General features: G+C 38.7%; 2 protein-coding genes across 4 annotated transcripts; one reads left to right on the forward strand and one right to left on the reverse strand.

Annotated features, from left to right (window-relative positions):
* Positions 1–18,625: 18,625 nt before the first annotated feature.
* Positions 18,626–39,146, forward strand: MFSD1 (major facilitator superfamily domain containing 1). 3 transcript variants are annotated; one of them, XM_011379640.2, is made up of 16 exons: positions 18,626–18,901; positions 20,718–20,770; positions 21,432–21,544; positions 23,019–23,061; positions 23,337–23,404; positions 24,974–25,082; positions 28,298–28,400; positions 30,177–30,275; positions 30,716–30,827; positions 31,752–31,808; positions 32,142–32,298; positions 33,561–33,658; positions 34,237–34,349; positions 35,806–35,853; positions 36,741–36,798; positions 38,034–39,146. In XM_011379640.2, exons 1-16 carry the CDS (start codon positions 18,739–18,741, stop codon positions 38,035–38,037), a joined length of 1,398 nt encoding a protein of 465 aa, XP_011377942.1. In that variant the 5' UTR covers positions 18,626–18,738; the 3' UTR covers positions 38,038–39,146. The 3 variants fall into 3 exon arrangements, with proteins under 3 accessions (XP_011377942.1, XP_011377925.1, XP_023380245.1); XM_011379623.2 differs by lacking the exon at positions 38,034–39,146 and having other exon boundaries at positions 36,741–36,802; XM_023524477.1 differs by lacking the exons at positions 21,432–21,544; positions 38,034–39,146 and having other exon boundaries at positions 18,738–18,901; positions 36,741–36,802.
* Positions 39,147–48,601: 9,455 nt separating this feature from the next.
* On the reverse strand, positions 48,602–50,555 carry LOC105305849 (P2Y purinoceptor 2-like). Its single transcript, XM_023524100.1, has one exon. The coding sequence runs from the start codon at positions 49,754–49,756 to the stop codon at positions 48,737–48,739; it is 1,020 nt and encodes a 339-aa protein (XP_023379868.1). The 5' UTR covers positions 49,757–50,555; the 3' UTR covers positions 48,602–48,736.
* Positions 50,556–55,420: the final 4,865 nt, after the last annotated feature.

Genomic DNA, 55,420 nt, shown 5'->3' on the forward strand with positions numbered 1-55,420 from the left:
TCATGCTGGCTGCCCTGCTATGAACATACGGGAACAGGCACTAGTGGATGCTGGCAGCTCAGTGAGGAGGATGTTACCATAACACTTGGTTCTCAGTATTGGTTTCTCTCCCTCCCTCCCCCCATGCTGGTTGCCCACCAGCATGAAAGACATCAGGTTACATGATATCTGTAGCAATGGCCTTTCTTAGCAACCCAGTACCCTGGGCCTATGGTAGAGCTTTGTGGGGCTTCCAAGTTTTCAAAAGCACCCCAGGAGTGCTAAATATTGTTGTGATTACTGACTCAGGGGGCATTAGGTCTCCAAAATCAAAGCTGCCGTGTCCTGCTATACCCCACATGCTTTTTGCTGGTGTTTGGTTTGGGTTCTCTCCAACTCTAACTCCACTTTGCCTGGGAACATGACCCTACAAAGCTTGAGGGGTATGGCTTTGGTCCATACCTTGAGCAATCTTAATATTTTGTGAAATTCACTTCTATTTCCCTCTTCACTGACCTGCAGGGAACTTTTACTTATAACATTTGGGGACTAATTACGAATTTTGAGGCAATGCCCATGTAAACTGATATGCCATCTTTCAAACCTTAATAGGGAGAAATGAAATTATTTTTCTCTGGTGAAATTATTAGTGGAACTGTTACTTTTTTGTAGTGTTAATTTTTCATAAAAAATAATAAATGGTACCAACAAAATAATATAGTAACAACCTTCTGGAAATTAAAGCTAGTTTTATGGACTCTGAATAAGACTTAGGACTATATGTATCACATATCTTAGAATCAGAAATCAAAACAGTTTATTTGGGGACAGATTGTATTTTAAAAGTACTTCATTCTTCTCTAATTAGAGAGAGATTCTTATTCTATCTAAAGATATCAAATCCACTCTCTTCTATTTTGGAGCCTACAGAAGCCTGCTGGGAATAGGACTTATAAAGCAATAATTATGTCAGAGAGGCTGTGGTCTAAGGCCATTTTTCCTGGCTATCAGCAAGGTCTCCAGGGCCAGAGGGAGTACACAGCTCTTCTTAAAATTGAAGGTATTTATGCAGACAGGAAACAAACAACTTATAGTCGCATTATTCATAATAGCTAAAATGTGGAAGCAACAAAAATGTCCATCAACAAATGAATAGATAAGCAAAATGTGGTCTATAATTATGGCCATCAGAAACAAGGTTTCAATTTTTCATTCATTTAATAGTGTTCATGGAGGGACTATTATATGCCGGCCCTGTTCTGGACAAACATAGTTAGAACTGAGCACTCCAACACACACAAACAACCAGATCCCTAGAAAGAGCCATCCTATGGAGTGCGAGAGCCTTTTAAAGATTGTACTCCTGTTGTAGGTATCTTATTTCCCAAAGTCAGGAACATTTAAATGCCAAGGGCAGGCATTTGGCTAAAAAAGAATATTTACAAAACCGAAAGAGTATTGCACCCCCTGATATTTTTACAAGAATGAATCAGAGCAAAGTAGCCAGAGCTAAAAAAAATGCATTTGATGAAGACTCTGTACTTCAAAGTCTGAACAAGTGCAGAGTGAAACCAAGAATTCTCTTCTATTAGGATATTCTTCCTAGAACACATGAGAAAGGGGCTGCTATGATATGAATTAGTGAGGCTGGCACTGGACTTGGTGGATTCCTGAGGACACAAGAGTGTAGACACAGAATTCCAGAATTAGTAGACACCAAAGAAGAGACCTAGACCCTAATAATAGGCCAAACACATAGTAGGCCATTAAACCTCTAAGTGAATCAGAAAGAAGCAGTAAAGGCAAACTGTGTCTGTCCTAAAATTTGTTAAGCATTCATAATGCATAAAAATCAATGGGTTTGTTATTCATTCATTGATTCTTTCACTCAGTCAAACACGAACTGAGTGCCTGATAATTTGGGTGACTAGTGAGGCCACTCAGAGTTCTTCGTGTTGGTAAAAAATGTAGATACAAGACCCTCTGCACTAATACTCCACATATCCCTGTGGGCTCTGGCTGCTTCCCTATTTGTTATGACACTTTTGGCTTAGGATGAACAAAGTTCAGTGAAATTCATTATGCGTGTTTGTGTGTTTCCTTAGAGCTTACATTTGGCAGTTCTCAAGGGAGGACTTTGGTTGAACCCAGTGAACTAGGGGGAAAAATCACAAAAGTCTGGGGTTTGTTGACCAGAAAAATTCCCTGTGGTCTGACAAATTACCATTTCCCACACAGCCCTCATGACAGAATTGAAAATCTCACTTTCGATTGGCTCAGCTGCTTCTTCTGGATGTTTCTTCCATGTATCTAAAAATATGCTTCTGTAATGATTTTTCCAGATTAAAATATAAACTCTTGACTTCTTCCCGTGAAGGACTCTTGTTCTCTCCATTCTTCCAAAGTAATTAGATCATAATTTTTAGTTAAATCAAAAATTAACATTATTGTAGGTATTTTTTCCCAGCTAAGGCATGCAGCATAAACTGTTTTCTTTGTTATACAACTTTTTTCCTCCCCTAGAGTTCAAAATTATCTTATGTTTTGATTTATACCTATTCTTAATGCTACTCCAACGCTTTGCCAGAACAATTGATTTTCTCTTAACAGTTCAAACGTGTCAGGTAATCTATTGATTTTCTTAAACACAGCCCCTCTGGAGCCCACTGGCTTCCTGCTCTGATATGTCATCCACCCCTCCTTTGTTGGGTTCCTGTTTCTTGAGTTTTCTGTCTTTTTTTTCTCCTGGTTTACGCCCTCATTTTGGTGGAATATAGTGTCCAATAGCTTCCTAACAAAGCATGCTTGGATTGGATTGAATTTTTTCCCCTTATTGTTTAAAACTGAGAACTCATTTTAGTTCTATGAGTAGTCTGTTCTTTTTTCATCGGTGCAATTATGTTCTATTACCTCTGAACACTTAATTATGGTTTTCCTGAAAGTTTATTCTGCTGTCTGTGCTCTTTATTTCCTCTGAATTTCTATGTTTGATAAGGATTCCCAATAATCATTGTAAGTCTTTTCTTTGATGATCTCAGTTTTCCTAGAGAGGAGACTTCCAGCCTTCTGTCTCAGGTGTCTAAGCTGGGCCACCAGGATTCTCAGATGCAATGGTGAAAAGTTGCTGTTGGATCTCTGCATTCATTCAGCATGCTGACTTACCTGTAATCTCCTTCTCCAGTATGTTTTCTGTTGGATGGGGGAGATGCCTGGCTAGTGGGATAGAGAAGCAACCTAGGAATCCCCTGCATTTAATATAGTCTTTTAACCAATACTGCACCTCCTGAGAGGTTCCTGGTACGTCCAATCCCATGTATTCCAGGGGCTCTATGGGGACAATCTGTTAGCCTCCTTCCTCCTCTCTGCAACCCATGCCTAGTCTCTAAGTCATACATCACCACTTTCCGGTTTCCAACATTTTGTTTATATGTCTCTCTCTCCATTCTTGTCACATTTTCTTTTATCTTTGCCCTTGAGGATTTTGTTGCCTTTAACATCTTTATATTGTAATGAGGTTTCAAGGGGGAATGGAAGCAAAAGAGGGTGTTCAATTCACTGTGGTTCCCCATCTATCTTCAGTGGGAAAAAAAAAGTACTTAAAAGAGATTCTGTGCAAATTCCACGTAGTTTGAGAATGTTGCCGAATCCTCATATCTCCAGGCCTAGTTCAAAAGCCTCACTGGGCTGGTGTCTGCCAGGGAAAAGGTGAGCAAGTACTGTTTGTTGGTCACTTGAATGAATGAATCAGTTGTTCATAGGGCTGTTGACTCCTCTGGAAGCTAAAGGATTCTGGAAACTCAGAAGAGGGGAGAGTACAGAAGGTCCAGTGAACTTGGGGACAGTAGCTCCCACATCTGGTTGCAAATTAGGATCACCTGGGAGGTTTCTGGAATTACAGGTCCCTGGAGACCATTCCAAAACTAGTAGAATCCTAATCTCAGGAACTGGGTCCTAGGGAATCTGCATTTTATGAAGCACTCTGGCTTTCTTGTTCCACAGGATGAGTGAGGAGTATGCCCTTCTGTTACTAATCCATCCTGCTGTATCTGGCCTCTCCAAACCCAGCCCCTGTGGAACCCTTCAGCATCCGAGAAGAGGTACTAGGTGGGTACTAGACATATCAGGGAGATTACTTCTTAAATTATATAAATGTCTAACCACTATGTTGTACACCTGAAACTAATATAAAATAATATTGAACGTCTATTGTAATTTAAAAAATAAAAGCAATGTAATTAAAAAAAGAAAAAAGAAAAAGAGATTTCTCTCTCCAGGACACATACTGAGGAAATGGCATATGAACAATGAGTGGGGGGCCATCTGCAAGCCAAGAAGAGAGAGCTCACAAGAACCCAGTCATGCTGGCACCCTGATCTCAGACTTCAGGCTCCAGAACTGAGAAAATCAATGTCTCTTGTTTAAGTCAAAAAAAAAAAAAAAAAGAATGTAAAGTTTTAACTCTCTGGGGCCTATACTAGCCCGTGCTTCTCTCCTCATATTAGGAAACAGAGGATGCTGTCCTTGGAGATTATAATAACCAAGTGAGTAAAACTCTTGGAGAGCCAATTTTAAATTCCCAAGTGTACTAGCTATCTAGAATTTTTAGTGGACTTGATGAATCAGAGTAATGCAAAAAAGCGGGACCTCCAGGCCCAGGGTTTTATAGTACCTATAAAACATATTTTACAGTTTCTGCTCAATTTTATGCTGTTAAGCTAAACATTTGACATCATATGGCACTTTAAGCACATTGATTTATGGTTAGTCAGCAATTGCATCTGTAATAAAAAGTCCAAAGTATGGGTTTTAAAAGTAATCTACTGTATTTATTATTGACATAAACAGTTACCTGCAGTCCATTTGTACATCATCTTAGATTTAACTCATGTATTAAAGATATTATGTTTCCCAGTCAACAAGGTCATCCCCAAGGTGAAAACCGTATATGGTTGAAAATGAAAAAGATCAAATGTGTAATGATATATATATTTCAAATAAATGATATATAGGATTTCATCTTTCTACATTCCTGATTAATAATCATATTCTGTTTATCTTATTTTTTACACTCACCTTCTCCCTGTCCCCAACTTTGGCAACCACTAATCTTTTCTTCATCTCTATAATTTAGTTATTTCAAGAATGTCATATAAATGGAATCCTACCATTTGTAACCTTTTGAGACTGGCTTATTTTCATTCACCATAATTCCCTTGAGGTCTGATTAGTTTTATGAAGATTGTCTCCTGCTTATTTCACCAGCATGGTTATAACAAGATGGCATAATTCAATTAATTTAAGAACTACTTCAAATACAAACCAAAGTATGAGAATACAAATTCAAAATAATTTCGTAACAGGGGAACATTATTTATGATTGAGTCCATGTTAATGAATGAGTAATATTTATTTTTGGATGCTGTTGGAGCAATTTTGGACACAAATGCATCTAGTTCATCTAAGAGGTGGTTGGCAACATAATTAAAAAACATCTAATTTCATGAATGCTAATTTAAGAGATGTTTTAGTTAAACATTTGGAAAATTCTTTTTGCATTTACATAATATATATTTTTAAATATGCAAGCATTTATTGAGTTCATTCTGTGTATACACAATAAGCCTAAAAGTCATTGAAAAACAAAATTTGCTTGAGCCAAAGGCACAGTTTGGTATTGCCTTCCTTTGACTAGCCAGTGTGTTCCCTTGCTATTATTCTGAAGAGATTGTATGCTGGCTTATTTTTATTTTTATAAATAAACTGAAAGTTTGACAAAGCCTCTTTCTTTTCAAATGCCTCAGCAAAGGAAAGTCTGCAGTTTGGGGTAAGTTTATTTCAGGGACTATTAACAGGCCATGTCATGAGGGCCCCAAGACCACCCCCAGGTTCAGTGGCTCTCTAGAAGGACTTACAGGACTCAGCACAAGTAGTAGTCGTCGTTATAATTTATTACAGAGCAAGGACACAAAACAAACTCAGCAAAGGGAAAAGATGCATTGGGTGAAGTCTGGAGGAAACAAGGTAAAAGCTTCTAAGAGTCATCTCCCAGGAGAGTCACACAGGACCCTCTGAACGCCACCAGCCTCGATCTGTGACAATATATGTGAAATGTTGCTAACTGGAGAAGACCATTAGAGACTCAGCGCCCAGGGTTTTCCTTGGGGGCTGATCACATAGCACTCTTCATCTAGCACATACACAAATTCCTGACTCCCCCAAAGAAAGCAAACGTTCAGCATAAACCACATCATTTGTATAGTTTGGCACAATGAGCCACATTTATCTGTTGATGGGTGAGAACCCTCCTGAAATCTAAGTTTCCAGATGCCAGCCAAAGACCAACCTTGCAAATTGGTGTTTTCAAGGATAGCAGCTTAGGCCTGCTACATGAACTTTTTCTATACATGCACACATTTAACATAATACCTATCATTTTGATCACCATCTCTCTGACTACTGTGTCTTAGAACACCGTTGTATAAGAGACAAGTGTCATTTATTGACTCCCAGCTAAATAATATGGCAGGGAAAATGAACAAGAAAGTGGCTAGGCAGACATATTTTCTCCTAACATGAGGAAAAACAATATACAATAACAAACAACAACAAAAGCCAACACAAAAAACTAAGATTGAGTATTATCTGAAAAATGGATTCGCATTCACTACTATTCTTATTTTTTTTAATTAAATTTATTGGGGGTGACATTGGTTAATAAAATTATATATATTGTGACTTGAAACATTGATAATGATGTATGGAGCATCCCAATTAATAAGGCATTTAAAATATTGTTTTTATTTCATTTTAAAAGCTCATTCTTTAAAATTTCTGAGTGTGTGTGTGTGTGTGTATGTGTTCATTACTATAGGTACTAGTACTGTGGTACATGTGTACATTTTGAAATTAAATGTGTATGTATTTTGGGGGTGTGCTCAAACTGTTTTACTAATAGGGTAGTCACTGCTTTGGGTTATAGAATTTTAAAACTGGAAGGAATCATATGGACCTAGTTAAATTTCCTAATTTTTTATTGGAGCATTGTTCATAATAGCCAAGATATGGAAACAACCTGTCAACAGATGCTTTGATAAGAAAATGTGGTGTGTTTACACAATGGCATATTATTCAGCCTTAAAAAAGAAGAAAATCCTATTTGCAACATAGATGAGCCTGAAGGACATGATGCTAAGTGAAATAAGCCAGACATAGAAAGACAAATATCACATGATTCTACTTACATGTGCGCTTATAAAAGGGACCCCAGAGAACTCCCTCACTCCTCCTGCCACATGAGGACACAGCGAGAAGACGTCAGTCTGTGAACCAGGAAGTGGGCCTCAGCAGACCGAATCTCCCAGTGCCTTGATTGTGGACTCGCCAGCCTCCAGAACTGTGAGAAATAAGTTTTGTCACTTATAAAATACTCAGTCTGTGCTATTTTGTTATAGCAGCCCGAGTGGATTAAAGCAGGAATTAACAAGGAATTACTAGTGGTAACCAACTGAAATCCACCATTGTGAGCCAGCTGGGGCTCACAGGGACTAGAAGCCGAGACTCTTAATTCCCAGGACAGAGATCTAGCCATTATACCATGTTCTCAGTCCTTTTGGTTTGTGTATAGATCCAAAGCACTGTGAAAAAAGAGTGAAACATGTAAGGAGTTTCAAAGTCAAGTGTGTTAAGCTTACAGCATAATTTCTGGCTAAGAGCCTCAGAGGAGGGGTAAGGCTAAGGATTAGTTTGGGTTAAAGTGGACGCTGAGACAAATATTTGAGGGCAAGAAATTCATTTGCGAGGTGCTGAGAAAAGAGTTAACATAGCAGGTCCGAGACTGCTATCCTTAGGCCTGCTTGCAAGGTTGGCCTTAGCTGGCATCTGGGAACTTAGATTTGGGGAGAGTTCTCATATTAAACACATATAAGAATGGCTTGCTGTGCTTAAACTGTATGCAAATAATGCGGCTTGTGCTAGATGCCTGCTTTCCTTTTGGGAGTCTGGGATTTGGGTACATGCCAGGTAGAGGGTGTCTGTGTGACCAGCTCCCGTTAAAGATTTTGAGCACCGTGTCTCTGTTGAGTTCCCCTGGTAGACAACATTTCACACATGCCGTCATGACTTGTTGCTGGGAGGATTAAGTGCACCCTGTGTGATTTACTGGGAGAGGAATCTTGGAAGCTTGTGCTTCCATGTACCCTTTCCCTGTGCTGATTTTGCTTTGTATCCTTTAGCTTTGTTAATAAATCATAACCACAAGTATGACTATATGCTGAATTGTGTGAGTCCTCCTAGAGAACTGTCAAACCTGGGGGTGGTCTTTGAGACCTCCTCACACAGGAGGTGATTCCAGGAGACTATAAGAAGGGAAGAGATGATGGCCCTTAAAAGGATGTACTACCAAATAAGTTACCATAGTGGGCAATTGGAGAATTTTTTTTCTGGGGAACTCAGAAAGAGTGTAGGACATGCACTTTAGAGTTATCCACTCAAGTGGTAACGGGAATGGGCTATTTAGCCACCAACTCCCAAGTTCTGTTAATTGGCTGGAACTCCTAGCCTACCCTATGCACAGGCCAAATGGGCTCTGGTGGCCACAGCCAGCCCTGAAGTAAAGAGCTGCAGTTGGAAGTTAAGCTTGAATGTACGGAAATGCTATATGTCTGCATACAGCAGGGATATGGTGGGGACTTCTGTCACAGCCCATAAAAAGCATGAAATCAAAGATGAACATAGGATGATTGCTCAGTCATTTCATGTGCCTTCCCTAGGAACACAGAGAGGATGAATTACTTATGCCTTATGCCACTAGGGAGCTTTTGTCTCCTAGGAAAGTCCTTGGTGAGCTGCAGCCTGGCTCAGTGCGCTCAAGCACAAGGGGGATTTTGCCTTATTTAAGCAAGGTAGAGATAGGGTCTTTCTTTTCCCCTCTCTGCCCTCGAGTCCTGCCTCAGTTTACTATTTTGTTTTACCTTTCTCTCCCACAGAAAAGACACCTAGTCTGAGCCTCTGGCTCTCTTCCCAGGGCATATGGCTCCTCCCTCAGGCTAGTACTGAGGGAGACTCTCTTTATCTGGGTATTGTGTGGGTCCACTGGAGCTGAACCACCCTGCCTGCTCTTGGTAGAGTTTCTACAAGCCCCAGGACTCTCTGTCTTACCTACTGTTTCCTCATTCTACCCTTTCCTACTTACATAACTAGAAATTCATCATCTGTAATATGAGGATATTAAAAGTACCTTCCTCATAGGGTTGCTATGAGAATTATGTCAGAGAATATCGGTAAAGAACTTAAAACAGGGCCTGGCGCACAGTGAGCACTCAATAGTGTTAACTATTATTACCTATGTATAATTAGTTGACAGATGTGTACTTACTAGAAGAAATAGAATGCCTAGATTGCTTCAACCTGCCCTTTGTAATGTATAAACAGACTAGAATGGCAATAGGAACTCTTAGCTGATTTTCACTTTCAGAAGTTCTAGGTAAAATACTATTTCTCTCAAACGGTTACAAGTGATTTACCTGTTCAGCTAGTAAAGGTTGCTAGGCAGACTTAGTGAAATTCTTGGTTAAGAAATAGAAGGTAATACAGTGGTAACTCTTTTAAGCTCACTTTCATTCTCTACTATCCATACAGTTTAATCTTCCCTTTTAAAAAATAGCTCAATATTTACAGAGCAGATTTGAAAATCTCTCTCTCCATAACTGCTTGTGGGGAAAACAGAGAGGTGATGGACAGAGAATTCAAAATGCTCAATTTAGAGACACAAAAGTCACAGGGCCTCACAAATACAAAGAGACAAGTCAGTCCTGTGATCATGAGAGATTAGAAACAAATTTTTAACAAACATAGTAGAAGGAAGAGGACATTCCTGGGAATTTCTTCATGAAGACTGCACTTCAGATGACCTTGGAACGAGAGCATAAGCAAGAACTTGGGACTTTCAGGCACTAGAACAAAGGCTATAAGACCCAATTAGGACTGAGCCAACAGATGATATTGTTTAGCAGAACATGTCAGTGCAGAGAGAGAAATTCAGAATAGAGATGATTTCTTGGCCACAGCTGCCTAAGGGTTGTCATAAGGAGAGATTTAACTGTTGATATCAGAACTCGATGTGTATCATTTGTCAGTTTAATCATGGTTATGTTTACTGAAAATTGAGCATTTTCTAGAATGGGGAGTTTGGCTCTTCTCAACTAATCTTTTGTGGTCTTTATTAAGACTCTAAGAACTGTTTTCGATGTATCTTAATTTGATTATCAGTTTTCTGCTGTACTATATTGATAAAATATCTATTTAAAAATATCATCTATATGACGTTTAATTAATTTTGATAATAAATTGGCCTGCTAGTGATGACAAATAACACAGCTTTAATGTGTGAACTAAAACTTTTCTTTCTTTTTGATTTGAAAATTACTTGATTTTTTGAAGTAAACAACAATGACTATTAAAGGTCTACAGTTTAATGCCCTTGATTTGCTATGATTTCTCTTTCCCTTTAATCCACGAAATAATCATTGCAAGGATTTTCTGGTCCTTAAGATCATCCTTACTAATTTTTTTAAAAATGTACAAATGCTTTAGGAATTCATTTAAAGATCGGTTTCATGAAGGTAGTGTTAGGAGAGAAACTGCGAGAGCTAAGCTGTTTGCATTTCATGTTCGGAGACTGTTCTAGGTGAAGAAGCCGTTGCTCTTGGCTGGAGAGGGGTCCACAGAAGTTTAGGTAAAGCCTCCAATTAGTTCTATGACCTGTGTAGGACCCATTTTATTAATGACAAAAATACCACACTGAATATTCACATACATCAAGGTGCCACATGATCATGATTTTGTTTCCATTGATAATGAATTTTTTTCATGAATTTTGTTTTTAATTTAGCTAATTTTAGTTATCAGATCAAAGCTACCACACACTGTTTAAATTAGAACATGCCGAATTGGTTTTCTTTAGCCCTTTTAAAAGCTCCCTTCTGTTAAATATATTAGTTGTGTGTTTTTCAAAAAAGATTTATCCCTTGAAAACTTTTGACTAGTTTATGTAATGAGCACATGGAATGGATTTGAAAAGAGAGTCATTGTCCTAAAATATATGAACTGAGAGGGTTGTGCGGCAATCTATCCCTTAAAGTAGCACTTGAGTGACATCCACTGGCCAAGCAGCTTTAGTGGCTCTGTGAGAAAGAGCGTACCTCTAATGAGTGACAGAGGAAGACATTCGGAGACAGATATTCTAAAGAGTGAATACATCTATCCAAAAGTAAATGACTTCTGTCTTTAAAAATTTATATACACTATTGGATACATTCTTCATGGTATTTTTGTAAGTCTATGCCACATATGTCAATCTTGATTGGCAAAGATTCAAAAGCTTGACAATGTACTCTCTTGGAGAGATTGTAGGAAAATAGGTATTTTCTTTATGCAAAATGTTACCACCCCTTCTAAAGGGAAATTTGGCAATATCTAACAAAACCATATATGCATTTATCCTTTGACCCAACAGTTGCATATTAGACTGAAAACAAACATCCAACGATATAAAAATACACACAAGATTATTTATTACAACATGATTTATAATTATAAAATAGTGAAAACTTACTATTTAGTTAATATAAGAGAGTGGTTGAATAAACTATGGTACATACACTAAATACAATGCTATGCAGGTATATAAAAAAGAATGAATAAAGTCTATACGAACTAATATGGAACACCTTTCAGGATATGTCATTAGGCAGAGAGAAACAACTTTAATAACTTTTATCAATGCTGTTTTTTACCTAAATCAGGAGATTATTTAAATTTTTAGTACTAGAAATTTGTGGTGAATCAGGAATGGTAGAGATGTATGAGGAGGGCATTTCAAACTAGGTGTGATACCTGTTTTTTGCCTTCCACTGGCCAGCTCTCCTTACATACTCACTAATGCAATCTATTTGGAGCAGATCACTTAGATGATAGATAGGTAGGTAGATAGATTAATAATCTGAAACACATAATAAAAATGTGTGTCTGGGTTTAGGTGTATGAATTGACCCACACATTGACTCTGCCATGCTGTAGTATTCACAGACAAATCATGCTTGAGTAGCTGACAGCAGGTGGACCAGAATCTAGCAAGTTTTCAGCCCAATGTTTTACACTGATCTATTTTACATGGGTGTGCGTTGATTTAAATTTCAGGCTTAGAGTAGGGAAGAACTTATTATTTCTCAAACTGTATCTGCCCCGCCTCTGTAGAGGTATGCTCATATATCCCTTTCTACTATTGTTCTTCCAACAGGCTGGCTATTTTTATTTTTCCTTATCCTTTTTTCTTTTATCACTTTAAATTTTAAATATATTGTTGTATAATTTTGTTACAGAACTTATTTTATAGATTTACTTCTTCTATTAAGCTGTGGGTTTCTTAATATTTTCCTCTAAAAAAAAAGCCACCTATGCTACGGGAACTAGGCGCTGGAGAGGCTGTGTGTGCATCAGCCAAAGCTCTGGAGCGAGTACAGAACTGGAAGCAAAATCCATCCTGCCTGAGATGTTTCTCCTGTGCCATCTCCTGATGAAGCTTAACATCATGCCAGCTGGCCAAGGAAACATTTAAAAATTCTCATAGACTGAGGTGAAAAGGATGAACTTGCATCTGAGACAATAAATCCATAAACTACATTTTTCATTTGTTAATATTATATATTCAGACTGGACTTCCTTGAAAACGTATCACTGAGAGAAATATTAATGAATGAGCAACACCCTTTACCTGAGTTCCAGAGTTAAGAGGTGAAGGAAGTGCTTTCTTCACACTGTGGACTGTCAAAGGCAAGGTACCAGGAGAAATGTGTGAGAGACACAGATTCTCAGGTCATGGATGGTAGTGTCAATATATATATGTATGTATGTGTGTCTGTCTATCTATCTATCTATCTATCTATCTATCTATCTATCTATCTATCTATCTGTCATCTATCTATAGCAGTTAAAGAATGATTAGTAGATAAATTAGGCAGGCTTCCCCAGACCTCGTAGTGGATGCCTTCCTATTATTTGGGCCTATAGTTTTGCTAATTCAATTCCAAAACATAAGAGCAATCTTACACTACTAAAGCACTTTTTTCTTTTAAAACTGGTACTTTATTTAAATAAGAACATACAAAATTTTCATTCCTGTGGTTATATAAACTTGACCAGAGACTATAAAATAATTTTTATGGGTTGTTATATGGAAAAAAAAAGACTTAAATTCTAGTTCTATAATTCAAATCAATATATCATTTTTGCCAGACTTCCAAAGCCTTTCTTTGTATATCTTTCATGTAGAGTTGGATGAAGCTGATGTGGCAGTTGATGTGGTTTTGTATCTTTCTAAGCCTTTGCATATGATGTTGCCTTTGCCTGAAATACCCTCAGTTCCCCTCCCCCATCCCTCCTCCTCTCCAGTCTTCTCCATTCTTTGAGATCAAATTCACTATTACTGCTTCTGGCCTCCCAAGCAAAATCCAACTCACCTCTCTCTTGTCCCACTTAGAAACTCACCCTGCTGGTGGGGAGAGGTGGGCGTGAAGGCAGACCAGGGAGGGAAAGAAGGCACTGAAGAGGACTATGAGGTTTCTAGCTTGGCTTCTGCATAGGATGGAGATAAGGAGGATGTTTTGACCCACACAGCCCACAGGAGGAGTGGAAGGAAGTAAAGGCACATGAAGGCTGAATCTAGAACTTAGATTTTTGACAGAACCCTAACCTCTTTTCTGTCTTCAGGGCTAATTTTGCTCCAGAGGCTTAGGCCATCCCCACACCAGTGAAATCAGCTGCTCAATCCAGTGGCCATGTGTTCCAGCTGATAAAGTCGATACATATACCTTGAGTCATTCTCATTTTTCCATTGCCTGGTAATTATAGAATAAGTACCATTTGCTTGACTAATAATAGGTCAATGCCTTTGGAATGAGTACGTTTATTGTGTAGGCGGGAATAGGTTTTTCCCTGACAGTAAGCTTTCCTTGTTATACCACTTACTGGTACAACTCTCTCCTGATTTAAGGGACTCACCCATTCACTTAAGCATTTTTCAAACTGGGCCCTGTACTAGGCGTTTGTACTAGGTACAAAGATGCGTGAGGTTCTCAGGACATCAAAGTCCATGGACATAATTTCAGACTTAGAGAAAAATTGTAAGACTAGTACAAAGAATACTCAGATGTCCTAAATGTTAATGCTACCGTAATTGTTTTCTTTCTCTCTCTGTAGACATATATGCATATATATGTCTGTTCATACATACCTACACACTTTCATGAATCATTTAAGAGTAAGTTGCATATACTGACTTCTAAATATTGGTATTTTCTAAAATGAAGTATTTTCTCTTTTATAACCACAGTACAATAGTCAAAATCAGGAAATGAATAGCGATACAGTACACATTATCTAATCATAGATCTTATTTGATTTTGTCAACCGTCCTAATAATATTTCTTATGGCTAAAGAAATCTTGAATCATGTGTTGCATTCAGTGGCCATGTCTCTTTAGTCTCCCTTAATCAGAAACAGTTCTTTGTGACACTGACTTCTTTGAGGAGTAGAGGCCACTTATTTTGTAAAATGTCCCTCAATTTGGGTTTGTCTGTGTTTCTTCATGATTAAGTTTAGATATGAGCTTTTGGTTGTTATACCACAAAGTTTTGTTCATTTCAGTGCATGATATCAGGAGGCACATGATGTCAGTTTGTCTCAATACCAGTAATATAAACTCTGATCATTTGGTTAAAGTGGTGTGTGCCAAGTTTCTGTATTATTTTTCTCTTTATAATTAGTGTCTTGTGAAGAGATACTTTGAGACTACACACACATCTTATCATTCTTCAAACTTTTACCCACTAACTTCAGCAACCATTGATGATGCTTGCCTGAATCAATTATTATGGTGGCTGCCAAATGGTGATGTTCTACTTCCCTAATTCCGTCTACATTTGTTAGTTGGCTTTACACTGTAAGGAAAAGCTTTCTCTTCTCCCCTGTTTGTTGGTTTAGTATTTATCCCAGGTCCAAGTCAAGAATGTGCACTATCTCCACTACTGTGTAACTTTAAACTTGAAGTATTAGCTAGTGCAGTTAGACAAATGATGTCAAACTCCTTTGCCTCCCACATGCACCTATCCTTGAAATATATGCTTCCCCAAAGCCCTATGTAGGATCAACATCCTGCTCTGCTTAGAGAGGTTGTACCTACCAGCATACTTCTCCATTACTAGAGTAACAATAAATCCAGTTTTGTGGTTTTTTTTTTAGTTAAGATATTGAATGGTTGTCTCATCATCTTTTAACAAATCAAACACCAAATCTAACTAAATGGATCATTCTGTTTGCTATGTGGGCAACATATATAGAAATGCAACAGAGGAAGAAGAGGACCCAGTGGAGGCTATTGAAAATCTTGTGTGGGAAGCAGACCTATGGAGTTATCCAAAAAAAAAAAAAAGGGATACATTTGACGCTAAAATACTATATGGAAAAGTATACCATAAACATAGTCAAAAGAAGTATTGTCAACTCATACCACTGACAAAGAGCCAGTTTCATCAATAAGAGAAAGCTAGTAAGTGATTTGAAAAAATGAACAAAATCTATAAAGAGAATTCCTAGAAAATATAAGTTGACATTAATCATATAAAAAGAAGTTCAAACTGAGATCACACTATGATAGCCATTTTTTACTTATTAGATTTACGAAGACCAAAAATCTGATAATAAGTGCGATGAGGGATGGTGTAGGAAACAGGCTCTTCCCTGCATTGCTGGTGGGAGTGTAAATTGGTACAACTTTCGATGAGAATAGTTTGATACTGACAGAGTTTTAAAAGTATACCTATTTGACCTGGAAATTCTACTCTTAGTCATTTATCCTATAGGTAAAGTCAACATGTGTGAAATGATCATTGTCTAGGCAATTCACTACAGTACTGTGCATAGTAGTTTGTATACAGTAGTTTTGAAAATAGTATATATTATATAGACATACTATTGTAATACATACTGTATGGTAGTATATATAGTAGTTTGGAAACAAATGTTTATCAATAGGGGACTTGCCAAATAAAGTATAATACATCCATACAACAGAATCGTTTGCATCTGTCAAAAAAATTGAAGACATTCTCTAGGCTATTTTGTTGTGTTGAAAGAAAAAAAAAACTGCATGGGATAGCTCTGAAAGGATATAAAATAATCTAGTAAGGGCGATTACTTCCCAAGAGTTCTGGGGATACGGAGACAGAAACGACTTGTTTTAAACTCTAGTCTCTTTGGTACTGTTTGAATGTTATACTAGGTGTATGAATTTCTCATTAAAAATAAGCAAAATATAAAAAAAATAGAGTCTGTTACAGTTGTCCAGCTGATACCAGTGAGTTAAGAACAGTAATGGTGGAGAGCATGCACAGACTCAGGATAAGTTTTTGGAGGAAAGCTGACATTACAACTTCAACGGTGGAGTAGATGTGGGTGATGAGGTAAGCCATTAAGAATGACTGCTAGGCTCCTGGCTAGCAGCAGGTGGAGAGATGTGCTATTTACTTTGCTGGGGAGCATTTAGGGAGGAACAAGGATAGCATGCGTGAGAGAACTCGATTCTGTTTTGAATGTGTTAGATTTGAAATGCCTATTAGTCATCCATGTGGAGATATCAACTAGGCAGAACAAGAATATTAATTGCTCAAGAAAGGAATTTGGAATGGAGGTATTTTGGAGGCATCAGCATATAAATCAGCATTGATAAATAGAATTATAATTTAAGCCACATATATAATTAAAAAATTTTTAGTAGCCTCATTAAAATAAAAGCAGGTGAAATTTATTTTAATATATCCTATTTGGCCCAATATATGGAAATATTAACTTTTAAATATGTAATCAGTATAAAAATTAACAAGATATTTTACATTCTTTTTTTTCATACAATGTCTCTTAAACCTCGTGTGTATTTTACACTATGGCACATCTCAGTTGGGACAAGCCACGTTTCAAGTGCTCGACAGCCACACATGGTGCTGGCTACCTATTGGACAATAGAGATAGCAATGATATTTAAAGGAATGAGACTGGATGAGTGGAAGAGAGCCCAGGACTGGGCCTTGGAGCTCTTAAACATTTAGAGTTCAAGTAGAAGAGAGGCTGAGGAATGAGACAGGAAATGACAGAGCCGAGTGAACTAGGAGGAAAATAAGGCAAGTGTAGTGCTAAGAAGGCCAAGAAAGAGAGCTCTGCTCTTTGATGCTGAGAAGTCCATAAGATGGGGACAGAGGAGTGACCACATAATTGAAAGATGGGGTTGTTACTCATCTTAATAAGACAAGTTTCACTAGACTGGGGGTGCTTCCTTTGGAGCTGAAGAGAGAGTGGGAGGTGGAACGCAGAGAAGTCATGTATGGACATCTCCAAGGCAACACGTTCCAAACTGATCTATCTCCCCAACTCTCTTCTCTTCTTGTATTCTGATCTCTACTGGGGGCCAAAGCTAGAAATCTGGGAGACATTCTCAAATCCTTCCTTTCTTTCAGAACTCATAAGCTATTATCTTCATTTCAGCTCAATACTTATTCTGTCTTCTTTGCTTCATATTTCTTCAATATGCCCTTGCCACCTCCAATCTTCCTAATATCTAATAATCTTTTTGGTTATTCAACTTCTGTCCTTGTCATCCTAAAAATTCTGTTGGCAAAGCCTGGAGACACCTAGAAAGTGGGGGACAGGTTGTATTGCCAGACGAATTTTTAAAAACACGAATCTTTCATTCCTGCTGCTCTGCTCAAGATCCTTGCATGACTCCTCAAGGAACAGGTTTAGTGTTTTCTCTACTCATCAGTTCCTTCACTCTCATTCCCAGATCAATGTAAACACATACACATCCAGTTGTTTCAAACCTGCGTCTTTATGACCCCTCTTCGCCGCCCCCCTAAATAACCTTCTCAAACAGAACCACGACTCGCTCATTCTTACTCATCCTAGTTTAGGTATCAACTTGAGGAACTTCAATGCTCCCCATCCTCTCTGCTGCCACTTTTCTCCAAGGCTGGTTAAACTATTCACCCATTCTCCCTTTTCCAAATGTCTTCCCCAGGCATTTCTATAGTATTCAGTGCTTATTTCTGTCGCTATTCTCACATTCATCCACTCATCATTTTTTTCTTAAATTATCAGTTCCTGTCGATCTCTCCAACTAAAATGTGAACTCTGAGGTCAGAGAGCTTACGCAGTAGTGCTCAATCAAGTCTGTGAGTATTATTAACAGAAACCTAAGAGAGTGCGGAAAACAACGTTGCGAGGGCGGCGCGTGGTTCTGCGTTCTTAGCGCAGGCCAAACAGCGCCGGAGGAGCCCGGCGTTGAGCCGGATGGGAGGCCCGCACTTCCTCCTGGGGGAGCAGCGCCTGGTGTGCAACGACTACATTTATAAGCAGGTCAGGAAACAAAAGGACAGAGCGGTGAAAGCTGGAAGGCCGCGGGTGGGGACCTGAGAGACCTCAGCACCACGAAGTTTGCCAGTGAGTCCACACCAAAAGACGACGCCCCCTCCTGCTCTTCCCCGCAAGCCCTGCCCACCACACGATCACGTGAGCCTTGCCCTGCGTGACCTGCCGCGGCGTCACGTGAGCGATCGCGGTCATGTGACCGTAATTTCGACGGAGCTCTGGCCTACGAGAATCCTGCGGGGCATCGGAGTTGCAGTCACTCTTGTTATCGGTCTCCCGCCAGCCCGATGGAGGAGGAAGAAGATGAAACGCGGGCCCTTCTGGCAAACCGACGCACGGAGACTAGTAGAGACGCCCCCGCTGTCCCCCGGGCGCTGCCGGCCCTCTGCGACCCCAGTCGCCTTGCGCACCGGCTTTTGGTGCTGTTGCTGATGTGCTTCCTTGGCTTTGGTGAGTCGCCTGGCCGGTTGGGGTGGGGCGGATAATCAATGAATGTCCGACATTCTCCTGAATTCCTAAGATGCTTCCCGAGCTCACCGGTGCCTCCAGGCCTCTGCGCAGCTTCTAGCTTCAACTCCTGGACCTCTCTGCCTTTCCCTTTGTGTCCCCATCCAAGCCTGTGGCGTCCCGAAGGTGGAGGTCAAGGGACTGAGCTGGGTGAATATTGTCCCTATGCCTTTTCTCCAAGAAGTCCCAAAGGCTAGCAGTTGAGTCCCTGATGAAGAAATCTCTGGATCGTTAAGGTTTCTCTTTGGCACTTTGTTCAGAAGGAATTCAGAAAGCTTTAACTACCCGCCCGCCCGCCGCATAAAAAGACTCTTCTTTTTTAATCAATAATTTCGTTAGTAGTCTTTATTAGTTTCTCACCCTCTTTTGGAAAATGTATGAATGTGTCTTGCTGATGGCTTTCGTGATTAGGTGTACTCTTCAGCTGTGCCACTGAAGCAATCACACTGGATTGGACTTGTGGTAGTGGTTGGTTTCACTTATAAAATCCGATGACTCTGAAAACAATTTCTTGAGATAAGTTTTAAAACATCTTCCAGTGTTTCAGCCACTAATTTATTCAGGAACATTCTAATGTTGATATTAGTTTGGCATGAAACTAATAATGTGTTTTTCAGGAGGCTCACAGAAACCGGTGTAATCAGCAAGTTTAGGAATATTATGTGGATAACTATGCTACTGTTGGAATACATATAAGTAGACATGAAGGACGCTTTGGGTTTTAGTTTCCTTGCAAGTCTTTTTGATTCCCTCCCCCCAAACCCTTTGTGGAAAGAGGATGCCCATCCATTACCTTTGAATCATGACATTGGTACCCCTTACAGCCATTAAAGCAGGAACCACAAGTTGCTGGGTTAGGAACAAAAAAAGAATAACAGCAACATAAAACACTTAAAATGGTCCCTATTCAAGCAGGCAGATCATTTTTGATAAATGATGATGCCAGACTTTCAGAAGCCAGATTCATACCTTTCTAATGACAATTTTCTTCTTTTGAATCTGTAGCTTCTAATATGTACTTACAGAAAGGATTAGCAGAGAAATGGAGGCAGTATTATCTTGAAGCTTACCACAAATCTTGTCAATTTTATTACTTTAAAAATAAATCTGAGTGAATCAATGTCAGCTTCTCTCTACATGTTCTTACTCGCTGACAGACATTATTGTTATGTTTTAACTTAATTCTTTAGAACTCTATTTTTCTTCATACTTGGCATTGTGCTTGCTAAATTATTTGATTCAGGCATTCTGTTTGTAGAATTAGAATTCTTGTTTCAAATATTGGTTTAGTCAGAGTAGTTACACTCCATTCTCCGCTCTCAGGATAAGTAGTGACCTTGGATAACATTACCGGGGAACTGCTGGGGATGTTTGTGAAATTGTGCGTGTGTACGCATTTTGGTAACTTTAAGGAAATATAGCTGCTTCATGAAGATGCTGATAAAATAATATATATATGAAGTATGACAGTAAAATGGAAGAACAAGTAGTTGTTGATTAAATTCTTAATCCAGGTTCCCAGTATTTGCTGTATATGCACACTAATGATTTGTAAATGATTTGGCATGTGCTCTCTGGGTTATTTGGCTACCATTTAGAAAATAATGATGGACAAGGAAATGGTTCAAAAAAGTTTTCACAGTGTCAGTCCTCAAGCCCCTCGTATAAACATTTAAAATCACCATTTGAGTAGGATTTTCAGCTTGAAACTTTTACATAGTGTTATTACTTAGAAAATATTTGCTTTTCCTTTTTCTAGGCAGCTATTTTTGCTATGATAATCCTGCTGCCCTTCAGACTCAGGTTAAACAGGTAAGTTTATTTTTTACCTTTGTTTCTTTTGTTGGCTTAAGAGCAGGTGTAGCTGTTGAGGCTTCATCAGCTCTCAGGTTGCCTAGTTGAAATAGGTTTTTGTTGTTATTTTGTTTTTTTGAACATGGATACTGACTGAAGAAGATTGTCAGTATTTTTAATCTGCTTCTGTAAAAATATATTTGATATTTACAGTTTCCTGTGCATTTAATCTCCTCGTAAGCTTTTTATTTGGACAGGGAGAAATGCATGGATTGGCCCTCCACATTCTAGAATGGAGAGAAAGAAGGTTGGAGTTAGTGGGAGGAAGGGTAGGGATAGGCTAAGATTATTCTTTTCCATGTGGTAGGGAGCCCCAATGCAGCTAATATAGGGGGGATAAAAATATAGAATATATAGACAGATGCAAATGGAAGTGGTCCCCGTAGTGGGGGATCTGATTGATGCTGGACTCCATGAAGCCTCTGAAATGGCATGTGGACTCAAGAAGTTCCCAGGTGTGACCATTTTTCTGGGGCAGGGGCCATAGCTGTCATGAGATTCCCAAAGCCGTTAAGTGACTACAAATGATTAAGAAATTCCTGCTCTACCTAGAATGTTTTGATTGTTAATTGCTAAACTTAACTGTTTGGAAAAATAGTTTTATTTTTTTTCCATGTAGGATATGCAGGTGAATACCACGAAATTCATGCTGCTGTATGCCTGGTATTCTTGGCCCAATGTAGTTTTGTGTTTCCTTGGTGGCTTTTTGATAGACCGAGTATTTGGAATACGGTAAGCTTGAAAAAAATCTCACCTATGGGTAAAATCTGTTCATAAGGAAAACACAGAACTAAATTAAGGTATTTCTAGAAAGAACTGAATAAATAAACTTCTTTGTTTTTCAAAAGATTTCTGTATCTCTGGAATCGGTTTTTGAGACTTGGTTAGTATTTCAGTTCAGGCTGGGACTAGTAAATGCTGTTTGTGGAATAGGTAACTCAGTTACCTAAAGGCAAATTATGCCCTCACTTAGAATCAGGCAAGCCATGGTCTGAATCCCACTGCTGCCACTTGCTCAACTTTCTAGCTCTTCTGAGCTGTTCCTAGCTTCGTGAGCTTCGGTTTCCTCGTTGGTAAAATATGGGTAATAATTTTTCTCCTGCAAGGTGGTTATGAGGTTTGAGAGCTGGATGTATGGTATTTGGCATATATGTAGTATTTGCTTCTCCCCAGTGAGAATTTCTCTTCAGGCGTCAAACTTTTTGTGACCACGTCTATTAGATCCTGAGGAAGGAATAACACTATGAGCTTTGTCACTTTTCATCCTTATGATTCTTTGTTTGTTGTTAGTGGAAACTAAGAGGCATGTAGACTGGGAATTTTTTCAGAAGGCAGAGGGCAAGGTAATAGTCTCCCAACCACGTCTGGTGGAAAAGAATTGAAGAAACTCTTAAGCGTTTAAACTTGGGGACTAACATTTTAAAAATTTGAAGAGTTAGAGAATAATGGAGGAATTTATTTTGCTTGGTCTAAAGGGATAGAATTAGCTGGAAATTTCAAGAGGACAGGTTCCATTCATATGTTGAAGACTTTGCTCGGTTATGTTGACAGGAGGTGCTATGAATTGCCTTGGGAGCATAGTGAGTTTTCCAGAGCTAGAGGACATTCAGTAGAATGTGGTGTGGCCATTTCACAAGGATTGTGAGAGGTGTTTGAGTTTCAGAAGTCCGGTTTACTCCTGTGGTCTTTGAGGACTCTTCTAATATCAACATTTTATTACTCTGGGGAAACATGAATCAGATACTAAAAGTTTAGAATGTTAGAGTAAAGCAGACTTACATTAACATGGTTGATATTTGTCCTTTTAAACATAGATTTTAGTTATCAAGAATTATAACCACTTAATTAATCTGACACTCCTTGGAATCAATCTTAAAATCTTAATAGAAATTTTATAAAGAATGTCCATTTTTAAATGGGAACCCTGGGTACTTCTTGAAGATTATTTCATGAGTTTTGTTTAAGAGATGACAGTGGTTTAAACTCACATATGCCATTACTAAAGCCTCTGGAATCCTTCTAGAAGTGAAGACTTCTGTAGATTAGCATTCGGCCCAGGAAAGCTTCTGACTTCAGACACAGACCAGCACTTCATTTTTCTTTTCTTGAAGGGAATGCAGAGAGGTCAAAGAAACCAAAGTGAATTATTACTGAAGGATTTGGTGACATACCCTTAATTCATTCTCTACCTCTTTCTTTCTAACAGATGGGGCACCATTATTTTTAGCTGCTTTGTTTGCATTGGACAGGTAAGAAAGGCCAAAATATTCATTGATTTCGTGATAGTGACTTGAATTCTATTCTGATTCCTGCAAAGATGTGTTTAATGAATGCCCATTTTAATTAAACATAAACTATTTTAAGCCTTGAGACAGGTGAACATTAATATTTTAATTTCACAGATTTACTAAGAGTGAATATTAAAACTGCTGTAGAAAATGTGATTCATCATAAGTTACTTACTTCTCTTGAATACCTTGAATTTACGTTTTCCATTAATTCTACATTGTATTCCACATTATAGGTTGTTTTTGCTCTGGGTGGAATAGTTAACGCTTTTTGGCTGATGGAATTTGGAAGGTTTGTGTTTGGGTAAGTTATGCATAATTTCATTTATCTTAATATGTTATTGTTTTAGTATTCAACTATCAATTTATTAAGGATTTACAAAAAATATATTGTCTCTTCTGGAAAATTCAAGTCCTTGAAATCTAGTCATATATACTTAAGACTATTAGTTGTCTTAATTTTCCTTTAAAGTAAGCAGCAATTTTAAGTGGTCATAGTTAACTCTTTTTGGGGTTTGGATATTAGATAGTTCTCCAGAAATAATCTTTTTCCTAGGGGTTTTGCTTTTTGTTGTACTGAAGCCTGTTTAAACTTCATTTATAGTATAGACCACCAGTTTCTAGGTTGGTGATTCATGGACATTTTGCTGTTGAAGGGTCTTGAATGAGTAGAATACAAATAGACCAGTTGTTCTTCATGAATTTCAGTGTCTTGTTCAATAAGCCTGTTCTGAGTCCAGCCTTGGACTTCCTGACCTGAGGGGATGCAGATGATAGAACTTATTCAATCTTTAACTTAAAAGTATAACTCATTCAATCTTTTCACTGGTACCAGGAACATGCAGACACATGTGACATACTCCAAAAAGTGTTCTAAATGAGAGAGAAGGAAACAAAATGTACATAAAAATAGAAGGGGATTTAGAGATGGAAGTGTGGTCAGAAGTAGCAATACAAACGAAGTGAGCCTTAACATCAGTATAGAATTTGAGTTAGTAAAAAGGAAGGACTATTTTTGGACTGGGATGGCATGGTGAAGAGAGCTCAGTGTTAGGATATGGAAGAGAAGAAGCTCCTAACTAAAGGCGTGGATGGGGAATGGTCAATATGTAGAACTAATAGAAGGAAAATTAAAACCCAGGAATAAGAGAATGTCAAATACTGAAGGTACTGGCCTATAAAGTAAATTTTTGTGTCTTTACAAAGTATGGCCCACTGTCTCTACATGATCATTTTTTATAGCATATATGGTGATGTGGTAACCCAGAGTCCTTTGATTGTCTGATTATTATTGCAGCATATCAGATCTCCAAAAACTTAGCAGTCTAAAACATTTCTTTGTGCTCGTGGACTTTGTGGGTCAGGAATTTGGACAGAGTACAGCAAGGACGGCTTCTCTGTGCACCTGTTGTCTAGAGCCTTACCTGAAAAGTTTCATGGAAGGCTAGGGGCTGGAATCCTGTGAAAGCTTATTGATGCATATGTCTGGCACCTGGGCTAGGGTCACTGAAGACTAGCTATGCTGGCTAGAGTGTCTTAAGTGTAGCCTCTCTGGCTTGGCTTTCTCATAGCATGGTAAACTCTGGATAGTTGGACTCCTTACAGGTGGCTCAGGGCTCTTAAGTGTGAATGTTTGAGTAAATAGGCAAATGTCACCTTTTGTGACCCAGCCTTGGGATCACACAGTGTCACTTCTAACGTATTCTATTGGTTGAAGGAGTCATAAACCCACCTAAATTCAGAGGAAGAGACAGTGACTTCCACCTTTTGATAAGTGGGGTGTCAGAGTTTTAAACCTACTGCATTGCTAACTGTGGTCTTTCTTTATAAGCTTGATTTTTCTTTCTGTTTTTCTTTCTTTCTTCATTTTTAGTATTGGTGGAGAGTCCTTAGCAGTTGCTCAGAATACGTATGCTGTGAGTTGGTTTAAAGGCAAAGAATTAAACCTGGTCTTTGGACTACAACTTAGCATGGCTAGAATTGTAAGTATGGCAAACCTAATCAAGCCAAATAGAAAGCAAAAGATTGAATCTTATAATTATCTCTTGAAAATTATAGGATGAAGTATGTATGATAAACATTAGTTTAAAGAATCTGAGCATTGGAATGGATCTTACAGATTTCATTGTCTAATTTCTTATTCATTTCGGCATCCCAGCTATTAAGGTCTTCACATATGGTAATCCTGGCGCTGCTTGTGCATTCCATGGTCAGAAGCTCACTGTGTGATGGGACAGCCCTTCAATTAACTTTATGAAGCTCAACCTCACATAGAGATGAAATCTGCCTGCACATGTAGCTTTTACTGATTGCTTCTGCTTTGTCCTCTGTAGTTCACCACCTTAACTGTGGACTAGCACTTTGCTGATGAAGACAGCTCTTAAGTTCTTGCTTATTTCCTGCGGTTGTCTAAGCCACATTATGCAGGTTTCAGCTCCCCGAACATGGGCTCACTCCTTTCTAGACTTAACCGCAGATGGCCATCGTGCCTCCTAGCATTTGAAACCTGCAGATGATCATAGTGTTTCAGGTTGGATCTGACAGAGGGTACTCAGGGGAACAACATTATGCTTTTATTAATGCAGCCGGTAAGGTGTTTTGGCCGTCCCACACCGCATTAGGTTTTTTTCCTTGGAAACGCCAGTGAATGTTGTTTTATTTTATTTTTTTTAAAAACAAAAATTTTACCAGATTATTTTAGACTAATAAATGGCATGAAAAATGCTTATGACATATTCTTAAGAAGAAATCCAGTATAAAAAGTTTTGAATGTAATATTTCATCATGTGAAATATAGAATATGTTTTTGTGAATATAGATTCTAATTTGTCACTACTATAAATAATGCTGTTGTATGACACTATAAAACTTATCCGCATCTCATTTCCTTAGGCTAGGTCACTAAGAATGAAATTATTATTGAGTCACGGAGTTTGTTGGGGATTCTTAGGACTGTTGAGACATATTTTTACATTATTCTCTCAGAGATGTTTACATCCCCATCTGTGGAATATGAGAGGATCCTTTTCATATAGTACAGGCTATTATTACTTTTAAAAAAGTCTTTTTATCAGTTTGATGGGGAACACCTAATTATTATTTTACTTTGTAATTCTTTGATAACTAGTTTGGTTTCCAGTGTTTTCTAAATTTTATCTATAAGAATATTCTGAGTACTTCGTTATGTATCTTGTGCAAGTTAAGATATGTCTGTGGCAGTTTGTGGATCTCATTGTCTGATAACTTCTCAAAGAATAATACAGGATCAGTGGAGTAAGACTCATTCTCAGTGACGCCATTGGGGTTCCTAGTGATTCTCAGGTTCTTTTCTGAGTGGTTACATATCAGTTAGAATCCATTCAGCTGTGTTCTGTGGAGCCCTCAGTTTTTAGGGCTTGGGGGCTTTGAGGATGCAGGATGGGGGTTCTTGGAGTGTTGGGAAGATCTGAGCAGCAGGTGGAGTGAGCCAGATCTCAGGCAGCCACCACATTTCTTAGTCTTCAGGGTCTGACCTATCGATAGCAGAGTTTTAGTCAATAGCACATTTAGCACAGTTGACATTCCCCATTCCTTGATTTCTTCTCTTGGGTTCCAGGACATGACAGTGTCACAGTCTTCCTTTTGCCCTCTTTCTGCTTCTCCTCTACCTCTTTTGCTGATTGCATCTCAGTCTTCTCAAGCTGTAAATGTGGGAGTGCCCCAGAGCTTGGTCATTAGGCATCTTCTTTTTTCTTTTGATGCTCATTTCCTTGGTGATCTTACCTCGTTTTGAAATTTTAAATAACATGTCTTTGCTCCTGATTTTATATCACTTGTCCAGGGCTTTCCATGAATTCTACACCTATATATACAACTCTCTACTTGACATTTTCACTTGGGTGTCTAGTAGGCACATGAAACCTGACATGGCCAAACCCAGCTCTGCTATTCTAGCTGCCATCTTCCAAATCGGCTGATGCTGTCGTTTTCTCATCCTTAGTTATTTTCTTCCAGTTGCTCAGGCAAAAACTTTGGTGTCACACTTAACTCTTCTTTTTTTTTTTTTTTTCCTGCTCCACACTACACATATTTTTCTTTTGCAAATCCTGTTAGCATGAAAATATACCCATATTCCAGCCACTTCTCACTTGCCCATTCTAGCCACCCTAGTCCAAGACCTATCATCTCTGTTCTGGATCATTGCAGTAGTACCTTAACAATGTCCTTGCTTCTGCCTCCGTCCCCACTTGTAGTCTGCTTTGGATATGGCAGCCAGAGCGGGTCTGTTAAAGCATACATGAATCATGCCCTTTTCTGTCAAAACCCTAACAGCTTTCCTTCTCACACAGAGTAAAAGCCAAAATCCTTATTATGCTGTATAGCCCTGCTTCCTAACATTTCCTCTCTTGGGACCTTATCTCATCTTCTCTCTTCATTTATGCTGTTTCAGCCTCTGTCCACCTTGCCATTCCCTGAGCACGCCAGGCAGCCTATCTCTCTGGGCCTGCACACTGGTTGTTCCTCCTGCCTGAATGCTCTTCCCCCGGATGTCCTCACAGCTAGCTTCTGTCAACTTTTTACTTTATATTCTCCACCCCTTTATATTCTCCTTCTCTGCTTATTTTTTTCTTATTTTTAAAACTCTTTTAAATGCTGTTATACCACATGTTTTACCTCTTCTATTCCACTAAAAGCTCTATGACAGCTGGAAATTTTTCTGTTCTTTATTATATTTCCAATACTTAGAATAGTGACTGATATGTACTCAGGGCTAAATAATTGCTAAACGAATGAATAAATGAACAAGGATATTTCTACTATAACTTTTATAGTCTTCTTTTGGACAGTTGGAGGATGAATTTTTTTAGATGTCAACACCAGGAAGAGTTGTGCTCGTTCTGAGCTAAGGTTTATTTTGTCGTAGGTGCCTTGTGAATTTTGTACTTCGTGTTTCATTGTTGCTTCGGTTACTAAAAAGTTTTAAATGTACTGTGCTATGTTGAATACTAGCATTTTATATAAATTGGCATTTTTTATTTGGTGATCTTGTCTGTGGCTTTATTTTTGTTAGTTTTTTCCTTCTAGTGTTTGTAAAAAATTATCTCTTGTTTAATCTGGATCCTTTATACTTGTTCTGTAAGTCACCTTACATCCTATTTTTCAAGAAAGGCAGAGATATAAATAAAAATTATGTTGATTTATTTTTTTCCTCTTTCAGGGAAGTACAGTAAACATGAACCTCATGGGATGGCTGTATTCTAAGGTTGAAGCTTCGTTGGGTTCTGCTGGTCACACAACCCTTGGAGTCACACTTATGATTGGTTGGTAAATCCTGATATCCTACATTTTGTATCTTCTGAAAGTATGTCACAGGAAGCATCATAGCAGAGAGGAAGGAATATTGGAATTGGAGTTAGACCACGTTGGTTATAATTTTGCCTGCTCAATTCACTAGTTCTTTGACCTAATTAGAAATAGTGGCTCATGCACCCCCTTTGTATTTTTATTTCCACTTTCTTAAAATGGAGGATTTTGTCCCACTCTTGTCTACTTCAGTATTTTCCTGATGATCAAATGAGAGAGTGTATCTGAGGGTAATCAGGAATTTATATATGTAAGATGGTAATTATTTGTTGATAGTAGAAGGGAGGATTGTTTTCTTTTGCTCAAATTCAGTTAGTATGCCTCTAGACCTTAGATTTTATAGACGTCAGAGATAATGTGATATGGTAGGAAATCTGCTAAGTAGGAGTCAGGAGCCTGGGTTCTAGTCCTGGCTCTAACAGTTCTGTCATCTTGGACAAGGTAGTTAACCTCTGTGTCTCAGTTTTCTGTAAAATTGTGGGCGTTTTACCAAAACTCTGTAGGTCCTTTCTGGCCCTAAGTTCTCTTAGCTGAGGCTCCATTGTGCTGGTTGCTGGGTGGGTCACTGAGAATCATATGAGGCCCTCTGGATTCACCACCTGTGCTTTTTCTCTGTTCAGTGAATTTGTCTAACTGAGCCCCATAGTGTGTAGAGGGCTTCTTGCAGAGCCTGTGAGATGGGGTGAATGTTCTGTGCCTTCTTTCATTCCTTATATTTCCTTGGTACAGCCTGGTAAAAGCAGGACAGTGGAGTAGTAATCCTGAACAGGTGACTTGTACCTGGAGACTTCTTTCTTCTCCTTCCTTCTCAAATTCTTTGCCTTACTTAAAACCTCTTTCTTCCTCTCAAGTGCTCTTCAGTATTCCTTCTAGTTTCCTCCACAATGGAAAGTTTGAGAATTTTAAAGAATTTTAGAGCCAGAAAAGATGTGGGCCATCATAAGTCAAAATCTCTTATTTTACAGATGGGGAAATTGAAGCCCAGGGAGATTAAGTTCTGTGTCCAAGATCATTCAGCTTATTAGTGGCCAAAGTAAAACTTATATGTACTAACTTTCAGTAATTTTTCAACTGAACTGTATTACGTCAGCTAATTAAAGATTCATTTATTTTACTAAGCTTCTTTTTAAAAATCTTCATAAGTATAAACTTTATTTCACTATTTGTCCAATTTACTTTAATGATATGAGGTCAGCCATTCATGAGTAATGTGAATACTCAGCACAAAGAGAGCCTGAGTGAGCTGTGCTGTGGGAGGGCGGGGCCTGGGGCTGGCAGAGAGTGACAGCAAGGATTACAGACTTTGGGAAGGAATCAGAAGGAAGATGAAGTAATCACAGAATCAGACATTGCTTTTATAATTTTTTCCCCCCATCACCTTTTAATAATTGGTGCTTAGACTGAATTAAGAAATGACTAATTTGCTAGCTGGTCATCATCTTTTGTCAGTCTGTATTTTGCATTACAGTACTGGACTAATCTGTTCTAATTTTTCCCTCTAATCTTCAGCCTTCTACTGGGAAATAATATAGTAACAGTGACTACTGTTTGTCGAGTGCTTATTACCATTTACTTTTCCTTTCCTTCTGTCCTGATTCAGTAATTGTAGGCTTTTCTTACATGTGTAAATACAGTCACTTTTGGTTGCTAAGTTTTTGGCTGTTAAAGTGGTGTGCCACCTTTTAAGGAACTTTCAGTCTTTTAAAAATCTTTTTTTTTTTTTTTAATTATAGGAGGTATAACGTGTATTCTTTCACTAATTTGTGCCTTGGCCCTTGCTTACTTGGATCAGAGAGCAGAAAGAATTCTTCATAAAGAACAAGGAAAAACAGGTAAGTCTAAATGAAGAAAAGTGAAACTTTGAGGAATTATAGCCTTTTTGTGATAATTTACAATGATGCAAGTTCCTAATGCAATATTGTAAACCCACGAGACTTAATACATATTTTTTAATCTTTTATTGCCAAATGTCTTAATTTCGAGGTACATTTTCCCCCTTTTATGTTTTTGGCATAATTTGCATTCTTGATTGTACTTTGTATATTTGCAAAATGATGAGTGTTCCTGGAAGAAAGTTGAAAGGTAGATGCTAATCTTAGACTCTGCTTTTTCTAATGTCTTTTTAAGTTATCCCAGAAAGTATGTTCCAGTAATTTACTGAGAAAAATATTCTTTTAACTGAATGGCAAAGGTTAATCATGTGATAACAGAAAGATCTTCTTGACTTCAGTATGCAAGATTATGCTGATAGCTTCTTCCCTTTTTTCTCAAGGTGAAGTTATTAAGTTGACTGACGTGAAGGACTTTTCTTTACCCCTGTGGCTCATATTTTTCATCTGTGTCTTCTATTATGTTGCGGTGTTCCCTTTTATTGGACTTGGGAAGTGAGTATTCTCTAGCATTCCATTCTTGTTGACTAAATTATAATGAGAATTCAGTCACATAAATATAATTTTTTTAGCTGTAAATCTTGCTTCTCTGGTTATAGTTTATATTTACACAGGAATTGTTTTGTATCCTGGGACCCAACTTATTTTCTTAGCTTAAGGTTTAGTATTGGTTTAATACTTTATTTTTTTGAAGAACTACCCAATAGTTTTTGATTCAAAATAATTGACTTATTTTAATGCTTGATTTTAGATTAGTAATATTTTTTTTTCCTCTTTATTCTTTGGTTAGAAAGCCTCTTATTCAGAAGGCAAACAGTATATTGGCTTATAGTGACTGGGCACATTTTTATTTGCTAGGACTGCAATTCTGCCAGACTCAGATTCAGGGTTCAAATCAAATTCTTTGCTTTATTTTCTACTGCTGTCTTTTTCTTTCATTGGCAGCTGCTTAAACAGAGCAGTGTATGAGTGAGAGTGCATTTGTAGGGTGTGTCTTTGTAATTATAACCTTTAAATTCAGGCTTTTATTTTAAATAATTTGAGACAAATTATTATGCATTATAATGCTATGCATTATATAGCAAAGAACCTGTCCACTATTACTTTTAAGGAAAAGAAGCAGTCTTAATTCCCTGTGGTAATACATTTGGTTTTCTGAAAATTCACGTGTACTGTTTGCTGTATATGTAAAAAAAGAAAAAGGCATCAGTATATTTTATTTAGTTAGTAAAATGTTTATATAAACACTAAAGCTTTAGCCATTTACTTGAAGATGAATATCAAATAAGGTGGGAAAACAGTATCAAGAAGAAAAAGTTGACTAAACTTAGAATTATTCATATTTATTTTCGCCTTTATTTTTTAAAAACAATAGTTTTCTCTAAAGTGCTCATTTCTCTTTTTCCCTCTTTATTTTAGGGTTTTCTTTACCGAGAAATTTGGATTTTCTTCCCAGGCAGCAAGTGCTATTAACAGGTATTTTACCACTTTTGTAAGTGCTTATTGTGCACCTAGTGCGGGTCTTAGAACCAGACGTTAAAAAACACGTGTGATATAACACTGACAGTGTGAAACCAAGACTGTCCTGGGACTCGATCCTGAGTGTCCGTCTTTGCATTAGTGGAAAATAAAAGGAGTCTTGGACCACTCTTTATATCTTTATATTTCTGTTTACGGATGACCATTTTAGAAAATCATCAAACTAAATGAGCTAAGGTTTGCTTGCCTGATGGCTTTGAGAACTTCTTGAATTTTTTTTTTGGTAGCTGTGATAGATTTCATTAAATATCTTTTATATTCTCTGGGCAGTGTTGTATACGTCATATCAGCTCCCATGTCCCCAATATTTGGGCTCTTGGTGGATAAAACAGGGAAGAACATCATCTGGGTGCTGTGTGCAGTGGTGACCACGCTTGCTTCGCACATGCTACTGGCCTTTACACTGTGGAACCCTTGGATTGCTATGGTAATGTTGCTGTTAACACCTGGGGGGCACAGGGGACAGGGAGGAGGACTCTGCAAAGTGTATGTCAGGGGCCATGCTCAGCACCTCAGAAAGCAGTGCTCGTGACAGTGGGGAAAACAATGACTTGATTTCAATTTCTATGAAGTAACTTTTTAAAGTATATAAATATTAATTGTTAATGCATAGGGATTTTTAATTTCATTTGACTTATTTAATAGAGTAACCTCGATGCTAAAATAAAATGTGAAATAAAATAGTCTTACAAAAGCCAGAATGCTTATTAGTTCCATTTGTTTTTCTGTACTTCATTAAAAGAACTCATTCCATCATAGGTGGCAAAAACTATCAGCCTAATAACTGTTACATCACATTTTTTTATCATTGACTTTTAGTAAGTCAAAAAATGATAACAAATTCATAAGCTTTTGTTATAGTTCTTCAGAATGTCATTTTTAAAAACACAGGCTGAAGTGCTGCATTTCTTACCTTTTAACAAAAGAATATCTTGAACATATATATTTGTGTACTTGGTGAGAATTCTATGGGACAAATTCCTAGAAGTAGAAATGCTACAATAGAGGCTTTGCACATTTAACATGTTGATAGGTATTGTGACTTCTCTTCCAATAACTACCCAGTTACAGCTTTATCAGTAATACAAGAATATGTTTGTTTCTTAGTATCCATGCCATTGTTGGACATTGGCATTATTTTAATCTTTGCCTATCTGATAGTAGATATAAGTGATCTTATTTTAATTTAAATCATGAGGTTCCTTTTTTAATTGAAGAAAAAGTCAGCATTAGGTGATGTTTAAAAAGCAATGGTGGTGGTTAATTATCTGCCCTGCTCTCTAAACGGGTACTGATGACCCAGAGATAAAATAATGGACTGTTGGCATGATGTTGCCTTGGTTGCTTAATTATAATTTCTAATAAGTTTTGGAAAATTAGCTTCCTTAAAATATTGGTAATAACTTTTTGCAAATTAGCTTTGTTTTCTTCCTTGGTTCTTGATTGCACCCTGGGGCCAGCCAGTTAAAGATGCATATAATATAAAATGGTTAAGACAGTATGCATATATTTTGTCGCAAGAGAGATACTGTTTGAGAGGGTCAGAACTTTTTTGTATTGACTGAGTGTTAGCCTGATCACAGTAAAATTTGCATGAATATTCATATCACTCTTGCTAATCTGCATTAAAGGAAAGTCACCTTTTGGTTAATATAAGCCTTTTACCCTTTTCTGTATTGCTTCCTATAGTGTCTCCTGGGAATCTCCTATTCATTGCTTGCCTGTGCATTGTGGCCAATGGTTGCATTTGTAGTTCCGGAACATCAACTAGGAACTGCATATGGCTTGTAAGTATTTGCATTGTGGATCGTATAATGCCTCTCTCTGCTGTATCAATTTCATTATTATGTGAAATTCCAGGTCTCCTGAATCTAGTCATCTTTAGGCTTCTGGGATAGCTCTTAACCTAGAAATCACTAGAAAAGTCAATTAACCTATTTATGACATTATTGTGGCAACAGAAATGCTCCAAGCCTCCAGCAAGAGAGCTGGAGTAAAGTTAACCCATAAGAAGTAATTGTGACATTATCATCCCACTGCCCGTTTTTCTAATGGCTTCTCAGTGAAAAGTTGAGTATTGGTTTCTGGCTGAAAGGAGATTGGCATTCACTTACCTTTTCTTTATTCAGCAGGAAGGTGTTGAATTCATACTGCACTTAATAAGGCAAGCTCCCTTACCTTTGAGCATGAAATCTAGTAGAGGAGATGTGGGATAAAAAAAAAATCTTATCAGGTCACCCCTGGTTGAAAACATCTCTTAATACTAACAGTATGTGATTTATAAATACTATTATTTATAGTGAATTATTACTCTGTATGTGAAGATTTAAAATTGAAATGTGTTTTTATATTTCTTGAATTGTAGCATGCAGTCCATTCAGAATCTTGGGTTGGCAGTCATTTCCATCATTGCTGGCATGATACTGGATACTAAGGGATATTTGTTTTTGGAGGTTTTCTTCATTGCCTGTGTTTCTTGTAAGTGTCCCATGTGGCAACATTTATTTAGTTTCTTTTAATATGTAGCAGAATGTGCTTATTTATACTTTTAGTTTTTTGTTGTCATTGTTGTTTTCTTCTCTTTTAAACCAAATTTCTAAGATCTATGTCTTAGATTTGCATAATTCTTAGCCTGTGCATCAATTTCCCAACTGCTGACTTTCCAGTTCCCTGAAGATTCACAGGCATTATTCAGATTTCTATCCTTAAAGGCAGCAGTGGAATCTGTTTTATATTCTATTTTAAATATTTATGTTTTTTAAAAAACATTTTCCCCTTTAAAGTAGAACTGTTGAAGGGTTCTGAGTATGTTCCTGGTGTGAATGTGTGGACATTGATGTGATTTAGGTGTGAATGCTCATAGCTAGATCATTAGACAATTTTAAATTGCTTTTATTCTTAGTCTTTTTAATTTTCACCTGTAATGATTTGTTGGTAAAAAAAATAGGAAGCATTGGGAAACTATTGAAAACTAAATTGTGTTCATCTGAAAAAAATTCTCATATATTAAGATGCCTTTTATATTTCAGTAACATATATTTAAAATGTCATACCCCAGAGATGATATTATCAGACTTCATTTTCATTTAGAGGGAATAGTGACTATCTATACTTGAAGTATAATTATACTTTCAGATAATTGCTTATGAATAGCCTAAATACATTTTATTATCATAATTTTAGAAAAAAAATCTCAATTTTAGAAATAAGCACATCAAATTTGAAAACATTGTTTTTAAAAGTGAGTCATATAAGAACTTAAAACTTAAGAACTGGTTCACGAAAGTGCTTTTGTCTTATTTTTGATGCTGCAAATGTGGTTTAATTTCAAGTCGCAGTTCCATACATGTTTGGTTCCCAAACTGAACACCATGCCATTTAAAAAAATAATGTTTGTTCTTCGAGTGTGCCTCTCTTGTTAAAGTACAAAGCCAAGCACCTGACTTTCTGAGGTTTGCTCTGGCTCATGGCTTCGGAGAGTCTAATGACCACGTTCTGATGTTTGTAAAATGGATGTGGTGTTTTCAGACCTAAAACTCCCAAAAGATTACTTTGTGGCTCTCTGGAAAAGGTAGACAGTCTAGGGGCTTGCACGAGTTTTTGGTAAGTACCAGGAAGGACCAGCACTTACAAAGGGAGAGGAAAGAGCAGCGGGGATGACCCATGGTGGATCAGCCCTTTCTCCTGTGGGGGTCTCAGCTTCTTTGTTTCTGGCTTTGCCATCCCTGGGCTCAGGTAGCCACTGGAGAAAATGGCGTGTAACTTATTTTTAGTGCTTTTTGGAAAATAATGTGAATAGTGTTTTTGTTTTTAAATACTAGTTAATAATGATTTATTTGATTTGTCTAAGTTTTACTTTGTAATCGTAATTACATAGGAATCATTGGGAAGAAGTACTTGTTTTTTAAGGGCCCTGTGTTTTTTTCACTTCCAGTGTCACTCTTAGCTGTGGTCTTACTCTATTTGGTGAATCGTGCTCGAGGTAAATAGAAGTTCAAGTATTTTCTTCTTAAACTATGATGGATCATCTTGTGGGGTCACTGGATTATCTGAGTGCCTCTTAAGAGGCCAGTGCTCTAGTTCATGTAACAGTGACATTCTGTTCATAGTGATGGAAACATTTATTATATAACATATAATTATGTATTCTGGACCTTCATATTTATTGAAATTGTTGTCATGTTCTTTTTGTTTTGTAATATAAAATTTAAGTTTTGTAATATAAAATTTTGGATGTTCTTATTATGCTAGCAAAAAATATATTAGCATAAAGAAGCATTTTTAAAATAATTTAAAGCCATTCCTGTATTATTGTTTTATATTTAAAAAGATTTATAGCTGAAACGTGTATTTTGTGATTGCAAGTGCATGATATAGAATGAGAAATTGCAGATTTTTTCCTTTTGCTAATATATACTGCATGCATTTGTGCTTTTTTCTTGATTCTTTCTAAGATTTTGGTGTGACCTTTATCAGTTTTTCTAACTGGCTTACTCATAAAGGTTATTATGCATTTAGAAGAACATATACACATGTTTAAATAGCTTTAGGTCATTTCCTTTAATTTCTCTTAATTTTCACTATTACTGAATATTAATATAATGTCCCAATTAACAAAACCAGAAGCAATACATAAGTCCAAACTTAAAAGAATGCTAAAATTAAGGAATGGTTATTTGTCCCATATAAGGATTCTTAAAAAACATTTTTTTCCCCTTGGGAAAGTTCCAGCAAATAAACTATTTCTTTTCATCTTCCATAGCCTTTTCTGTTACTTTAAGATATTTCAATGCAAGAGTACGTGTGTGCTGTTTGAATTTTACTTACAATAGTTATATTGAAAAGATTCTGTGTTCATTTGTGTTTTAGGTGGGAACCTAAATTATTCTGCAAGACAAAGAGAAGAAATAAAACTTTCCCATGCTGAGTAAGTATTAAAAAGAAAAGTTGTCCTTATTTTTAAAATCTTAAACATTAGCATTTTATTTCAAGATATTGGGATTGGATGTTTAAGAAATCATTCTATTTCTTGATTTTCAAGAGCTAACAGTTACCTCCAGAAATGCTGTAACAAAATTCTTGTTTATGTCAGAAAATTTAAAAATTTAAAAATTCATTAAGAGTTAAGATGAAGGGGAAAAAATATTCGGGTTTAAATTGCCTTCTGAGAGAGAGATGTATTTGTAATTTATCGAAGGAAAGGTGTTTGTCCTAAGTTTCTGTGCTAGACTCACCCTTCTAGCTTCTGTGATATTTTGTTTTTCTTAACTAGTTGAGATAATTTTTCATCTTCCCTGACTCATTTGAAACAGGTTAAAGTATATAGTTTGGGATTTAATTTAAATTAAATTTTTTCCATGACTGTATATTAAAACATAATAGTGATTATATTTCATGTTATTTCTAATTTTTTAGACATTTAATTTTTTTATTTAAGAATTTATCTTTAAATATATACCATGTAACTAAGTTTTGTAAATTTTGCATAGTTTAAAATCTGCTAGATCAAGGCTTGTTTCATGGGTGATGCTTGGCCATCTCAGATTCCCTTTTAACATAATAATTCAACTTCTAGAAATATATTTTAAGAAAATAATCAGAAGTGTTACAAGTTTTAAATATCTTTATGACAGTTTTGTTTAATATGTCAGATAATTGGAAACAATGTAAATGTCCCAAAGTAGGGAAATGATTAAATATGTTATGACACATCTATATATTTTAAAAATTATTTTTTAGAAGGATTTTTAAAATCAAAGATATGTAACATGCCATATATTATGAAAGCAAAAGACAAAAATGTAGATATATTCTAATTTAATTTAAAAAATGTATGCAGGCATGTGTATTTCTTAAACCTATTTATTACTTGTACATAATAGAAAAAATACTAAAAGAAAAAACCCCTAAATGTTAACAATTCCATTTAAATAGTATGGTTACAGGACTTTTTTCTTTACTTTTCTATATTTTCCAAATTTTCTACATTGATCGTTGCTTTTATGATCAAGAGAATTTAAAAGATTATTCAGCAAAACGTGTAACTTCTAATACTTGGCACTACATGTTTTGTAATGCTTATGGTTTTCATTTTGTAAACCAGATGGGCTTTGCGTTTTTTTTCCTCCTCTTTTTGATAATTTATTGCATTGTGTTTTGCAGATGAGAAGTTTAAAGGACTGTCATGAGAATGAGCTGCACATATCATTGGTTTGAAAACCTCCATTTATTAAAAATTTTTTTTTAAATCTAGAGTATAGTCATTAGGAAAAACTGGTCTGGAAATACACCTATTTCAAAGTATGTTCGTGAGGACTATTTTATTCTCTGTCTTTTGTGTGTTGCTGAAGAATTCTACTTTAGAATAGGCTAATCAACAATGAAGTTTAGAAAATTGCTCTGGAACAAGCAGGTGAACTTCAGTAAGGACAGTAAATAATAGAAATCATTGGATCTCGTACTGAGATCATTTTCACAAAGTAAATCTTAGGGATATGACCTTTTCATCTTAAAGCAAAAAAAAATTTTTAAAGCTTTTTGAGGGAGTAGAGGGATGTTTCACACAATAAACTATGGCATTTTAATAGGCATTCTCTTTTATGATAGGGAATGTTTACAAGTTATTTTTATGAAGTCTCTTCATTTTCGCAAGTAGCAGATTGTATTCTGCTCCTTTAGTTATGAGAGGCTGCTGAGCAGTGACCCTTTTGAGCTTTATCTCTCCAGTGCTGAGCACCTTAATCACTTGGGAACATGATTTTGTGGTACAAACATTCTGTACAGTTTTTTTTTTATAGTTAATTATTTTAAAATGTCCTTTAAAGTATGATAATTGCATATCTACATGGATAAATAAAAACACTGTAAAAGAAATAATGTCTTCTAACTTTTAATTTTTGAAAAAAATCTTAAAACTCTAACTTTAACTCTTATTTATGTGGCAGATTATAAGAAAATCTGTGTTGGAATAAAGAAAATTTGCCTAATTATAGTCATTGAAAGATTATGGGATTAGCTTTTTCTCCAAATAAAATAAATAAAATACAGATGTGAAATTTCTCTGACAGACTTAAAACACTTTTTAATTGACTCAGTCTTAGCATATTCAAGTCAAGGAATTTTTCATATGTTTTACTCTCTGTGGGTGTGCAGATATTTTAGACAACTATTAAACTAATGAATTAGCCAATTGTATTGTTTCAAGTACATGGCCTAACACTGTATGTTTAAAAGTTCTGGAACACATTAAATTAAAGATGCATTTTTTTTATTCAAGATAAGTTTATTTTTCTGATTTATAGTTTATCGTGTCATTTTTCAATTGTTAGCTCTTTAGGCTTTGAAGGCAGCATGACTTTTAATGGCTGTCGAATGTTGGCCTCACCAGTTGGGGAGAGTGCAGGACGTCCACTGCCGGAGGACTTGTGTGGTCTGGCCCTTGCCTTAATCTTTCTTCTACCTCTGTGCCCCAGTTGCATTGAGCTGCTTAGATTTTTTTCAAATGGGTCATGTTCCTTCCCTTCCTGAGGGGCTTTGTCCACACTGATCCCTTTGCTTAAAACATATTACCCAGGATGCTCTGCAACCTGGTTTCACCTGATTTCCAATAGTAAACCTTAGTCCCAGCTCAGAAGCATTATTCCTGTGGAAACTCTTCCAGACCCTTCGTGCAATATCAGGTTCTTCTAAAATTCCTGTGATCTTGGGAAAAGCCTATATTTTTCCTTCTTAGCTTACCTCTACTTGTAATGAAGAATTTGTGGTGGTGTGGGTTTCTGTCTCTTTAGATTGTAAATTCCTTGAGGGTAAGGACTGTGTCTGTTATCTTGATTGTGTTGATAGTGCCTAACACAAAGTAGGCTAAATAAATATTTTTTGAATGATGTATAAATAAGGAGAATAAGTTAGATTAACTTTTCGAAGGATAAATTGGCAGTATAAATAACAAGACCTAAAAGAGTGGGCCACATGCCTTTTGGCATAGCAATTGAAGGAAACCATTAGACATATAGTACATAAATATACATAGCAATTTTAAGGAAACCATTAGACATATAGTACATAAATATACTTAAGGAAGTCTCTTCATTGCAAGATTGCTTGTAATAGCCTGAAGTGGGAAGCCATCCACGTTTATAAGAATAGGAGATTTGTTAAGTATATCGTACCATGTGCTTATAGTGAAATATTAAGCAGTCATTAAATGGTTTCATTAGAGAGCATACTGACATGGAACAATGGCATTATGCAGAAGATTCAGAGTGCTGCTGCTATATTTGTGAAAACGCAAACATGTCTGAAGGATAGGGACATAAATATCTGGTAAAGACTTTCTTTTGGCTTATTTATATTTTCTAATTTTTCAACAATAAATACTGTGTAATAAAAGTTAAAAAAACACAAAGAAGGAAATTAAACACAAATTTGAATGCTACTGTTTGAAGAAAATGGTATTAGGGTTCAAAAGGGAGGTAGTAATAGGTGTTTTTTCCAAAGAACTTTGGGGATGTAGGTGGGAGTTAAACAAGGCCTGGAGTTAGAAATGGAATTTGCATTGGCAGGAAGAAACTTGCATGTGAGGGGAACCATAGGAGAGAAAACAATAGAGAATGGGGTATGGGCTAAATGAAATAATGCACTTATTTTTTGGTTTCAGTGATAGCAGAGAACAGCTTTAAATTGTCCTTGATTTCTGGAATACCTCCACCTCAGCCTCACACCCCTTGGCTTCTTCCCTTTGCTTGTTCTTGGAGTGCCCTCCTAGGGGTGGAGGGGGTGGCAGAGGTGGTTAAGCTTAGACTCTGAGCAGGGATTTGCTGCCTAGAGGTTGATGGGGGAAAACTTTGATGTTTTTAAAGAAATACTGAAAAGTTTTTGATCATGCAGGCAGGCCAGACAGCCATACTTATTACGCATTTATTACCACTTAATCCCCTGAGGTGTTCACGTGTATGGTCATTACTCAAGTGATGGGTCTTCTCCCTTGTAGGTCTTTATTGGCCCTACCAATAAAGCTGTTCTTTGCTACCACTGAGACCAACATCATGGCAGCTTCCCTGATAAGCTTACTCTGCTCCCTAAACTGATTTTCCCCCAGGTTTGACTGCAGGTCAGTTGCGTAATGAAAATCACTGGACCTATAAGCCATTCACTTTGGGATTAATGTGTGCTTTGCAGGAGTTTGTCTTTTTTGTCTTTTTGAAGAAGATCACCTCCCGTGCATGTCTCGTGAGTTTTACTAGGTAGTAGCTTTCTGTGCTTCCATTTCCTGATTAACAATGGAATATCACTAGAGTTCCTTTTAACACTCACTTTCTTAGTTTATGAAACATACAGATATGGTTAATTACCATATGTTAGATGTATAGTCATTAATGGATGACCTAAAACATTGTCTAGAGAAATATCTATCCATTCCTTGCATTTAGTGGATTAGTTGATATATTGGACAATATGGACCCTCCTAGGATTACATTCAGATTCCTTTGGGTTCTCTGGCAAGTAAATGAAGCATGCCCAGAAATTTCTAGGATAACAATGGATTGTTCATAAACAGCTGAAAGTATGGGGCTGGTGACACTTTCAAGCTTCTTACAAGGCTCATCCCACTGCTCCTCCCTACTGCGCTCCCCCTGCCCCCGCCCCCGCCAATATTGAGGCTTATTTAATTTTCCAAGGAAAATATTATTTTGGGGTTCTATGTCTTACTACTTTCAGGTGACCTTTCAAAGCAGACCCTATCTGCCCTGGGGAAGAGGTAAATAAAAGTGTTAGGACAAAAGGCAAATCCTTCTCCCTCCTCCCCACCCCAACAGAGTCCCGATTTCAGAGGACTCTGGAGTATAGTGGATAGGAGATGGACAGTCAATGGAGTGAGGTGGGAGGAGGATGAGAGAGGAGAGAGGCTAGCTTTGAGCTGGCAGCAATGGACCTGGGAGAGCTGGGATGAGAGAAACAGCTGGAAGAACGGCCTTAATTAGCAACAAGAAGCCTGGGCTGAGACATGGAGGTAGTGAAAAGGGCCTGGAGAGAGGTCATTTCAGATTTTAGAGTCATTGCTCATGAAATGGAGAGTCGCAGAAATATGTGTCCTCTTTGGGTTCCTTTGGGGTCCGTGGAGGTGGAGTCCAGACTTGGCGGATGGAAGAGCCAGGGGAATGAGCCTAAGAGGACAGGCATATATAATGGACATTTAAAATGTGTTCTGTGGTTCTATAGTCCTGTGAATTTTAGTAGATAATACATTTGCGTTCTGGCTATCACAACCGGGGTATAGAACAAACAGTTCCTTATTGAATTTTTCAAAGGGAAAATACTGTAATATTTTAAGATAACGTATATATGTGCTCCCTTTAAGAGTTATTTCAGTTTGGATTTATTTTCCAGCACTTGGATTTTTAAAATGCATTTCTAATCTGATGACAAAATATGTATAGTTTTTGTGATGCCGTTACTTTAACAACCGTGAAATTGGGATATATCTTATCTTTGACCACATCTTGCTATTCAAAAAATATAGTAGTGGGGAGGACCAAGCATAATGCTGTAATGATGATAATGTAGGATGTGCACAGATTTCTATGTCATCCTTTGTTTCTGGCATCATAGAACCTAAGGGTCTTTAGCAAAGGGGGTGGTTTGGAGATGTGGAAAATGTGGACCGCCTTCCTCAAGAGTCGCATATGTGAGTTGGGGAAATGGACAGAGAACCAGTAACCCTGGGATTGTGATACAGTGTGATGAGCACTGTCACAGAGCAATGGCTGATGAGGTTCAGAGAACCTGCAGTATGCCTAAGATTCCCAGAGGACATAGTCTTTGAGCTGCATTATAAAGGATGAGTAGGTCGACTCACCTAAACAGAGAAGGGGTGGGGTGAGAGTAGGGAGGACAAGGGGTCCCAGAGCTAATCCTGAGAGAGCCTGCTAAGTTAATGCAGGTGGAGTGAAGGGGGCACGTGGAGAGTGTAGGTTTTAAGCTTTGATATGAGGCAGATCGCTGAGGGCCTTTCGTAGCATGTTTATCATTTTGATCTTAATCCTGAAGGCAAATGGGAGCTTTTGGAAGATTTTTTTGTTGGGGACTAAGGATTTACATTTAGAAAGATGACCCTAAAAGCAGAAGGAAAGGGATGAATTGGAGGTTGAGGGGAACAAATCTGGAGTAAGGAGAACGGTTTGTAGGTGGGAGCAGTGAAGCTCGAGAGAGTTTGAACTCAGGCAGTGAAGATGGAAAGGAAAGGACAAGTTCCAATGACGCTTGAGAGGTTGAACTGACAATGTGATCATGACAACGTGAGGTTGGGGGAGAGGTCGAAAGTAAGGGTGACTCTCAGATTTCTGGCTTGGATGGATTGTAGTTCAATTTAACCAGAAAGAGCAGATTTCAGAGGAAAATGATTTCAGTTTTGGTTTCGTGGAGTTTGCAGTGCCCGAGGGACTGTTGTGTGGACAGAAGCATGGGTTTGAAATAGGAGAGAGGATTTCCAGGCCATCAGTAGGGCTCTCAGGGAGTCAGTGAGATTGCCCAGGAAGAGGGTAGGAATGAGGGGAGAAGAGTGCTGAGGACAGTGTCCTAGGGCACACCCACCCGCACAGGGTGGGAGCAGGACGAGGTGCGGAGAGAAGCAAGAGAGGGTGCGTTCTGTGGAAGCAGAGGAGAATTTAAGAAGGGCATGGGTGATTTCATGGCAGTTGCCCTGAAATCTTAAACAGGATAGGGCCTGTAAGTATCCATTCATTTTGTAATTGGCAAGTCATTGATGCATCCCAATTTCAGTAGGATGCGCAGCAACCAGCTTGGGATGACTTGGGATAAATCCAAGGTAGAAATTGCAATACAAAGTGTAACCTATTCTTGCAAGAAACTAGGCTAAAAAAAAGATCAGAGGGATTCTTCAGTGGCTTTTTCTTTGATTGTTGGGTTAATGCTTTATAAAGGTCTCGTTAATGTGTTTTTCTACTTGTAGAGTGGAACATTCTCAGATTCTGCTGTTCTTTAATTTTCTTGGAGTGGTGCTTTTTGCTTTTTGTTCATGATTTAACCACTATAAAAATGCCCAGTTATAGCTTGTTGCAAGAACATAAGTTCTGCTCTTATCATGGAATTCTTCTTCAGGTTATTTCCTTTGTAGTTGTTTGGTACATAAAAAAAAAAGACCTCAACAAAAAGTTGAGAGATAGAAATACTAAAGAGATTTGGCCTGTTTACAAGAAAGTAAAAGATAATGAGAATACACAACTTTATAAGCTTAGGTTATGCTTAATTGCAAATAACTTCGTAAAACATTTCCCCTCTTTATTGTCTTTGAAATGTGGGCTAAAAAGTGAGAATGCTTACAGGTATTGTGTGTCCTAGAATTGCATTGAATTGGAGTTCAGTGTTAGAACAAATAAATCCCAAGCAACTTGTCATTTTGTCTAATAGGCACACATTCATGAATGGATTTAGGCAGTAATTCCAGAAAAGCATACACAGGAGAATCATTTGCTGTATATTCATTTGTTCCACAAAAATTTAGTGAGTACCCATACGTTCAAGCCTCTGCTGGATTCTTTGGGGGTGTGTGGTAAGAGGCTTTAAATAAGGCTGCTCACACTTGGTAGAAGGGGAGATGTCCCCTAAGAGGTGTGGATGATGGGTCAGAGAAGAGAAAGGGCCTTCTGATGGGTGATCAGAGGAGGTGTCTTAGAAGAGGTGGCATTTGAGTTGTTTGCTGAAAGACAACTGTTCATTCTCTTTGACTAGTCTTTTTGATATTAGTTTCTTTGATTAGTCTATTGCATTCTCCTTGACTACTTTCTTGAAACTGTTCCCTCATTTGATTTCCCAATGCTTTATTATCTAGCACCACCTCCTCTCCCTGTGTTCTCTGTCATAATTTTTTGTGATTCCTGTATCTCCCAGGTCCTCTGTTCTTTCCTTTCCCTTCCTCCTCAGTGATATCATTTCCATTTCAGCTTTGACTGTTTGCCTGGACAGATAACTCTAAACCCAGAGCTTGAGCCTAAGCTGTCTCTGATCTTCCATTTTCTACATTTTCAATTTGTCTCACTAGCAGCTCACATTGAACTTGTCTGAGTCTGAACTCTCCTCCTGTAATGCACAGCCTTGTTTCCTCTCTCCCTCCCTTTTCTTTCCCCAGTGACAGTTGAGCGCCTACTATGTGCCAGGTTCTAGTTCTGGTTCCTTAGACTTGGAGTTACAGAGTCGTTTGTGTTTCCCTTACCACTCATGTCTAAACAATCATTGTGCTTTTCTTCATTCTGTCCAATATATTTTAAAATCTTGTTTGTTCTATTCATGCCCATTCCCTGTATGTTTGGATTACTATAGTGATCTTCTAAATGTTGGTCACCTTCCTCTGCTTCCATTATCAGCATCACCATTGCTTATTGAGTGTCTGTCATGTTCACAATGTTGCTAGGATGCCATGTTCTGTAGATTGAAAGATCAAATAGTGGGAGAGATAAAACAGACTGAGATGATAAAGGGCCCCATCATCAGCTCCAGGGTGGTAAGCCCAGTGGATGAATCAGCAGTGCAAAGTGAGATAGGAGGTAGGTGGAGGAAGTAGAACTCATGCTCTGGGAAGATGAGTACTTAGGCATTTGGAGGAGGTTTTTGTTGTTGTTGTTGTTGTTTGTTGTTTGTTTTCGTGGGGTTGGGAGGCGTTGAATGGTGGATGGCAGCCCTATGGCAAACACGGTGGGCGGGGGAGTGGAGATACATAGAGAATGGTAGGAGGCCTGTGAGTTGAAGAGTTCAGTTGAGACTAGACTGTGATGGCTCTTCTATGCTAGCAGGAGAAATCTGAGCCTTACTGAGTAGAAATGATGATATAGGGAGGAAACTGACAAAAATGCTGTTTTAAAGAAAATCTGAAGGTGTTACTAGGATGTCTTTCAAAGAAAGGGAGACCAATTAGGAGACCTTGAAGAAGTTTGCTGTAACATTTTATTTTTTCAAAATCGTAGAAAATGGGGGGGCCTTCAGATTAAGTTTCTAAGTCACAGCTTTGATCATATCACTGTCCTGCTCAAATGCCCTTGGTGGTTCCCTGTGCCTTGAGGAGTGCTTCTTTCCCTGGCCTTGGGGTGCCCACCCTTCCAGCACTGTCTCTACCCGCTACCTTTGGGAACCAACCATTGGCTCTCACAAAAATTTTACATTTTCTCCACTGCTTGGGGAATCCTAATAATTGACATTTGCCTAGCCTTCAGCAGACTCATAACACTTTTCATGAGTCTCTCAGCTGAAAGTGCCCTCACTCCCTCCACCCCCACCCCTGAAACTTCCTTAATACTTATGTCTGTGTTGTTCATTTGGATTAATCAATGACTGACATGATTTCTTCCGTAGCTGATGAAATTGTTAATTAGTGCACATATTGTTTGTACATATATTTTTATTTTGTTTCTCCAACAGTCTAACCTCCTGAAGGGCTGGCACCAGGCTTGATATTTTTGTAGGAGGCTGTAGCCGTTATATTTCATCAAGTACTACCCCATTCACAGTATTTTGTACATGATAGCATTCGCTGACTTTTGATTTTACTTTAACCTGACCAAACAACCAGGAAGATTATGCAATGCTTAGGGCCCAGGGTGATAACGTATTTGGAGATGCCCACTTTCGCTAGGATGGTGGGCATTGCCCAGGTAGATTCAAGAAGAACTTTTGCTACTTTTAGTCTACTTGTTCCTTTCTGTTGGTGAGTTTTCAATAACCACAGGAGAGACAGATATATTTCCCTGATTTATGTTGAGCAGTGGGTCCTTTTCCCCAAAGGGAATAGTCTGGTTCGTTTCTTATGTCTTGAGATAACTGTCCCTGAAAACCAGAATAGAATGTAAATTAAATGACCTTTTTTGATCCCAACTATCCAGAAATAAGTTAAAAACGGATACTTATACTTCACTGTCAAGAAGGTCAAAAGACTTTGCTGAAGCTAAATTAGCATTATATGGATCAGAAAAGTCCATATAACAGAGACTAAAGACTGGAAAACTTTGGCAGGGGTGTAAAGCACTTTCTTTTAAGGTAAATTCAATGCATCTCGAGGATTCTAGGTTAGTTTTCTTCCCACCACCAGGGCTGGCAGGCTGCTGGGCATTACAAGTAATGGCTGCGTGGGATGTGGGATGTGGGATGTGGGATGTGGGATGTGGGATGTGGGATGTGGGATGGCTTTCAGCTTTTTGCGGGGAGCTTGGTACACCAGGTCACCAGTGATGTTAACCTTTATTAATTTCTAAGGGACTGAACCTTTATTAATTTCTAAGTTGGCTGAATCTTCCCTGTGTGTTATGCAAAGAAAGAGACTAAAATTAATAAGATAAGCAAGTAAGCTGATAGAATGTTCAAAAGAGCAAGCAGTTTTAAGCTCTCAGCTGCTGTAGAAGCACTTACTTATGTGGAAACAGCTGACCTGTTAATTAGAAAACATCCTTGCCTATTCATTAAACTAATTATCCTAAGGAATTCTGCTAGGCAACACTCGGTCTAGTTCTAATTATTGTGTGCCCATGGAAGCAATAAACTGTACTTTTAGAGTAAAAATTTATAATTTAGACACATAGATGGTTTATTCAGACATTTCCTGTAATTAGATTGGGGTAGTAATGAGGGGTTCCACTTCGGTTTATGAAAAAGGCTTGTCTACCTCTTCATAGACTATAATGAATTATACAATAATGTATGTTTAAATCTGAGAGCTCCTTAAAGATCGTCATTCTTTAAGTATGAGAGCTTTTTCTTTTTTTAAGGTTATCTTTTTGGATTACCTTGGATTATGTATATATATATGTGTGTGTGTATATATTTAGTGAATGAACATATTATGACTTAAGACCATGATAAAACTGTTCTTTTTGCCATAAACTGGGACAGCATGTGGTCATCGTTCATGTAGTCACTTTAGCCTGTATCTCCCACTTTATCTCGCAGAGCTTTTTCTCACCTTAACCAGAACACGGGTTGAGACGTGCAGTAGAAGAGTTCATACTGTATGCCCGGTGGTCTGCAGATAGTAGCGGTCATGTAAATAAGAGAGCTGGTGCCATCAAGGGAAACTTGACCATGGCTCTTGACCAGCCTTTAGATGGGGCCACATGCTTCAGTCTCGGGAGCACGTACCTCAGAGATCAGTTCCTGGGTTCAAAGCTTCTGTCCAACACTAAGCTCTGAGCGTTCTCCAGTTGGGCGACATGGGACGAGTGACTTAAAAGCTCTGTGCTACAATTCCGTTATCTCTGTAAAGGGGCCCAACAGTAGCTCCCACCTCCAAGGGCTGTTAGGATTGAATGAGTTACTCCCTGTGAAATGATCTTATATAGTAAGGAGTTCATTCTCCATTCACTTCATCCATTTAGTCATTCACTGATTCATTCATTCTCCATCTACTGTGCACTCACTATGTTCTGGGCCCTGCTGTGGAGGCCGGCACTAGGAGTACAACAGTGAGAAAGGCAAGGTCCCTGTCCTCTAGGAGTCAATATCATAGGGGGCAGAGACAGATGAGAAATAAGTAATTAACAAGTCCAGGTGCTAGTAAGTGTTAGACAATAAATAGGGAAGTATAATAGTGACTGGATTTTGAGGAGAGAGTTCAGCATTAGCTGTGGTGAGCTGGAGTGGCTTCTGAGTGATGTTTGAGCCAAGACCTGAATGACAGGAGATAAATGTCAACTCTCATTAAAATACCAGTTTTTCTTTTGTGTTGGTGGCTCTCTCCAAATTCTTGTTTTAAAAGCTCTTAACATCAATATAAAATCCTTTTTAGCAGGACACCACTAGGACATCTTGAGTCTCTCTCCCACTAGCATGACTGTGTTCAAACAAGTCACTGTCGTTTTCCCTAAACTTCATCTTGCCAGTGCCCAGATCTCCCCACCCCTGGGCCTCTCTCCTTGGGCTCCAGCTGGGTGCTCACCCACATTGTTATGCTTCAGTTTCTGGAAGAGCCTGACTCTGTTGTTCCCAACCAACAGAAAGTATAGGACTGGGTTGAGGCAGCTGCTCATGCTCACCAGAGGCCTCCATATCTTGTAGGCCAAGCTGGCCACCATCAAGAGCTGGCAGTCCTGAGAGGTCAGGAAACGGAGTGTGAAGTAGAAGGAGCGTGTGACATGGAAGGGCACAACGCAGAGGGTGAAGAGGCTGCACACCAGCAGGATGGTCCGGATGGACTTGGCCCGGGCCGCGTTGCTTGTCCTCATGAGGGTGTCCTCTGGCATGGTCAGTCTCCTAACCATCAGTGCATAGCACACCAAGATGACAAAGGAGGGGAGGACAAAGCCGGACAACGTCAGAACCATGCTGTATGCAAAAAACTGATCAAAATTCTCCGGGCTGGTTGTGTCGTAGCAGATCACCTGACCATCGACGTAGTCTGTGTGGGAGAAACCTAGTGTGGGCAGCAGCTGAAGGACCACCAGGGCCCAGGTGGCAGCTGCACCCAGTAGGGCATGCCGGCGGGTCCGGTAGGGCAGCGAACGCAGGGGGTGGCACACACTCAGGAAGCGATGCACGGAGATGCAGGTCAGCAGCAGGATGCTGCCATAGAGGTTGGTGTAGAACAGGAAGCGCACCAGTCTGCAGAGCAGTTCCCCGAAGGGCCATCTGTCACCCAGGGAGTAGGCGATGATGAGGAATGGCAGCGTCAGCACATAGAGCAGGTCAGCTACCATCAGGTTCACCAGATAGATGGTGGCACAGCCCCAGCGCTTGGTTTGGCACCAGGAGAGCCACAAGACAGTGCTATTCAGGGACAGCCCTAGCACAAAGATGATACTGTAGGTCAGAGAGAGGTAGATTTGCTTGTAGTCCTCCGAGAACTGGCAGAATCTTTGTTCTTTTGAGGCGTTAGTGTCCAGCTTCTCCATCTCCTAGGAGGCTCCCTCTGGGAGCACAGCTACTCCTGTTTCTGCTTCCCCTGGGAAGAAACAAAATGGACAGCAGAGCATTATGACCTCAGCTGGGTGTTAGCCTCTGCCTTGATCTGGTATTCAATTCTGTATGGTATGTGTGGTTCAGCTCTCTCCCAAAGTCTGGTCAGAGTACTTATTTGGGAGAGACAAGCTCCTGGAAAAAAAGAATTAAACCCAACAGAGGGCACAGCAGTCTTAAACAAGTAGGCTTCTAGACTTACCAGGTCCAAAAGGATGGCCCCACTGAATTGTACACTCTCTGCTCCAGGCTGGGTTGTGATAAGAAGCTCAAGTACCTGGGGTCAGGTAGGTACTGTTGTCATTTAAACAAGGTACACACAACCTCCAGTTGCTATGACTCCTCCTGTGGCTAAAATCCTTTACATAGAGTCAGGAAATCTCCAAGGGGAGATATTCCAGCATGAGAAGCTCTTGCATTCCCAGAGGATGATATTGCCCACAATCTGGTCCTAACCTCACATACCATGATGGAAAAGAAAATCCTCGGTAGATTAGAGAAAACACAGGTTTTGCCTACGGGCTTTGCTGGAGGATTTTAATTTGTATCTCTTTCAGGATTTATTAACTGCGTATTTGAATGCTGAGGCTGATTTGCTTATTAACCATCTCAGCATCCCGAACAGCCAAGAAAACAAATCTGAGCCATGAAGCCAGGTGCAGCTTCTTCCTTGTTCCCAACCCTGCTGACAAAGCAGATACAATAGATCTATATAGCTGAAGAAGCTGTGTGTGGAGCCTGCAGGTTTTAACAAGGGCAAGAGAGAAAAAAAAAATTTTTTTAAATTAATTATTTTAATTGAAGAAATTATTTAAATTTTTCTCCCATCTACCTCCTGAGAAAAATTTAAAATAGGTAATTTTCAGATAATTTGAGTGTTGGCTATAAACTATAACATAGAGCTTTATTCACAACAAATGGAACAGACACCTCATTCAGTCAGTCAACAAACATTTACTGAGCATCTGTTGGGTCAGGCACAAGGAATACAAAGATGAATAAAACAGCCCTTGCTCTCGAGGATCTCACAGTCTGGTGGGGAAGACAGATGCAGATACAGCTAATTGTAATACAATGTGAAAAATGGTCAACAAAATGCTGTGAAAACCAGCAAGATGCATTAGTTCTCCCCTGGGTGTGTGGAGTGAAGGCTTCTTAGACTAGGTACCATTTGAGCTGCTTGGGGGAAGAGTAAAGAGGGTCTTGCGAGGCAGAGAAGGGTGAGGGGCATTCCTGGCAGGGCAGCACATTCAAGGAGTGGAGGTGAAGGGTGCAGTGCCCTGGAATGGCAGAAGAGCCAGCGCGGGGCATGAAAATCAAGGATGCCGCCATAAGGAAGATGGATGATGTCCTGAAGCAGGACGGAGATGGGATAAAGCTGTGTTTCAGGAAGATACCCGGCAGCAGCATGGAACTGAGCCTGGAGCAGTTAGACTGTAAGGGGGCCATAGCAGCACGTGCAGGTGAGAGATGCTCAGTACCCTAAGCAGGGCCATGCAGGGTGGATGGAGAGGAGGGGCCCGACCCCAGAGACACCGCTGCGACAGGAGTGACAGGACCGATTGGATGTGGGACATGAGCCAGAGGAGGAGTTGAAGGTGGCCCTGAAATGGGGTGGGTGGTGAGCCCAGCTCTAGAGCCGAAGCCCAAAGCTTGAAGGCTGGGATTGGTGTTCTGAGGTGGTGGGGACAATGGCCGTCAGTGCCTGCAGCCTGCCACCTCTGCGACTGGCTTTAAAATCCACTTGACTGGGAGAGCAAAGCTTTTTGGCTGGATGAGTAAAAGGAATGTAGTTTTTATTCATTTTTGTTCGCTGTAATCTTTCACGTGGGAGGCTGGCAAATGCCGAATTATTTCCAGCAAAGCTGCCTCCCAGCTCAGTGTGGGCTCTCAGTGGAAAGCCGAGGAGGGAACCGGCCTGGTTTATCTAGCGCTGGCCGGGCCCACAGGTTCACACCGGGATCTTATTTAATCCTCAGAACGACCTTGTGGATGAAGCATTATTACTCCATTTCATTGCTGAGGGTCAGAGAAGACACCCCAGTTAGGGCTCACTACACCCTCTAATCAGTGGGCTCACTCCTCCTGTGCATTGTGCGTGTCTGCTCGAGCCCACACAGTATGCTGTGGTGTGGTAAAAAGTGCTTAGATCTGGCTCTGCCAGGGACCACTAGGACAGTCTGAAACAAGTTGCCTTATCTCTCAGCCACAGTCTCCTCAGCTGTAGAATGAGATGGTCTCTCCTGTGCGGCTGCTCTGAGAATCAGTGAGGAGAGGGCACAGGCCTTGCAGGCCCGCCACAAGTGAGACACCCAACACGTTTTAATTCTCTTCTCACCCTTCCTTTTCCCACTTCTCCTAGAGACTCTGGTACCTTGGAAACCCAAGCTCTCTGGTTTATGTGGAAAGATGAGAGGGCAAATGTGGCTTTGCTACCCCAAAGCTGAACAAGGTCACTCTTCTTCCTAGCTATTACCTTCTGCTATGGTCTGAACTGTGTCCCCTAGAAATAGGGGTACATACAGATGAACCCCTAGCCCCTAATGTAACTACATGTAGAGTAGGGAAGTAATTAAGGTTAAACGAGGTCATGAGAGTGGGCCCTAACTCGATAGAATTAGTATCTTTATAATAAAGAACAGCAGAGAGCTAGCTCGCTCCCTCCTGTGAGGAAACAACTAGAAGGTGGCCTGCAAGCCAGGAAGAGTTCTCACCAGGAACTAAACCCTGCAGTTTTTGATCATGGATTTCTTAGTCTCCAGGACTGTGAGAAGCACATTTCTGTTGTTTAAACCACCCAGTCTGTGGTGTTTTATTACAGAGCTTGAGCAGACGAAGATATCTTCCATACACTTCCAGGTCTAGCCAGTCTGGAGGGATAACTTTTTAAGTGAGAGGAGGACCATCTTTACTCAAAGCGTAAGTATAGGAACTAAATGATGTTCAGACCAGTGCATCGTTGAGGCTGCTATGATGGAAGAAGGAAGAGAGAGAAAAACTCAGGCCATAAAGAGTCGGCTCACTTGCCAAAAGCTGTGACAATGCTGATCATCTCCTCCTCTTTGAAGCCTCTCTTCTCTGGCCTCTGTCATCCCCTGACTTTTTTTCCTGCCTCCCTAGAACCCGTACTTTTCTCCATTCATTGGGATGCAGAGGGCTATGTAGCTATTCATAGAATAAAGGAAAAGACCTAGAGTGGAAGAAAGGCAGGCTGGGGATTTAACGAGAAGACAATTTGGGGACAGTTGCCATGATAAATGGAATTCTAAGGAGGAGAGATGTCTACACTTCTAGAAAGTGAGTGTGTATCACATAATGCAGTTTCCACTCTGTCACCATTGCTTCAAGAGCTTTAAAAAAGAATGACATAATTTAGAGATAGAATTTGTTATTTATTTATTAAACTTATTGGGGTGACACTGGTTAATAAAATTATATAGGTTTCAAGCATATAATTCAATAATACATCATCTGTATATGGCATTGTGTGTTCACCACCCAAGGTCAGCTCTCCTTCCGTCATCATGTATTTGACCCCCTTTACCCTTCTCTACCTCACTCCTTTCCTCTTTGTTCCTTTAAAATGAGCTCAATGGGGAGATGGAGATGGGCCTTGGGGAGAGAATGAAGCGAGAATCCCCAACGTGTGGTTCAAATGGGCACCTTGGCTTCTGACCTTGAGCCCAGTGTTCTTCCCACTGTGAGTCTCCTAGCGCCTGGGCCTGTCCCTGGCCTCCCGCTGAACAGCAAGTCATCCTGGGAGTGGCAGTGATCTCTGAGTGCCATGGGTGGACATCTTCCAAAGGGGACAGGGAGGTCTTCATCATTTTAATGGTCTGAAATAGTTATCACTACCTAGAGAAATGACACAGCTAAGATGAAAGAGCTGTTCTCTCTCCTTTAACAAGTATTTATGATACCTATTTCTAGGGTTCAGAAAAGGGCAAACTTATGAATAAATTTGAGTAACAACAAAATGTTGCTGCCTTTCAGTTGTAGAGGAGTGGTTGTTAAATGAGAAAATAGGATCCCCTTTAAGAAAAATTTTGGGCTAAAATTTTGGGGCAAAATGGGCATTGCTCATTTTCATTTTAAAATGCCACTATTGTATTATAAATATGTTGCAATCTATCAATTGATTTTAAAATTGAATATTTTACCTGTATCTGGAGACCTTTCTTAAACAGTTAAGCTATTTAATGGAGTCTCATAAATGCCTTAAGACAGTAAAAGTTTGGTTTTAGTAGTTATTCTGAAAAACTGTCGATTAATAATATATGCATTTCTTAATTTACAAAGATGAATTATGAATTTAATTTATTATTCATATCACAACTTATTTGATTTTTCAGCAGATTTTTTAAAATGAGGCCCCCAGGTGTATTTAATTAGGTGATGGATTAAAGTAGTCTTTGAATTACTTTTAATTACTTTTCCTAAATCTTATAAGTCCACTGGGTAACTTGGTGTTATTTTGCCAATCGACCACTGGGTGGCGATGAAGACCGACAGACAGGTTGTAATTCTCTCGCAAATGGAAGCAGGAATTGAGGTTGGGCTCAGGTCCAAGAATAGCAGCTGCAGATGAGATATGATTCATTGAGAACATAGAGAAAATTCCACCAACGAAACCAGCTTTTACTGGTCTTTTGACTACAGTTACAGTTAGGTTCACACAATGAAATGACGTTACAGTCAGCCGAAAGCAGCCTGTTACTGAGATTGATTTTAGGAAAGATCTTGTGAGATAAACATGGCAGGCATCCTCCCATTTCACAGCTGGGCAAACCAAGGCTCAGAGAGGTTCTGTGGAAGTCCTACCTGCGATCATCTGCGAGAAATCCTGGATTTCTTTTACAAAGCAGAGACTCAGAAAATTCCCAGATATCCAGGGAATTTTTTTCTTACCTACCTACTCACTTCACCCTAATCATTCAAGAAAGAAAGAAGTCATGGAAATAAAAGAGCAAGTCGCCCCTGAAATCTCTAGATGTAGTGCCTTCATTACAGATGACAGAACCCAAGCTCAAAATGCATGATCTGGAGAGAATGGTAAAGAGAGAGGTAACAGAAAATAGACTTAAAAAAAAAAAAGAACTGTCGAGAACAAGACTTACATAGCATCTGTCTACCAAGTTTTTAAGCTATACCTTCTGTGAGTCTTAAGATAAACAGCACTGACATTAGCTTTTTAATAAATCTGTTCTATTTTTACAGTGTAGGCTTATGCCTGCTGTGTACCTGGATCCCTCTTCCATGTTCGAATTGTCCCAAAACATCAGAGTCCAAGGGCTTTCATATTTTTTTCAGAAAGGAAGCAAATTGGATCCTTTAAATAATTTAGAAGACTGTGTAGAAACAGGGAATACTTAATTTCAATAATTAATTTAAATAGCAGCTTGCACATTTTTGTTTTCTGTTGACAAGGATCTGACATAATTGGCAGCTTCAAATTAGTGTAAACACGGGGAGCGATTGCGAAACATTGCTCTGACATTGCATTGTCACAACAGAGAAGGTGGCTGCTCTGCAACTGATGTTACTCTGACTGGAAAAATCGTCGCTGAAAAAAACAGTCTTTTACTTTATCTGTACAAATG

This window comes from Pteropus vampyrus, unplaced genomic scaffold, assembly GCF_000151845.1.
Source record: "Pteropus vampyrus isolate Shadow unplaced genomic scaffold, Pvam_2.0 Scaffold12, whole genome shotgun sequence".
NCBI lineage: Eukaryota > Metazoa > Chordata > Mammalia > Chiroptera > Pteropodidae > Pteropus > Pteropus vampyrus.

Bases quoted from the DNA above. Each gene is read 5' to 3' on its own strand.
- LOC105305849 (XM_023524100.1), bottom strand. From the start codon at position 49,756: ATGGAGAAGCTGGACACTAACGCCTCAAAAGAACAAAGATTCTGCCAG.
- MFSD1 (XM_011379640.2), top strand. From the start codon at position 18,739: ATGGAGGAGGAAGAAGATGAAACGCGGGCCCTTCTGGCAAACCGACGC. The intron at 30,828-31,751 runs GTGAGTATTCTC...TCTTTATTTTAG, and splicing joins CCTTTTATTGGACTTGGGAA to GGTTTTCTTTACCGAGAAAT. The intron at 32,299-33,560 runs GTAATGTTGCTG...TGCTTCCTATAG, and splicing joins GGAACCCTTGGATTGCTATG to TGTCTCCTGGGAATCTCCTA.